The 72089-nt window shown below is 36.5% G+C and overlaps 1 protein-coding gene across 1 annotated transcript; it reads left to right on the forward strand.

Moving 5' to 3' along the window:
- Positions 1–14253: 14253 nt before the first annotated feature.
- On the forward strand, positions 14254–27562 carry LOC139875588 (long-chain-fatty-acid--[acyl-carrier-protein] ligase AEE15, chloroplastic-like). Its single transcript, XM_071862913.1, has 18 exons — positions 14254–14282; positions 15600–15804; positions 15897–16011; positions 16141–16228; positions 16322–16533; positions 17898–18016; positions 22059–22208; positions 22295–22362; positions 23023–23128; positions 23229–23390; positions 23757–23810; positions 23923–24003; positions 24561–24698; positions 24856–25015; positions 25303–25382; positions 25768–25889; positions 26883–26940; positions 27470–27562. Exons 1-18 carry the CDS (start codon positions 14254–14256, stop codon positions 27560–27562), a joined length of 2040 nt encoding a protein of 679 aa, XP_071719014.1.
- Positions 27563–72089: the final 44527 nt, after the last annotated feature.

Here is a 72089-nt window from a genome sequence, read left to right on the forward strand (position 1 = left end):
GTATTGGAACCGTTGCTTATCGTTTAGATCTTCCGCCTCAATTGAACTCCGTTCATCCTACCTTCCATGTATCTAACTTGAAAGAGTGTCTTGCCGAACCCGATATCGTCATCCCTCTCGAAGAACTTACTATTGATGACAAACTTCATTTTGTGGAGGAACCGGTTGAAATTGTGGACACCTCCGTCAAGACATTGAAACAAAGCCGAATTCCGATTGTCAAGGTTCGTTGGAATGCCAAAAGAGGACCCGAGTTTACTTGGGAAAGACAAGATCAAATGCAAAGGAAGTATCCTCATCTATTCGTGAATTCGGAAACGCAAGATCTCGAGGAAGAAACAACGACTACTACGCCTACTTAAATTTCGGGACGAAATTTCTTTTAAGGAGTAATGTAACATTCCGCCTTTTTCCATTTACTTTTCCGTTATACTAATATAAAGTCCGTTATATGTTTATAACATCTCCCGTTGATACGCGTTTTAAATTATCTCGTTTAGGTAATTCCCGCACCCGAACGAAAGTTGAGGGACTAAACTTGACAAGGGATCAAACCCTTGACTAGGTCAAAGGGTCAAACCCCTTTCACCCATTCATTTCCACCTCCATCTCTCTCTCTTTCTCTCTAGCAAGAACACACACCCAAAACCAAATTCATTCAATCATCATCTAAATTCGATCTAGGAGGCTTACAACAAAATAAACTACATATTTGTGATCCTCTCTTCATCCTCTTCATTTTGGTACCAACTTCATCTCATTTGGGTAACTTTCTAAAATCACTAGATTTTGTGTTCTTGATGTTTTTAACTTATAAAAGTGTTAATTAGTGTCTATGGCTCAAGTCTAACACGAATATATGATTTATATGCTCGATCTCGTTGTTTTAGTGTAACTAGCATGAACTTGAATTTTGGTGTGTTGTTCTTGAATTTTGGATGATCATATGTTGTTAGATGTTAAAAGTTGATGTTTTAATTGTGTTACTAGCATCACTAGCTTCAATTTGATGTGTAGGTTGCCTTAGAAAACTTCATGAACTTGATTAGTGATTTTGGTGAATTTGGGTTAGGGTTTGATGAACTTGAAATGGACTTTTGATGCATTGAATGCCATGGATTATTATTGGTAAGTGTTTAGTTGGATTGTATGCTTGATTACCTTCGAAATGGCATATCATTCATGTAAATTGGTTGCCCGAATCATTGAATTGCATTTATGAACTTGTATGCGGTTAATGTTAAGCATTAGATGCGGTTTTGGTTGTTGTAATAGGTAGATTGATTGATGAAATGTGTTTAGTTGTTTTCCTCGTCAAATTACCTTCCCAACGGTATAAGATACTTGTCTTGATTGTTTGCGGATCATAAATGGTGATTGTTTGAAGTTAGGTTCGTGCATAAAACTTAAAAACTGCCAGAATTCTCTGCACAGGTACCCGCGCGGCGCGCCATATACCCGCGCGGCGCGCCGTTTGGGTCTGTCCAACTTGGTCAATTTTCGAATAATGTTTGCTATGCTACGCACCTCCGATTCACATGTAACCTGTCCTAGCATGTTCATACATGATTAAAAACCTCAGAAAAATAGTTCGGGACAAGACCCGAACGTGTTGACTTTTTCGTTGACTTTGACCGACCAAAGTTTGACTTTTTGTCAAACTTAACCAAATGATTTTGCAACCTTCCTAACTTGTTTATATACTTGTATCTTGCATGAAAATTGACAATTTGATTTCACATGCTAAATAATCGAGTCGTAACGAGCCATAGGACTAATTGAACATCTTTGACCTATCGTGTTTACCGTTATTGATACGACCTATTTGTTTAGGTCAAGACTAGCATTGTTCTTTGCACACGTTTACTTGTCGAAGTACTTTACTACTCGTGCACTCAAGGTGAGATCATAGTCCCACTTTTACTCTTTTTGAACTTACATTTGGGATGAGAAAACATAAACATTTCTTTTACTAAGTGAACACAAGTACAGGAAAACAAACATTCTACATACGAGTTTAGAACAAAATCCTCAATTCGATTATCATTAGTTACACTTGCCGGGTGTAAGCGAGAACTTATGTTGTATGGATCCATATGGGTTTGACAAACCCTCATTCAAACGGTTCGCTACCGTTTACGAATGAAATATATTTTCGAGAAACAGTGTATGTTCTAGCACTAAGTGATGGGGTTCAATGGAAGGAAACGTTAAGCATTGATAATTGGGTGCTCGTGAAACAAACTTTTGGAATGTATTACTATTATTTCATTGATGCAAATCTTGTGGTTCACTTGTACTTACTTAAACCTATGATTTCACCAACGTTTTCGTTGACAGATTTCTATGTTTTTCTCAGGTCCTTGAACGATACATGATACATGCTTCCGCTCATTATTTGATACTTGCATTGGATGTCGAGTATATGTGCATTTCATGGAGCGTCTTTTGACTTTACTTTAAACCGTGTCGCCTAGATTTCATTCGTATTATAACGTTGTAACTTAACTATTGGTTGAACAATTCTTGTAAACTTTGGGAACAATCTTTATTTTGAAATGAAGGCGACATATTTTGGTCAAACTTTGTCTTAAAGACTTATGACCACGTAACGGGACCTAAGTAGACGGCGCCGTCAAACATGATTTGGTCGGGTCGCTACATGATGCGCCTTGCATGCATAAAAATAAAACGGCGCAAAAGAGCAAAAGATAGCAACAGTAGGATTGATCACCCGGACATCTGTTGAAATTTTGTTATGTTTTTCTGTCATTTGAATTATTTTTTAATAAATTGAACCATGCAATTTAAGCCATTTCATTTATGCATTCTGTTATTATATGCCCCTAAAGCTGCACAGGGATGCACTCCGAATCCCAAGTGGCATAGTTTACTTTGGTTACTAAAACTATTTTTAATGGTAACAGTAGTAAAACATTGGTTTGTTTCAAACGCTCGTATACCGCGCAAGACGGAGACTTGCAAAGTCATGACTATAAAATACAAGTTTGGTTACTTGTCCATTCCACGGACATTGGATTGTCCGGAAGACTCTTGAAATAAGCATTGGGTTGCTTATATAGACGGATTAGATATTGGTTTATCAGTGCGTACACATAATTCAAGAGTATAATGTACATAAGCATTGGCTTGCTTTAATAAACAGAAAAGAATAAAAAGATTATTTGCATATAGAAGGGTCGCTCCCGTCATATGCAAATAGCATTTGTTCAATTGCTACAATGCGCATGCAAATATAAATATACCGCTTATATAATTGCAAGATAAAAATGAAACGCATATAGCAAAATATATTCAAAAAATTAATATACGATAAGAAGAGCAACATTCATATTAAAATGCCTCCGGCAAACAGAAAATGTCTTATACTCAAACATTGTATAAGAAAAGACAGGTGAAATTCTACTCTTCCGCATATTGTTTAAAATAATTATTACCTACACTAAGGGTGGCTTAATTGGAACGGCACCCTACACTAAGGAGAATATACAATCCTCGCCCGCAGCGATCAGACGTATATCCCGCTTTGAAAATAAAATGCATAAATATAGATATAGGGATGCGAAACCCTTAAACTGCTGGGCACATCCCTCGCTGGTGAAGATACATCACCGCGGGAAGCAGGCAATCACTACCCCTCCAACCCACCACCTGCCAAATCATCGTCAACCACTTGACGAGAGGAAAAGTCTTGATTCTCGGCTAACTCCTCAAGACGGGAAATTCTTAAATTCGCCAAAGCCGCACAGGCTTCCGTCCACTTACCATCAGCATCTTCAACAAGTTCATTTGAAATTGGCGCCGGAATAATATCCGGCACAGAAAGGTTTGATTTCACAACATCCCAGAAGCGCGATCGCTCAAGCGCACGAGCAGCAACTATAGCCTTCCCAAACGGAATGAGAACACTTGGACAAGCTGTGACGTGCTTTGCAATCTCGGGAAGACCGGACCTTAGGGTTGAGTACTCAGATTTCAGTCGGGCGCAGTTGGTTTTCAGAACATCACGCTCATTGACAACTTTTTGGTGATCCGCACTCAACTCCTCAAGCTGCTTTTTAAATTGGCAGTTTTCGGAGGACGCAGTACCAAGCTGTAAGGATAGATGATTCACTTGTGACTCAAGCTCAGCGCGAACAGTTTCAGAACGCTTAATTTCATTCAATAAGCGCTGGCACTCACCCTCTAGATGGGTATTCCTGTCTTCCACCTTTACACGAGCCGCAACCTCATAATGGAGCTGTTCCGAAATCCGTTTCTTCTCAGCATCAAGCCTGGCAAACTCCCTTTGCTCACGTGATAGATGTTTATGACCAAGAACTATTGAATTGGACTTTTGTTTCAAACGGCTGATATCTTTAACAAGGTTAAACATCGTAGCTTGCGTGTCAACAAACAGATCTTCCTAGGGGAAAGACCCTCAAACTTAGCAGCAAGATTGGAGGGGGCGCAGGCACCTAGATGAGAAAACTGTTGGGAAAAAGTGGGGACGGATATCTTGAAAAAATCCTCAAAATAATCCAGATTCATATCAGGGGATAAACTAAAGCTGGTAGGAATATTGAGACGGGCACGTTTGTTGCGGCTAGTATCAAGCGAAGAGGCGTCGGAGTACAGATTGGTGAGCCTTTGAAATGGCGGAAGTTCGCAGGAAACATTGGGATCTGCAGTTGATTTATGATGAGCAGGAGAAGGTGGAACAGTTTGGGATATTTGAGCTCCTGTAACAGGGGTGCGATTAACAGATTGCACCTCTTGATCGGTTTCCATTGGATCGCTAATATCTGCAACACAAAAATTACAATGAGATGTAATCACAATGATACTGAATGCAATGAAAAAATGTTATAAAAAGCGCACAAAAGACACCAACCTATGATTGGCCTTTTTCCGGCCGCCTTCGAAGTCTCAACAGCAGGGGATCGCTGAATTTCGAAGAATGAAGACACGTCAGTTTCTCTCTCTTGGCGGAGACTTACGGTTCTATGCTTCGAAGTGGCAGGTGCAGTTGGATTAGTTGGAGCCTATATAATTTCAGGGTGCGCATCAGAATCAGTGTCGTGCAGATTGATAAGGCTAAAAAGGAACATATATTTCATAGCAAAATCCCTCCTAAATAATAGGTTTTCATTTGTAATTGTATTATATTTTCATTGTAATTGTTTAAATAAATAAGTGCGAAGACAAAAGGCGAAAATGAAGATTTGAAGACACAAACGTCTAAAAAGCTCAAATGTACAAGATACAATCCAAGTGGTTCAATTTATTGATAAGAAACGTCTAAAAATGACAAATGTACAAGTTGCGGAACGCAAAGTACAGGATATTAAATTGTACGCAAGGACGTTCAAAAATCCGGAACCGGGACATGAGTCTACTCTCAACGCGCAACGCAACGGTGCAAAAATTACAAGTCAACTATGCACATAAATAAAATATAATATATAAATAATTCTTAAAAATTATATATATATTATATTATTATTTAATAACGTCGACAAGCTAGGAGCCAAAAGTTTGTGAGCTGTATTTTCAAACTCCACGACTCGCGGAGTTTGAAGGCCAAAAACTCCACGACTCGCGGAGCTGTCAGAAATCAAAACGCCTATAAAAGGCCATGCATTCTGCCGAGTTTTATATATAAAAAATAATAAATAATAATAATAATACTCTGTAATAAATAAATAAATAAATATATATATAATATATATAGTATAGGGTAGTTTTATATTAGATTAGTTCGGGTTATGTAAAGGTTATTTTACGGGTTTTTGAAGTCAAAATTCTGTCCGTGTAACACTACGCGATAAATACTCAATGTAAGTTATGTTCTCCTTTTTAAATTAATGTCTCGTACTTAAGTTATTATTATGCTTATTTGAGCCAAAGTAATCATGATGTTGGACTAAATATTAAAGACGTGGTAATTGGGCTTTGTACCATAATTGGGGTTTGGACAAAAGAACGACACTTGTGGAAATTAGACTATGAGCTATTAATAGGCTTTATATTTGTTTAACGAAATGATAGTTTGTTAATTTTAATATAAAGATTTACAATTGGACGTCCCTATAAATAACCATATATACTCGATCGGACACGATGGGTGGGGTATTTATATGTACGAATAATAGTTCATTTAACCGGACACGGGAATGGATTAATAGTCACTAGAATTATTAAAACAGGGGTGAAATTATGTACAAGGACACTTGGCATAATTGATAACAAAGTATTAAAACCTTGGGTTACACGCAGTCGACATCCTGGTGTAATTATTAAACAAAGTATTAAAACCTTGTTACAGTTTAAGTCCCCAATTAGTTGGAATATTTGACTTCGGATATAAGGATAATTTGACGAGGACACTCGCACTTTATATTTATGACTGATGGACTGTTATGGACAAAAACCAGATGGGCATATTAAATAATCCAGGACAAAGAAAAATTAACCCATGGGCATAAAACTAAAAATCAACACGTCAAACATCATGATTACGGAAGTTTAAATAAGCATAATATATTTTATTTCATATTTCCTCGTACTTTTATTTATTGTCATTTTAATTATTGTTATTGTTAGTTAAATATCGTCATTTACTTTACGCTTCGTTTAAAATATAAAATCGACAAACCGGTCATTAAACGGTAAAACCCCCTTTTATATATTATTAATATAATATATTTTGTACGAATATAATTGTTTAAAATATAGTGTGCAATAAGCCCGTTCCCTGTGGAACGAACCGGACTTACTAAAAACTATACTATTCTACGATTAGGTACACTGCCTATAGTGTTGTAGCAAGGTTTAGGTATATCCCATAACTTGTGTAATTTGTAACGTATTTCGTAGTAAAATATAGTACTATCACGTACCCCCACGCTACCACATCAAGTTTTTGGCGCCGCTGCCGGGGAACTTGGCGAAACGCTAGATTTTTAATTTATTTTTGTATAAATATATTTATATATCATTTTAGAAAAACAATATAAAATTTAAAAAAAAAAAAAAAAACCAAAAATGCAAACTCCACGACTCGCGGAGTTTGCAGGCTTAAAACTCCACGACTCGCGGAGCCACCCTGACAGACGCACCCAGAACCCTAATTTGGCATTTATTACGAGTATAATTTAATTATTATTATTAAAACTTAATTAGGTTTATATTTAATATTAATATTTAGTTTTAGTTTTTAAATTAATTTGTATTTTAAATATTAATTAGTATTATTAAATATATATATATAAATTAATACTTTTATAAAATAAATAATATAAAAATAATATTTTTATAAAAATAAATAATTTTTATAACTTTAAGTTTATTTTTATATTTTGTATCTTTTCATTTGTTTTAGCGTAATATTTGTATATTTTTCGTTCGTAGCTAGTTTTAAGACATAGTTTTTGCCGTAGCTTATTTTTATTTTCTAGATTTTTAGGCTTTGCCGTAAAATCCCTTAAGTGCTTTTTCTTTAGACTAAGATTTAGGTGATTTAGAATTTTGCGACGCCGTTTTTCGCTTTAGTTTTAAATAGATTTTAGTGCCTTTAAGTAATTGTCGTTTTCTGAATAAAATTGCATTTACCTTTAGACCTTTAGGCGCAACTTTTTAGATATAATTTTTAGACTTTTAAGTTACGACGCGCTATTTTCTTATTTTTATTTTTCGACGTTTTCCGACGCGCATTCTTTTTCTTTCTTATTTCTCGACGCTTTAGTTTTTAGGACTTAGAAATTTTCTCTATTTCTTTTCTAATATCTCAAACGGAAAGAAAAATTATTTAAGTGGTTAAATTAATGGACGTTGACAATTTTCTGCTTCGTAGTAATAGTTGGATTTGTTAGTGGCTGAGTTGTGAGCTTCCGATTTAAAGGGTTCTGGCTCCCTGCTGCATCTTTTGGCTATTCGAAACGTGAGCAAAAGCAGAAAAGTCTATTAATTGGACAACTTATATAAGTTTTTCTGTTTTTATAACTAATAGGATAATTAGTAAATGCACCACATTGTAGCTAAAATTTGGCCATCGCAATAAAATGGAAAATTTTGAAAACAAGGCTATGGAAACCCTTTTTGATATCCAAAATCAATTAAATCAATACTCTCAAACGAGTGTTGATGACAGTAGTGTAGCTAAAAACGTCTAGACAGATATATGTGACATATGTTTAAGATAACTTGGTAAATTTTCCCACACTTGGCTTTTATTTTCCTTTTTATCGTCCTCTATTCCATTTTAAATGAATTTTAACATTTTAGTTTGTTTCTCAATTTATGTCCTTTTCGAGGTAACAATAATTTCGGTGTTAAAACCTAGTTTTATCGTTCATAAATATGTATAAACATGATTTTGAATTCATTTAATTGAAAATTTTGAAAATTTTTACTAGAATTGGGTAGTCAGTATATAAGACTAGGGCTATTCTTTATTATCAGAGAGCACTAGATTCTAATACAACTACTGCTTTACTAGTATTTTTAATGGTAACCAAGTGTTTAACATAACTAAAAGCTTGTCTTTCTTGAGGAATAATGCTGAATGAATGACGAAACAATAACTGGTTGTGAAATCTGTGGAGATTATCACTCAACATGGGAATGTTATTATTACGTTCCTATGGAAAATTACGCACCCACGGAACATGAAAGGAATGATTATGAAGAATACAATTCAAATTGGGATTATTCCCAAGAATATATCCAAACTCAACAACCAGTAGACGAGGAAAATTACGTGTCTGAAAATTTATTAGACAATATGAAAATCAAACTCGAAGAACTCAATGCTCAAAATGAACAAATGAGAGAGTTTGTAAACCGGCAAGCTGAAACTCTATCAGACTACACACCTGTTGATCTGAGGAGTATTGTGCAAGAAAATCTCATATCATCGAATTTTGATGAATTCGAGAGCTCCGAAATTACCAACTATCCCGATGATACTTTTTATTCAGTCTTACCAATTTCACAACATATCGACACATTAACCTCTACCGACGAAATCATCGATCCATCAATGGATAAAGAAGAAGTAAGGGTGACAAATTGGTACTCTTGGAAAAACGATAATGTTGAAAATTTTACCCCCGAGACCAAAATGGTGAGACCAATAAGTACCGTTAATGAAGAAGAATCTACTCCAATCCCGAAATTCACCATTCCACAACCTTCCAACCCAATATTCTCAAAAGACGAGTCATCTACCGAAGATGAACTACGAGGTTTAATAGATAATGACACCTCGGATTTCACCCAATTGGGTAATAGAGGTGAAAACTTTGATCCCGAGAATAAACGGAAGGAAATGTTAGGAATTGTCCACCCTATAGTATGTATGTCGGTGTATATCGATCCATTTGACCAAGAACCAGAAAAGAGACATATACATTTACTAAAAGCTACATTTAAAAAAGAATTAGGTAGTGACGATCGGGTGGGTCTAAACTTTAAACCCATTGATATAATATATACCACCCGAGATGTAAATAACTGGCTCACTATTTTAATTCGTGGAACTTATTCTACCGACTTCACATGTCGTCAGCTAAGTGTGGGGAAGTCTAACCCCACTTAACGTTAAATTAGGGGTTCGGGTTAGTGCATAACTCGTTAATAAACATGCATAATAAGTTAGGGTAAAAGACGCATTTTCAAAGATTAGCAAACAGTCCAGAAAAGCAACCGTTTTTGAAGAAAAACATGTGTGATAAAACAATAAAAGGAATGAACGATGAGGCGCGCCATCTATCATTCGACGAGCTTTGTAAGTACAAACTAGGTATTCTTAATCACTTTTCTACACTAATCACCCTCATGAATTTATAATTATAGTCTGATTTCATGCAAATGAGGGCATTGCATGATCTAAAGTGTGGGGAAGGGTTATAAATTCTCTCGGGTTTATACTTGGTTTATTTGCCAAATTTTGTGAAAATTTGAAAAATTTTCAACTAAATGAATTCAAAATCATGTTTATACATATTTATGAACGATAAAAACTAGGTGTTAATACCGAAATTATCGTTACCTCGGAAAGGACATAAATTGAGAAACACCCTAAAACGCTTGAATTCATTTAAAATGGAATAAAGGAGAATAAAAAGGCAAAGAAAGAAACTAAGTGTGGGGAGAATGTACCTAGTTATTCAATTAAAAACTATCTAGCACATATTTCTATAAAGTTATTGCAGGTGCTTTTGTTTTGGACTAAATTAACTATTTTACCCGATGAAAGAAAAGAAAAGATGGATCTATTAAAAGGAAGTAAAGTCTTCTGAAAAAGAAACGCGCTTCTTGATTTAGGTCAGGAAGTTGTCGTCCAGACCAGCTGTAGGTTGACGAAAAATCTAGAAAAGTCATCACTAAAATCAGCAGGAAATCCACGGACCTCAGCATCAAACAGGGTCGCCAAGTGGTCAGACTTATCCTAACCATGAGATGATCTGTCTCGTAAAATGGGGAGGACGCCGTGCAAATTAGCTTGATAAGACTAATGAATCAGACCCCCAGAAAGGATAATCTCCTTTTAAAGATTAAAAATCAGCTTTTAAGACTGTTATTACTCAATCCTTGAGATTGACTTTAAAGATTGAGAATTACAAACTCATGGAATTCAATGATATCTAAACTCGAGCTTGAATGAGAAAATATTTTGATCAAAATTAAAACCGGTTTGTTTTCTGAAAACCTATTTTCAATGCGTTCATTACCATTGAACGTAAAATCCTAGGAATTCACCTAGAATTCATTAGGTCACCTGAACCAAATCGGATGTTAACCGTAAGAACGGTGGTTGCATAGCATGGTCGAAGACAGGACCTTGTGCAAGACCGAAAAATTATAAGGGTGAGCTTTACTATTGCTCCTACAAAGGATATTAATTGCGTCCGACACGTTATAGACCATAATCAAAAGCATGTCACGGGACATTGCCTTAACAGTTGCTTGTTCATCGCTTTCCTTTACAACCGGACGGTAGTTTGCCGAAAGGTAATATACGGGACAAGTAAATTGGACGTGTTGCTTTCCTAATACAAGGTTAGCAAGTGGGTAACACAAAACCACAAGTGTTGAGCTAAAATTTTCAAATCTGAAACCCACAAAACCCACAAAAATATTTTGCAACACCGGTGAAGGGTTATTCCGGAAAACTTGTCTAGGGTAAAAGCTAGATTGAATTTTTAAAAGATCAAATGTTTTCATAAAGATCCAATTTCCTAACGGATCTACATTTTCATAGTCATGTGGGACTGTAAACCGCCTTTCAAATGTGCACTTTGCTTTGGAAACCGAAAGTAAATCAGCTATTGGATTGCAAGTGTCGTTGACCTAAACCCGAGGCAACTGTGGATGACACACCCACCTTTAACCATGGTTCTATCGTTACTATCATTATTTGTACCACCATATCAAAATCACTAATGTACAAAGTGTGATGAATAAAAAAGTGATTCATGTATGTTTTTATTTCAAGTTCTGTATTGCTTGAGGACAAGCAACGCTCAAGTGTGGTGATATTTGATAAGGCTAAAAAGGAACATATATTTCATAGCAAAATCCCTCCTAAATAATAGGTTTTCATTTGTAATTGTATTATATTTTCATTGTAATTGTTTAAATAAATAAGTGCGAAGACAAAAGGCGAAAACGAAGATTTGAAGACACAAACGTCTAAAAAGCTCAAATGTACAAGATACAATCCAAGTGGTTCAATTTATTGATAAGAAACGTCTAAAAATGACAAATGTACAAGTTGCGGAACGCAAAGTACAAGATATTAAATTGTACGCAAGGACGTTCAAAAATCCAGAACCGGGACATGAGTCTACTCTCAACGCGCGACGCAACGGTGCAAAAATTACAAGTCAACTATGCACATAAATAAAATATAATATGTAAATAATTCTTAAAAATTATATATATATTATATTATTATTTAATAACGTCGACAAGCTAGGAGCCAAAAGTTTGTGAGCTGTATTTTCAAACTCCACGACTCGCGGAGTTTGAAGGCCAAAAACTCCACGACTCGCGGAGCTGTCAGAAATCAAAACGCCTATAAAAGGCCATGCATTCTGCCGAGTTTTATATATAAAAAATAATAAATAATAATAATAATACTCTGTAATAAATAAATAAATAAATATATATATAATATATATAGTATAGGGTAGTTTTATATTAGATTAGTTCGGGTTATGTAAAGGTTATTTTACGGGTTTTTGAAGTCAAAATTCTGTCCGTGTAACACTACGCGATAAATACTCAATGTAAGTTATGTTCTCCTTTTTAAATTAATGTCTCGTACTTAAGTTATTATTATGCTTATTTGAGCCAAAGTAATCATGATGTTGGACTAAATATTAAAGACGGGGTAATTGGGCTTTGTACCATAATTGGGGTTTGGACAAAAGAACGACACTTGTGGAAATTAGACTATGAGCTATTAATAGGCTTTATATTTGTTTAACTAAATGATAGTTTGTTAATTTTAATATAAAGATTTACAATTGGACGTCCCTATAAATAACCATATATACTCGATCGGACACGATGGGTGGGGTATTTATATGTACGAATAATAGTTCATTTAACCGGACACGGGAATGGATTAATAGTCACTAGAATTATTAAAACAGGGGTGAAATTATGTACAAGGACACTTGGCATAATTGATAACAAAGTATTAAAATCTTGGGTTACACGCAGTCGACATCCTGGTGTAATTATTAAACAAAGTATTAAAACCTTGTTACAGTTTAAGTCCCCAATTAGTTGGAATATTTGACTTCGGATATAAGGATAATTTGACGAGGACACTCGCACTTTATATTTATGACTGATGGACTGTTATGGACAAAAACCAGACGGGCATATTAAATAATCCAGGACAAAAAAAAATTAACCCATGGGCATAAAACTAAAAATCAACACGTCAAACATCATGATTAAGGAAGTTTAAATAAGCATAATATATTTTATTTCATATTTCCTCGTACTTTTATTTATTGTCATTTTAATTATTGTTATTGTTAGTTAAATATCGTCATTTACTTTACGCTTCGTTTAAAATATAAAATCGACAAACCGGTCATTAAACGGTAAAACCCCCTTTTATATATTATTAATATAATATATTTTGTACGAATATAATTGTTTAAAATATAGTGTGCAATAAGCCCGTTCCCTGTGGAACGAACCGGACTTACTAAAAACTATACTATTCTACGATTAGGTACACTGCCTATAGTGTTGTAGCAAGGTTTAGGTATATCCCATAACTTGTGTAATTTGTAACGTATTTCGTAGTAAAATATAGTACTATCACGTACCCCCACGCTACCACATCACAGATCTTTCTGCTCATAGACAACACTGTCAGATGACTTCAATAGCATAAACTCGCTCAAGTCCATTTCTGCAAACACATGAATGCATAAAAATATGAGAAAAAAGAATTAAACTCGTATACTATGTAATGCAGGTATGAAAGGGATATACCCTTTTTGTTTTTAATTATAACAGGACGTTTATCAGCGCGGGCCCAGTCGGTGGAAATGCAGCCGATAACTAAGGGAACATTGGGATAAACACGAGACGTAAGCTGAAGGTTAAGGCAAGACTTATAAAATTTGTCCTCCTCAGCAGGAATCGGCAAAGGTTTGTTTTTCTCCCCTTTCTTGCCAGAGTACCAGACAAGAATGCTATTAAACTTTTCAGAAATGCAAGTAGCTTTAACATAGAAAAAAGATTTTTTCCATGCCCCTTTCACACCCTGTTTTGGGGTAACACAAAATCTGGCAACATTATCAAACGAGTACCAGCTCTCGTCGCTCATGGAAGCACAAAAAAGATTGGTAAAGATAGCCAAAGATGGCTTCTGACCGTTGGCGCGGCACCACATCTCAAAAATAGAAATGCGATTGGCACCATACGGGTGCAGTTGGCTAATACCAATCGAATAGTGACGAAGAACGTCCATAAAAAAAGGAGTTGGAGGAATACGGGTGTTACCGAGCTCACTTTCTCGTACACAGCAACCATTAATTCCGGTGGTGCATTAGCCCGTTGACCACTCAAAGGGGCAATCGGGGAAAATTGCTCAAGCAAGGGATACTGTTGAACGATTCGACGAATCTCTGATTCGGTGATTGACGACTCTATATCCTTAACGTTCTTATCGGACGACATGATGGATGGATGTAAGAGTAAAAATGTAAATTAAAGATGGAAGGAAATAAAGAACGGACCTTCAGGTAATTGATTAGGAACGGAAAGGTAATTGGCTGCCGGAATAAGAGCAAAATTTGAAAATCAAAAGAAGCGTGTAAAAATCGAAAAAGGGTAACCTGCCTATTTATAGGCAAGTATAAGTGAAAATGACACGAATAATTCTTCAGCGTACACGTGTCACAATCTACGGGAGTTAGCAATCGGCGTATAATAGCAACTCTAAGCAGTTGCATATGCTGTCATCATTATCTTTAGGGTAAACAGTGACAACTGTCACCTTAGGTGAAGGAATTACAGTCGAAAGGACGATTTTTCAACCACACGAATATTTTGCATTTAATGCAAACGGCGGTTGGTTACACATACACGCATATAACGTACAAGTCGTTATAGCGTAAAAGTGGTACTATTCAGTTACTATTTCAAAGCTTTGTCAATTAGTATGTAGTATTAATTAATATTAATATTAATATTAATATTAATATTAATATTAATTTGTTCAGAACATGCCAAAATGACTTGAAACTATTGTTAAAATAAACATTGGTGGTAGTCTCGAATTGTACAGGGGGATCTATTAAAGGGCAACCGAAGCAGTGGCGGAACTTGAACTCAAAGACAGATCGGGCGAATTCGAAAATTTAATAAATTTTTCATATCCAGCGGTGGTAAACACAAATAAAAATCTTATCTTTTAGTTAAAAAAAAATTTTAGTCTAAAATTGTTTTCTCCGTTAAATCAAGGTGGGGCGGATACCCCCTTTGAGTTACACTAAGCTCTGCCCCTGAATCGAAGTCTGCCACCCCAGACGACCAAATATTTTTGTGCAAAAAAATTTTAGTCTAAAATTGTTTTCCCCGTTAAATCAAGGTGGGGCGGATACCCCCTTTGAGTTACACTAAGCTCTGCCCCTGAATCGAAGTCTGCCACCCCAGACGACCAAATTTTTTTGTGCAATTACATGCTAAAGTTCGATATTTAGTGTATATTTTTGTTAAATTTCGACATTTTGCCCCCATCTTATTGTTCTCTACTAACATTTTGCACCCATCTTATATTAAAGGTTTCTGTACTCATTAGTTTGATTATTGAGATGCTTAGTTTCAGTTTTTAATTTGATTGATGAGTGCAGGTTAAGGTGTTGTTTGTAAGAACAATGAGGGTTGGGCGGTGTAATATTAATACAAATAAACATGAGTGCAGGTTTTGATGTTCTGAGTAAAATGAGTAATTCGTTTTAACTGAATATTCAAATTTAGGAAACTGACAAAGAAACACTAGTCACAGATAATTTGTTATACTGCTGATTAAATATTGTGATTCATGACCTATCTCTGAATACTGCTCGTTTGCAGAACGAAAAAAGGCAAGTTCGAAAGTACGCACCTCTCCTCGAGAGTTCATTACGATTACAGAACAATGAATCAACGACAGAAGTAACAACTATTCCCGACATTTTGAGATACTCCGCCGAAAAATTTAGTGATAAGGTTGCATTGGTAGACCCACATCATGACCCTCCTACAACTATCACTTACAAGCAGGTATTTTGCACATTATCAATTTTTCACTAGTCAAGTTTTAACTATAGAACAAGTTAATCGAAAAGTACACTATTGAGTTTTGAATATTGCAGTTGGAACAAAACATCTTGGATTTTTCTGAAGGTTTAAGAGTTATTGGACTTAAACCAAGTGAAAAGATAGCACTTTTTGCTGAGAATTCTTGTCGTTGGATCGTTGTTGATCAAGGTAGATAATATTCATACTTTGGACTGTTGAATACATTTATAAACATGCATCAATGTATTCTATGGTATAGCCTAATTCAGATAATAATAATAATTATATATAATATTGTTAATAAGTTTGGTTTTATAGGTATTATGGCCACAGGAGCAATAAATGTTGTAAGAGGATGCAAGTCATCTGTGGAAGAGCTGTTACTCATCTATAAACATTCTGAAAGGTTACTATGAATGATTTCGTTTGGTTGTTTGCATTAAACGTATTATATTCATCTGTTTTTAACGATATAAACCCTTCTTTTTTTTTCTAATAGTGTTGCACTTGCTATAGACAATCCTGAGTTCTATAACCAGATAGCAGAGGCTTTTAATTCTGAGGTGAAAATTAGATTTCTCATCTTATTATGGGGTGAAACATCATCCATCAGTAGTCATATAATGGAGGGAGTTTCTGCTTATAGTTACAAGGATATCATGGATATTGGTCGTGAACATCGTGCGTTTTTGCTTGATTCGTATGATGCTTGTAAGTCAATTTACAATGTTTATTCTGCTTTAAAAAGTTATAATAGTAAAAAAAATAAAAATAAAAAAAAGTTTGATGTTTATTAGTCACATTTAATTCTTTTCTATCTTAGAACTAGTAAACTAGAGGCCCACTTCGTTGGGCCAAGAAGACCAAAAAATGACATGAAAGAATAGAAAAAAAAACGTGATAACGTCATGATGACGTAAGTGATGATTAAAAATAAGAAGACATGACTTGAACCCTCAACCTCTTGGTTGGAGGGTCACCACAATACCATTTGGCCAAATGCCCTTTGGTAGTAGAAATAATATATATAAGCTTACATAATGATAAATGAATCTCTTGAGTTGGTTGCTTTAGGGCATCTTTTGGAAGTGGAAGTGTCAATTTTGACCCATTTACTAGTGGGATGGTTGAGTTAGTACTATGTTTCATCTCTAATGTTAGAAGCAGATAACATCAATAAAAAAATGTTCAAAATGGAATATGTTAGTTAAGGGTATGTTTGGCAAAATTAGCTGGTAACTAGTATGTTTTAGTTGGTAGCTGGTAGCTGTTAGCTGTTAGCTTTTTATATGTATTTAGGTATTTGGTAGAGTAGCTGAAACGGTTAAAGTAAAGAGTCCAATGACAAAAAGCTAGCAAGTTTTTCTCAAATGCTAGTTCTATTAACTTTTAGCTTTTTTCATCCGTCTAAAAGTTTTAAGCTCTTTTAACCAAACGAAATTTTCTTATTAGATATGAGTTTTTTCATTAAAGTTATAAGTTAAAAGATCCTAAAAACTTGAGAAATCATTGTGCCAAACATGCCCTAAATATCTGGCATGGTTTAAAATTCGTTAAAAGTGTCTTTATTTTATTTTTTATTTTTTTAAACGCCAAGCTTGCATCAGTGTATCATTTATTTCAACGACACTAATCATTTCCACACACACACGCGTTCGGGAGGAAACCCGAATCGCATTAAAGGAACCCGATCCTTTAACCATCCCGATGGACAGGCGGACCGGGTTTGAATCCTGAATGGATCCGGGAGAAAACCCCCCATGGGGTCAATCTGGATATATATATTTCAGGCAGATTAATTAATAGGATGGGCAGAGCGAGACTCGAACCCATGACCTAACCCCCAGTCCCAACACAAGGTGAAGGGGATGCCGTTGAAGCAATGATTCGTTGGCAATTGTCTTTATTTTACACACAAGTATAGAACCTGCTGAATCATTTCATTACATAAAAAAAAAACTTCTGATTCTTAAACATGTTTTATACAGTAACTGACTCGTTCACTTTTCTACTATTTATTTAAAATATTTGTGTTGTCTGACCTTTTCCTTAATAACTGACTTTGTGAATTTTAGGTGAAAAATACATTTATGAACCTATCAAGTCTGATGATGTTGCCACTCTTATTTATACAAGTGGAACTACTGGCAGCCCAAAAGGAGTAATGCTTACACACAATAATTTTTTATTCCTGGTACAAATTTCTATCTTTTGCACCATTTTTTCATTTTAATCACTTTTTCTTTTTGAAAAATCTTGTGTCTAAATATAAGTTAAAAACAATATATTTGACTTTAAAATTATTCGTCCGTGAGTTGGTTAATTACTCCTGATGTAAGACCGGACTTTCTGTAATTAAGAGGCCGAAGGTTTGATTCATTTGTTTATGAATGGATCCATTTTAGTTTTGTCTTCTCTTTTATTTAGGGATTAATTGGGTAGTTTAAAGAGTATCCTTAAAAGTAAATGTTTTAAACAAGTGGAGTTTTATAATACTCCGTAAGTAGGTTATACAACCTCCCAAACGGTTAATATATTGGTGTATTAATTTCTAATCACACCTTGTAAATCATAAAAACGTGAATCTAACATTGAATTTCAATGGATAGTCATAGTTCATACAAAAGTGGGATAAATGGAAAAACAGAAAAATGGCTTAAGGAGGCGGCAAGGGTTTGAATGTGTGAAAGGCTAACTCTAAAGTGGAAGTAATGGATTCCTCTTATACCTCTAGGAATCCATTTACAATTATAGGCTTAATTAGGGATATTGGCCCATTAAGCTAACGAATGGGTAGTTTGGTAAGTTCACATGGATACATATTACATCAATAAAATTATGTCCTAACAAACACCCCCTTTGATGTGATTTGTGCTTGGACTTCTTTGATCCTATTTAAATGTTGGGGGCGAGTTGTTATCTTCGACTTTTGTGTGAATTGATGTCTTTGATCTTTGAAGCTTTGACTTGATGATATTTTTCTTTTGAGCTAAGCAGGAAAAACTTTTTTGTGGGTTTGTTGATGTGATAATCTCTTTTTATAAGATTCTCCATTTTTGTTGTTGTATGATGTTGAAGCTTCTTCTTGAGGAAACTTCTTTGTCTTTAACAAACGCGAGATAAAGGTTAAGTGGTGTTGTTTTGTTAACTTTGTTGGAAACTTCTTCTTTTGGAAGTTGTCTTGTCTTTGTGGGTCTCTTGGTTTATTGTGTTGTCTTGACTAGATGATTTGTTTCCGAGAGAAAGCTTGTAGTAAGGCTATCGATCTTGCTCGTCATGTCTCCATCGCCACTGGTCAAGCTTGTAGACCTAATTTGAGAAATATAGTCGTCGTTGATCAAATCGCCGGTGATACATCTGTTGTTGTTGTTGCTGTGCGCATCGAGCATTCTAAGAGTAAACCCTACGCTCACCCCAATTATTATTCTAGTATTTCAAACAAGCCCAATTACACTATTAACCTAAAAACCGATCAGTCTAAGTCTAATTACTCTAGCCCATCATCGAAATCCATCACCACACCAGCCCATATTCCATCAAGCCCTTTAACGAAAACCCCATCAACACTATCTCCTGCATTGACGATTCATCGCTTATCTACACAGAATCAACCGTTATTCAAGTTGAAGGATAATGTCATGCACCAGACCACCATATCTTCTCTGATTCATCCTCTAACCTTCGCACTTCAAAATTCATGGGTAACTTTGGCAAAAGGTTTAAATTTGGCAGAGAAACCTTAACTCCGTGTGCTGGAGCACCCATACCACCCACCCCGCAAGTGCCAGTATGCCGTAGAAACACCTCCCCCCAATACCCAACAATTGGTGCAGGCCGAGAATCGAACCTGCGTCTTACATTTTGGCAAAGGACATCCAATAGTGGGCCCGGGGTTCAAAGGAGACGTGTACCTTTTGCCAGCTGCGCTAACAGCTGGTTGGTAATTCATGGGTAACTTAATAACTACCCTGTTGTGATTTTTGTGGACAATGGTGCTACTCACAATTTTATCTCTAGAAAACTCTTTGAAACTCTCGGTTTACCAGTAAACTCTACTAGTCATCTGAATATTCGATTGGGGGATGGAAACCGCTTGAAGATCTCTGAACAATGCAAATACATCACACTTCAATTCATCAAATTACAGGGAATCCACTCACCCCATGATGATTCATTCGATCACACAATCATATGTGATAAGAATCAAGTTAAACTATGGCCTATTGCATGGTAATCCGATTCTACTGGAGCTACAATTTGGAAGAATAAGTAAGTTCATCAATGGATTATTCCATGGCAACAGTCATATCTCAGGCTTGAGGACAAGCCTATTGTTATTGAGGCGGTATTGATAGAGAATAGCCCAGCACAATAATTAATAGCCCAATTGAAAGTCTATATATTAGTGTGTCATTTAGGGTTAGATTCATGTTTGGATGTACGTCTTTTGGTGATCGGATGTAAACAGCTTGGGCAGGAAGTTTCCATAGTTGGATCTTCTCTGAGTTTGGCAGAGTGATTTCAATTTGTGATTTCCTCTGATATATTTTGTTATTCATCTTTATCTTTACCAATATAATTATTCAAGTATTTCTATTGCTACAATTATTCATCATATCCAGTGTCCCACACTTCATATATATTGTTCTTCATTATTACAAACTGTTATTCTTCATATTTGTTGATGCTGTTATTAAATCCTTACATAAGGTCTGTCGCACGAGAGTGTCATGCGATGGTATGGAGTCTTGGATGAGCGTTTCGTGCGATGGTATAGTGTGTTATGTGATGGTTTGTCTGTCGTATGTCGTATGCGTGTGTCTTGCGAAAGAAGTTCTTGGTTGTTCAGATTCGGGTGACCGGAGAGGGATGGTGCACGACTAAGTGGTGACAGAGGAAGTTCAAAAACACTTCAAAACTCACTAAAACTTTTAATAAATGATCTAACAAGGTTCCTAACACTTCTAGAAACGTTTATAAATCAAAAACTAGTCCAAAACATAGCTGAATCTAAAGAAAGGAATCAAAATTGCGTTCGACAATTTTAGCTCACAAAACACTGATTTTGAACTCGTTTCTTGATCTTTTTTCATGATTCAAGTTGGAAAAGATTCACAATGACCAGACGCAGCTTCGTTGATAAATTTAAGACCAAAACAAACGTTGAAATTTGAATTGTGATTTAAACTTAAAATTGAAAGTTTTGCACTCAAAATTGCATAAAAAGGATTAATTTTTGTAACAAAATGAAGCTATGGATTGTGGTTATGCTCTTATACCATTTTTAAATCTCAAAACTTAAATCTAACATTGAAATTCATTGATCAATCATAGTTTATACAAAGAGTGGGATAAAATGGAAGAAGGGGGAATGGGTTGAGGAGGAGGCTAGGGTTTAAATGTGTCAAAGGCTAACCCTAAAATGGGAGTAACGGATTCCTTTTGTCTTTTAAGTAATTTATTTACAATTATGGGCTTAATTGAGGATAATGGTCCATTAAGCTACCAAATGGAGTATTTTGGTAAATTTACATGGATACAAATTACCTCAATAAAACTACGTCCTAACACGCCTAACATATCGGTTATTTTTAAACTAGTGAAATGACCCGTGGAAACACGAGTTTGTTTAAACGAAACAGTTTAATCATATGTTTTACGTATTAAGTGAATTTAAATGTTAAAGTCATTTAGTTTATTGCCCCGTGGAACCACGGATTCCGACTAAAAACTTGTCGTTGATTTTACAAACATAAAGTTCGCTCAAAGTTGAGTATTTATATTTATATTTATATATTTAATAATAATAATAGTAATAATAATAAATGTCTTTTAAATTTTTTTATAAAAGTAAAATTACAATTTAGGAGAGATTAATATTTCCATTTATAAAAGATTTCGTATTATTTTTTAAATTAAATTAATATATAATTATGACATAATTATTATGAAAATTAAGTTTAATGATGACATCATCATTTTAGAGGTTTATTAGACTATATAGATAGATAGGAAATATAAGATGTATGTGACTCAGCCAAACCCGACCCATTTCAATCTATGCTAAAAAAAATACAACCCATATTGCTACCTCTTATGTATGTTAGTAATATTTTGTCTCTATCCCATTCTTAATCATTCTAGCTTTTTCCAATCATATATTATATACGAGAAAGGTTAGCTAAATGCTAGTATATTATGTTGTAATGATTGGGTTTATGTTCATATTTTTTCAGGTTAGAAATTTGTGGGAGTTGTTCTCTGTTGGGCCCGAAGATAGATATCTAAGTATGCTTCCACCTTGGCATGCGTATGAACGTTCTTCCGGGTATCATGCTCTTTTTCATGGAGTTGAGCAAATATACACAACTATCAAACACTTGAAGGTCTATTCTATATAAATATGATAACAGACCTTCTGATTATACACTTTTTCACCTTGATAAGGGAGTAACTAATTAATTTGTTGTAGGATGATTTGAGGCAATATCAGCCGCATTATATCCTTTCGGTGCCTCTTGTATACCAAAATTTATACAGGTACATTTCCGGGTTTAAGCATTTTACCTTTTGTCCTGATTTATTTGTGGAGTTTATGGTGCCAATAGTTGAATGGCCTAATTCATTGGGATGATATCATGATGACATCAACAATGGGAAAAAGGGAAAACTGGAAAATAGAAAATTTCGAGTTTTTTTTTTTTTTTTTTTTTTTTTTTTTTTTTTAACGGCCAAAAAATTGATTATATAAAAACGCTCCCTAGCAAGGTGCTAAGGGAGAAAAACAAAGTACATGATTACAAAGGCATAGAAAGCTAGGAGTTCCAGTTTGAAACTAACTGACTTCTATGTTTAATCCAACGAAAAGAAAGTAATATAATTACATCGAAAAGACTACTTTTAGAACAGAAAGAATTATTAAATACAATGCCGTTTCTAAATCTCCAAATCGCCCACAATGTCGTACAAACTGAGGCGATGATTCGGTTCTTGCTTTTAAAATAAAGCTGAATACCTTCGAGCCAAACTATGAAAGAGTCCCATGACGAAAACGTAGGCATAGAACAATTCAACCACACGCGAATCTTGTGCCATAGATCGGAAGCCAATGAACATTCAAAGAAAATTTCGAGTTTACCCTTGTGAATAACTATTCCACCATAATTAGTATATGTGAGTAGTGTGTATCATGTTATGTAGTGGGATAATGAAACAGATTTGTTCGAGTTCTGCTATTCGTAAGCTGATTTCACTTTCTTTCTTAAAGATCAGTATGGCATACATGCATTTCAAAAACATATACGAGGTTCAACCTTTATCGCTCTTCTTATTCAACTTCTATTTTTTGGTATGATGATAAAATTTGAATTTGATAATTTGATATTGTTGTTGTTGTTTCCTTGCAGGGTAATATTTTACCAAAAAAAACCCAGAAGCAACCGTCTTATGTTGTTGCGATGTTGGAATGGTTATACGCACGGGTTGTTGCTGCAATCTTGCTTCCATTGCATTTATTGGCAAAAAAAGTTATGTATAGTCAAATTCACTCGTCAATTGGGATCTCTAGGGTATGATTTAAAACAACCTATACTTTCGACCCATATACTTATGAACGGGTTAGCAAGGTTTTATTTTATCCATAGCGGGTGAACCAGGTCAAATTAAAAATGACTACAAACGGAAAGTCACAAAAAATTTATTTTTCCTCTTTTTGGGTCCAACCACCCTAACCCTGGCTGGGTTTAGGCTCTATAAATACACCAAAGTGTATTAATCTTTTGTTAATGGATAAAACCTCCTAAATCATTTTCTTTCGTTACTTACGTTAATATTAAAATGATTGTGTTTTTAAGTATATATTTCACACACTCGTTATCGTTATATATATTTTGCCACATCTAATACAAACATTTGTTATGTGGGTTGTGCTACAGTCTGGAATGTGTGGAGGTGGTAGCTTGCCTTTGCATGTTGACAGATTCTTTGAGGTTTGGAGTAACTGTATTATATTTAATTCAAAGTTGATTAAATTTATATAATTTATAATGTTTTCACCAAAAGAAAAAAGTAAATAGGACGCTAAAGTTTTTGTATTCACAGGCAATTGGCATCAAAATTCTTTCTGGATATGGACTAACAGAGTCATCTCCAACACTAGCTGGTCGAGGATTAGATTGTAACGTAACATACCAATCTCGATGTGACTTATTTGAAATATAGTTGGTCATATTTTCTAATATAAAGAAAATTTGAAATTAAAACCAGCCAAATGGGTCGAAAGTCACAAAGTGTATTCATAATGCATAAAAGTATTTGAACATTACTCCCTCCGTCCCAATTCAATAGTCTTGTTTTTCTTTTTGGGACGTCTCAAATTAATAGTCCACTTTCATAAATAAATAAGAATAATGAGGTAAAGTTTTTTTATATCCTTACTTTATGAATGTAAAATAAAAAAGTTAAGTACAAAATATGGGATAAAACTCTGATAATACATTTATTAAACTGCATGCCTTTTTATCCGTAGATTATTACATTGGGACGGAGTGAGTATTATTTTAGAAATTAGATTATAGTTATAATCAATATAGAAAATAGGAACAAGTATTGTTTCAACCCATTCTTGAACAAGTACATATTTTGACTTGTTTCCCAAATCCCAACCCGACCATTTTTCCACCAGCAATCTTTACTTATCATAAACTTTATAACAAGTTCATATAATGTGACATTTGAAGGTTCTTGGCTCCGTTGGGCGTCCGATTCCCTATACGGAAATAAAGGTTGTAAATGAAGAAATAGGTGAAGATCTTCCTCCTGGTTCAAAAGGAATTATCAAAGTCAAGGGCCCACAGGTCATGAAAGGTTATTATAAGGTACATCAAAATTTTCAGGTGTCCATTTTGAAGTGGAATTCAGTTTCGGTTTTCCCTCCAAAATTTTTAAAACTGAACTAAATAAACCGAGGAAACTGAAAACCAAACTGATGCACTTTTATTAGATTGCTAGTGATGTTTATCTATTTTTTAATAGAATCCAATAGCGACAAAGCAAGCGTTAGATAAGGACGGGTGGTTATATACAGGAGATATAGGATGGATTTCACCTTCATATTCGATAGGTCGAAGTCGTAATGCTGGTGGTGTTATTGTTCTTGAAGGACGAGCCAAGGACACTATCGTCCTTTCAACAGGTAAACAAGCATCAGTATTTGAAAACAATTTCTTCATATTTGATTATATAAAAAGGTGATGAAATTAGGCTGAATTGGGCTGAAAGTGGGCCGAAACTGGGCCAAAATTGTATGAAAAGTAACTTTACTATTTTTTTTTCCATTTGAATTGATTATATAAAAAGGTGACGAAATTAGTTTGAAATTGGGCCGAAATTGTATGAATAGTAACTTTACATTTTTTCTATTAGAATATATATAATATAATATAATATATGACTTGATAACATTTTTTTAATGGTTACTAGGGGAAAACGTTGAACCAGAACAACTAGAAGAAGCTGCCATGAGAAGTAGTTTAATTCAGCAAATAGTTGTAATTGGCCAGGTGTTACATAAAAATCCTAATTCATCATCTCTTTTCATCATCATATTTTTTCATCAATCTTAAATACAAGTGGGAACATGGATTAATCAGGTGAATCGAGGATGGGCCAAAAAGGTCGGGTCGGGTCGACCCACTATCACATTTCTTACACTTTTATTTTTTAGCTTTTATAACAACAAAAAAATGTTTCAAGAAGTACGCATTCACAATTTCACGTTACACTTTGGCTGAGTTTTGACAACTTTCATTCTTAGCTGCTTTTTATTTGATCACCCAATTTGACACATTCATTAGAAAATGGGTCAACGTTGTCACGTCTACCTATAGATATTGCATGATTTTGGTGATATTAATTTGCAAACAATATACCATAATTGAAAACTAGGATCAACGTCGTCTTGGAGCTATCATTGTTCCAAACAAAGAAGAAATTATGTCAGTTTTTGGTGCTGCTGAACTTAACAAGGACAAAATTGTTGGCTTGTTATCTGAAGAGCTACGGAGATGGTAACACAAACTTCATCTAAAAATATTATAAATACTCTCGTTAAAGTGGTATATTAGACTACTAATTTTTATCTTGGATTCTTCTAACAACAACCTGTCGTTAAAATGCATCAATTATTTGTACAATTTCAATTTCAATTATAACTGCCCCTTTAAAGTCAACACTTAACTTCTATTTACAAGTAGTTTATGCATCTTAACGACAACCTAAGGGATGCCGTTAAAAGTCCATTTATCTTTTATCTTTTTTACTTTATTGTGTCTATACTTATTGTCTACGTAAAGGTAACTACGATTAGATATTCCTTCGTACAACTTATAAGACTGTTTTTAACCCTGACGCTGAGATGTAGTCAATTCGGTGAAAAAGTGGGTTTCTAACTGTGACATTAAAGTTAACTAGTGGTGAGTGTTATATTTAAGTGAGTGAAAAGATTTGGGTGATGTGGTGACGCCTCATTAGGGGCAGAGGCGAAACTAGGATTTTTTCACCGGGGGCAAAAAAAATTTTAAAACCGTTTCAATTTTTTTGGGCAAAATACGGAGGTTTTGGGGCAAAAAAGTGAGTTTTTAGGCAAAATATGGAAGTTTTTTGCGCAAAATATGAAGGTTTTGGGGCAAAAGTCGAAGAATTTGGGGCAAGATTTGAAGGGTTTTAGGCAAAATATGTAGGTTTTAACGGCAAAAAAAATCCACTGGGGGCAAAGTCGAAAAACCCAAAAATTTTACACTGAAAATTGCAAATCCACTGGGGGCGCCCGCCCCCATCTGCCCCAAGGTACTTTCGCCACTGATTAGGGATGTCAGGCAGCCGCAGCCACCTGTGCCAGGCTGCCACATGGGATGCCACATAATCTCACGCCCATATCTCATGCTGGGTTAATTAGTCTAAATAGGATTTTTGAAAAAATGGTTTGGTCTAACATGGCCTAAATATTAATGATAGTTCTTGTTGCTAGTGTATAACCATGGATTCAATTTCTCTATATACAGGACTTCTGAATGCTCGTTCCGGATTGGACCTATTCTTGTAATTGAAGAGCCTTTTACGGTAATGTATATAAATCCTTCTCTTTTGTTTCTGATTAAAGTCCCTTTGTTCCCTTAATTTTTCATGTAATTAGGCACATCTAAGCTGATCATTAGTGTGGGTAGCAAATTTAACCTGTTTACTTATAAGTGGGTCGACTTGGGATATGTCAAATCTTTAGTCGGTCAAATTGGTAAATAAAAGAATTTTTAAACCAATACCTCAAAGTGTAATCTTTATGCTAAAAACATGCTTGGTTTACTAGAAATGTTTGTTTATAGCATAACCATTTATCATATTGGACACACTAACTATTTATTACTAGATAATCTGTAAATCTTGGACAACGTGTTTCAGGTCAACCCACTTCATCCTATACAAAAATTCTTCATAGGTCGTTTTAAGTCCCAATCTTGTCGATTCATAAATAAAATGAGTCAAAACTGTTGCATCATATTTTGCTTATATAGTTCTAGAAGTGACTTTTACCAATTGCTTTAAATCTCAACTAATAAAATTAATTTCTTGCAACCTATGTTAACCCTTTCAGATTGAAAGTGGTTTGATGACTGCAACCATGAAGATCAGAAGAAACCAAGTTATGGAATTATATAAAGATCAAATAAATGATTTATACAAGTAATATATGTTGTAGAATAGAGTTTCGAATTCGGATTTCTGAGAGTCGTGTAATCACTTTCAGATCAAAGTATTTCGATGGTACTATCGAAATCTCTAATCGGATAAAACTCAGAATTGATTGAACAAAGAATGTGTGATTTTTTGTATATGAATTTAAAAAATGTACCAGAAAATTAAATAACCAAAAAGGGGGTTTGTAACTGCCGAATGACAGTTCAATCTATAACTGCCGAGGCAGTTCAATCTATATCGAGGGCGCTACCCCCGAACCTCCGTCATAATCAAGATAAGTTCAAACAAGTGTGCACTCCACACTTTTCCAAACTTGTTCAATATTTATCAAGATTATTTTGGTTAACAAATTAATCCCATTACACTTAAATCATATTGGTGATACATATCACCAACAATATATGATGTATGTCTAGCATGTTTCATAAATGCAAATGTACTTTGGTCTGCTAGAAATATGTAACTAGCATAGTATGATATCTTGTTTTTTATATCATTCGGTCTCATGTTATTCTGCTGTACCAAAGATTATGTAGTACAAATACATAACTCCAAATTTAAGGTGGTTTTGATATAAACTATGTAAGTTCTTAGTTATCTAAAGGAAAACCGGACTCAAGATTGTTAGAGCATAACAATCATCGTAAGAGAGTAACTTCGTAAGTTGATGCGAAAGGGTTGGTATTTTTCATAAATTTAAAAAGGGTTAAACATTCAATGGATATTAAACACACAACTTATTGTGTCTTTTGTGAAAATTTATGAAAGTTTATCCGTAAATAACAACAAAGGGGATTGGCTAATACATTGCTTTTAAATATAAGTTAAAGCTTAAAATTTGGGATGAACATTAGTCCCGAATTCCCGATAACGTATTTGTACTGTACTTGTTATCGTAATGTACTGGCACCGTACTGCTACAATCAGCTTGATATTCAGTACTTATATATTCATTTTTTTTTTGAATGCGTCAGTTTCGATATGGTACTCGTTGAAATAAAAGGATCAGAACTAGAATAGCTCATCATTTCCTGTATCAGAGTTGACCAACGTTGACCATAGTTGACCAAGAGTTGACTAACTAGTAAAAAGTAGATTCCTTTGAAAATAACAAAGCTCCATTCCATATTAGGAATTAGCTGTTACAACATTTGTATCATAAATAGACTAGCTTTTCATGGTAAAAAATCAATTCAAAGTCAATAAAATATCATTGATCAGTTCTTAATCAAATTCAGCTTTCAATTTATTTATATTTATAACAGTACCGATATTTTTCCATTTTAGTACCGGTACCGCTTTAGAAATATTGTCACATATTTTATTCACCTTTTCGGATTATAACTTGTAAACTATGCTCCAATCTTTGTTACAAAACATGTTACTTCAAGTTGTATTATGTAAGTTGTGAAATGTCCCGTTCATATTGATTATAAACGTTCCATATTAATTGATTTCGTCGTGAGGTTTTGACCTCTATATGAGACGTTTTTCAAAGACTGCATTCATTTTTAAAACAACCATAACCTTTATTTTATCGATAAAGGTTTTTTTAAAAAAAAAACATTACGTAGATTATCAAATAATGATAATCTAAAATATACCGTTTACACACGACCATTACATAATGGTTTACTGATATTGTTCCAAATAGACATATTAATAGTCACAATATCAAGTCTTATTATCGGTTATTTTGTATATATTTGTAATATTTCCGTTTGAAAATTCATAGTATTGTAATTAAGTTAGAATCATTGTAAACTTGAAGAAACATGCTAGGATGAAGATGAAACAGCTCAGAAATCAAAAGAAGACCAAAAACAGCAAAAATAAGGCTGTGCGCGCCGCGCACAGTGGACGCGCACTCAGCCGCGCACAAGAATTTTGATTAGGGATCTTGAAGTTTGGAAACCAAAGTGCGCCCCGTGCAAAATCACCCTGTGCGAGCCGCGCAATGTTGTGCGCCCTGCGCACCCCTGCCGTACACGAATACCAGAAAATCAGAAATTAAGGTGCGATCGTTAGCTGTAAAGTGTAGTAGGTGAAGAGAGCGCGCCGCGCACCTTTACTGTGCGCGCCGCGCACGATGCTTTTCAACCACTTCTATTTAATTTCCTGTCCAGTTTCATTTCAGAGGTACCAGTTTCCTTTCTGCTCAGGGACGAAAACATACGATTCAAAGCAGTTCTAGGGCATATCAAAGTGCATCTAAGCACTCAAATCATTGAAGAATCCAAGATCATTCAAGAGCTTCATCCAAGATTACTCCTAAAAGGTTAATCTTGTATTTGCAATGAATTCTATCTTTGTTACTGTTGTGTTTAAGTTTTCAAGCATGATTGTTGGCTAGTCCATTTTATGTTCATCTAGATAAATAACCGAGATGTTGAATGTTTACTATTGATTGATTGTATTCATGCACGATAGGTTGATGTTTGAATACAAGAACCATTCTTGTTTAGTTTAATCCTTTCGATTCATCTAGTTGATATGTTCATTTGATTAAGAAACATCATCTTGTTAAGTTAATGTATTGATTTACATCTAGTGACATGTGTTTATCCATCTTTTACCAAAAGGGATAAGTTGAGTTCAAATGGTTAATTTGCATAAGAATGTAAGAACGACTCTTGTAGATACTTTGGAATAGCTTAATTAGTATGTGTAATTGTCTAGGTGAATGACCAATTCCTTAGAATCTGTTATACACACTCTCAACTACCTAGTTCCATCAATTGACATGTGTTAGTGATTTGCCTTATCTAGTGATGTTTATAGGGATCTTATTATAACACTTAGTTAATTATTTGGGTTGGGTGAATTGAGCATTTAACCGGACCAAGGGAATGAACTAAGTTAAACCTTTAGTTGATATAGGAGTGGGTCATGTTTAACACACCATTGACTTGATCACTCTTCAACTCTTCAATCTAGTTGAATTAATTGATTACAAATAGGAGGTCTTAGATGACAAGAACATCACTTGCGTCGTGTAATCCCGTTTGAGTGTTTGCGCAAGACTACCCTTGGTGAACCAATTAATTAGTTCTCGTGCATAACCAATCAATCCGATCTTAATCTTAAATAACATTCAACATTAAGGGTAAAAAGTCTAGATGAGCATATTTCTTTAATTTGATATCAAAACTATATTTCTGTTTTCATAAACTTAAAATACCAAAAATATTGTCTTTTTAATCTTATTCATCACTTGATTCACCTATCGTAAAAGGGCAAACCAAAATATATCTTGTACTTGTAATTTTCTTAGTTGATCACAATTTAGTCTATAATCCTAATTTGATTTAGATACTGTCCTTGGAACGATACATGGATTTTACCATTTACTATACTACTACACGATCGGGTACACTGCCCGTTAGTGTGTAGCAATCTCTAATCGGTATTTTTCCATAATATTTTATACAACAATTCATATACCACGTTTCGCACATCAAGTTTTTGGCGCCGCTGCCGGGGACAGTTTTGTGCCAAATAGAATTGTTAACTAATTTGTGATTAAGTAGTTCTTAATTATTTTAAATTATTAATAGTCTTTGATTTTTAGACTTATAGAATCGGTGCATTTAATAGTTTTGTTAGTTGTGTGATTGACAGATTTTAGGTTGCATATGCCACATACCCGAAGTTCAGATTCTCCATTACTTACACCGCTTACAGAACCTGATAGAAAGCTCGGTAGGATCCCAAAAGAAGTACTTGAACTTTTTGAATCTTCATCAAAGCAGGAAACTTTTGAATCGGAATCAAGTACAACCAAGCCGAGATATTCTGAATTTGGTGAGCCCGTTCCTCCTCCAAAATTTGAAATGGAAGGAGAAGCAAGACCGGTGGTACCAAGACAATCAATGGCGGCCAATATGAAGGCAACCCGAGCCGGACAAGGTAGTGCTATTACTCCGCCCACTGGTGAGGTAAATTTTGAAATAAAAGGACCTATTCTCCAAATGATTAATAACATGTGTCAATTTGGTGGTGGTCCGAATGAAGATGCAAACGAACATATTCATCTTTTTCAAGAGATATGTCTTCTTTTCAAACTTAAACCAGAAACTGACCAGACCATATTTTTAAGACTTTTCCCATGGACACTCCACGGGGAAGCACGAAGTTGGTTAGATTCATTGGCCGAGGCTACGATAGAAACATGTGATGGTATGTTGGAGAAATTTCTTAAGAAATATTTTCCTGCTTCTAAGTCCGCGAGACTCCAACACGAAATTACCCAATTCTGTCAAAAGCCGATGGAAACCTTGTACGAAGCATGGAATCGATTTTCCAAAATGCTAAGAGGTTGTCCAAACCATGGTCTGGATACCTTTCAAAAAGTCCAAATCTTTTACAAAGGTTGTGATGTTGCAAACCGAATTTTCATTGATCAAGCGTCCGGAGGTTCACTCATGGACAAAACCGAGCAAGAGGCTTATGAGATAATCGAGAAGCTAGCCGATTATTCTCATGAGTGGCATCAAGGACGGCCAATTACTCGTAATGCTCAAGTCCAAAGTGTAGCGACCCCGACAAATCGTCAAGTGACGGCGTCGACTACGTAGGTCCCATTACATGGTCATAAGTCTTTAAGACAACGTTTGACCAAAATATGTCGCATTCATTTCAATGTAAAAGGGTGTTTCAAGTTTACAAAAAGAAGTTCGAAGGCTAGTTACATTACAATGTTAAACGTACAATTGAAACCTATGCGACACAATTTAAAAGTAGCCAAAAAGATGCTCCAAATATGCATGTATACTCGACATCCAAGCAAGTATCAAAAGAGTGCGGAAGCATGTATCACTTAAGCATTCAAAACCTGAGAAAAACATAGAGGAATCTGTCAACGAAAACGTTGGTGAAATCATAGGTTTAGTAAATGAGTATGTAAGTAAAATAAGTTGAACCACAAGTTATAGTATAAGTCGATTTTCTGAATCGTTTGAATTCCATAAGTATTGTTGTTTACCGAGCACCCAATTATCAAAGCTTAACCGTATCATTTACCTCAGCATAAAAGTGTTAGAACATACACCGTACCAGAATATATTTCATTCGCTTAACGGTAGCGAACCGTCCGAATGAGGGTTAGTCAAACCCGTATGGATCCACACAACATAGTCTCGCTTACACCATCTGATGTAATTAATGATAATTGAATTGAGGATTTTCGTTCAAACTCGTCCGTATCTTTGTATTCACAATTGTGTTCAATGTATAAAAGTATGAAAAAATATATATACGTGTGAAATGTATATAAGTACGTAATGTATGTGTTTCTCAGCCCACGATTTAAAAGTATAAAAGTTGTTGAAAAGTGGGACTATGATCTCACCTCGAGTGCACGAGTATAAAAGTACTTCACAAAGTAAACGTGTGCATGAAAGTTGCTTAGCCTTGACCTAAACAAGTAAGTTGTATCAATTAACCGGTTACGACACAAGGTCGGGTGAAATGTGTTCAATTAGTCCTATGGCTCGTTACGACTCGAAAAGTATAGCATGTGAATCACGTTGTCAAGTTTCATGCAAGAATCAAGTATAAAATAAAGACTAGAACGATTGCATAAGTGTTTAGTTAAGTTTGACTAAAAGTCAAACTTGGTCAAAGTCAAAGTCAACGGGGTCGGGTCGGGTATCCGACAATTTTTCTAAGTTATATAATCATATATGAGCATGTTGGCCAAGTTTCATGTTAATCGGAGGTCCGTAGCATATCAAACATTTTACGTCAAATGACCAAGCAAAACAGCCCATTTTAGTGTATCAGGACGGTGTCCCAAAATCAGGACGGTGTCCCAATATGAAGAGTGGGACGGTGTCCCAAAATTAGGACGGCGTCCCAAATTCAAGAGTGGGACGGCGTCCCAAAAATCAGGACGGCGTCCCAATGGGCATTCAGGTCCTGTTTGCAGAAAAACACAAGTGCACGACCCAAACTTCAAACAATCACAATTTATGATCCGCAAACAATTAGAACATGTATTTTATATCACCGGAAAGCTCTTTCGACAAGGAACGCAACTAAGCACTTTTCATCAAGCAAAAACATCATATACAATAACCGAAATCCCGTCAAGTGATCAATAGAGGTTTATTTTCAAGTTTTAAGTTCATCAATTGCAATTTAAATTTCGGGAATCCAATTTATACATATGATATGCCGTTTTGAAGGTAATGAAACATGTAATACAACTAAACACTTATCAATAACATTAACAAGCATTCAACGCATCAAAAGTTCATTTTAAGAGTTGTCAAACCCTAACCAAAACCTCAAAATCACTAATCATGTTAATGTAAGGTTTTCATGTCAATCAACACACCAAAACGAAGCTATTGAAGTAACTAACACTTTGAACACACAAACATTAACATCTAAACACATTTCATCATTCAAAATCAAAGATTAAGCATACACTTTTCATTTTCAAGCTAGTTACACCAAAACATCAAGATCGAGCATACAAATCATATATTCATGTTATACACGAGCCATAGACACTAACTAACAACATATCAAGTCAAAAACATGTATTTGAGAAATCTATAGTTTTAGAAATGTCACCCAAAATCGGTGTAGTTAGTATCAAATCGTAGAGGATGACGAGAGGATTAAGAATATGTAGTCGGATTTGTTGTGAGCTTCCAAGATCAAAATTAGATGATGAATTTTGTGTTTGTGTTCTTGAGAGAAAAGGAAGAAAGAAAAAGAGGAAGAAGGTGGTGAAATGAAGTGTGTGGTGGTGAGGAGTCACTAGTTAGCCAAGTTTACCCGAGTGGCGAGATTAGTCCCTCAAGTTTGTTGTCGGGAGCGGGAAATAACCAAACGAATATTTTTAAAACGCAAGTTAACGAGAGATGTTATAATCGAGTAACAGGATTATCATGAACACTAGTTAACAAAGTGCACGAGTATAGGTGACGAGGGATGTTATTTAAGAAAAAAGACGGTGTTAAAATAATTTAACGGAAAAACGCGGGATGTTACATTATCCACGCCTTAAAAGAAATTTCGTCCCGAAATTTAGTTGGAGGTAATAGTCGATGTCTCTTCCTTGAGACCTTGCATTGTCAATGCTATGAATAAGTGAATATACGTCCTTGGGCATTCCCACGAATTTGGACAGTCGGGGTTTTATGTTGTATTAAGGCTTGGTTTTACGATCCACAATTTCAACCAGTTTCCCATGAAGGGGAGTTTGCCATCAATAGTAAGTTTATCTAGGAGAGTAGCACGTTCCTGTTCCGTAGGATACGCCTCTAAGTTTGTTGCATGGAACGTAGGGTAAACGGAAACTTAATTGAGTCGAAAGTTCTAAACGGTAGGAGCGGTTCCAATACGCCCCGAGGTTTCAAAAGGATTAATATATCGCGATTTTAACTTTCCCTGATTCCCGAAACGGATTACACCTTCCCAAGGTACGAGTTCTCAATATTACACGGTTACTGGCTTAGGATTCGAGAGGTTTACGTCGAATATCGGTATAGCCCTTTTGGCGACTACGAGTCGTCTTGAGTCCTTCTCGGACTTGTACGATCTCAACTGTTATTTCTTGAATGAGTTCGGATCCGGTGATTTGCTTGCCACATGCTTTGGTCCAACGAATAGGGGTATGACATTTGCGGTCATATAGGGTTTCGGAAGTGCGGCATTAATACACGAATGGTAACTGTTGTGTGAGAGGAGACAACTAAAGGCAACAATACATGTTTGTAACATGTCTTTCCAAGATGTGAAATGTACGTTTGTTTGGTCCGTTGGTTGTGGATGATACATGGTACTCATGTTTAAACGTGTCTCTAAGGCTTCTTGTAACACTAGAAGTGAAACGAGTATTGTGATCCGAGATAGTCGACAATGGTACACCGTGTTGGAATAGAATTAAGATATGTTTGAACAAGCTAGTTAGGGTTTGAAAACGTTCGTTGGAACAAGTTCCTTACAGGCTACAGAGAACATTTTTTTTTTTTCCAGGGCTATTCACCCTCGTGGTGAATACTAGTAATACATGATGAGTCTCTCTCTCCATTGAGAAAGTATATAAAAGGTTTCCTTATACAAAAGTACAAGCAAAAGGACAGGAGTGGAATGAGAACTCAGAATAGGATGAGCTCACATCCTGAGGTAGCCATATCGCGCATCTAGTGGTCAAATGTTAAGACCTGGTGGGAAAACGAGATAGAACACATAGTTGTATAGTTCGGGGTTGAGTAGTAGTTGTCCGTATCAGGAGCATGAGGACGATAAGTCAAAGAGAAAGGAAGTATCCTTGGATTGTGTGTTATCTTGGGTCCTAGTAATATCAGACGGTCATAGTGAAATAACAGTGTTATGTAACGTGGTACGTGGTGATGAGAAGATTGATCAGATCCATAATTAAGTATTCCAATCGTTCGTGCAAAAATAACGAATTTCAATTACGTCGATTTTGAGTCGAGAGAGTATGCCTTTCGGCGTTCAAGTAGAAATATTTCCATATTTAAGTTCCATCTGGCGCTATACGAATTTAGCTAGTAATGTTGGTGTGAAAAATCACGCTTAAGGTCCGGGCACGGAGAGGTTTAAATTTCCAACTTAATTAGTTATCGAGGGTAAAGGACGAGCACCACGAGAAAAAGTCGGAAATGAACTTTCGGTAAGGATCTAAGATTTTACGAACACAAGTCAGAGTTGTGAGGGTTTCCCGATTACGTGTGGCTTCGATTGCGAGATTTATTGTAATACCCTGACCACTAACAACATGGTCTAGAAATTGGACTTTGTTTAACCAAAGTTCACACTTGGAGATTTTGGTATAGAGTTGCTCTTTCCTCAAGAGTTCGAGCGTAAGACAAAGATGTTGTTCGTTTTCTTCTTTGCTTGAATTGAATAGGTTAGAACATCACATATGAATATGATGACAGATCTGTCTACCCATCAGGCCCATCAGGCCCATGAATACGGAGGAAGCCTTTGTTAAACTGAACGACACTATAAGAAATTCATAACTATCGTAACGAATTTTGAAAACCGTTTTGGAGATAACCGGAATGGGGGTCGATTTTGGAATACACACGGAATTCTTGTGATTGATCAAGAGGTCATCGGTACGGGAAAGAGAATATCGGTTCTTAACCGAAAATTATTTAGTTCACGATAATCTATACACATGTAAGGGATCATTTTCTTCTTAACGAATAGGTTTTGAGTCCCCTAGTTCTATAGGTGTCAAGTCAAAATTCAAATTCTCCACCCAAAAAGTTTAACGTAATAGTTTTCCGTCGGTCACCTGCATGGCATAGGTAGTGTCTGGGGGATATGGTGGTGTGCAAAGAGTACGAGTCAAGGCCTTGGTTATAAAACGTCTAACGGTACCCGAATTGAATGAACATGAAATATAAGGTTGTTGAGAAGAAACGTACCCGTGACTAGTTGTCATCTCGGGCTCCCTCGGTGTTAATGTTGAAATTTCGGCCGCGTGCATTGGGGTTGGTCTCCTTCTCTGGGCACGCATTCTTAAAATGACCCGGTTGGCCACATTCGAAACAAACGCCCGACCGGTGTGCATTGGGCGCCTTTTGGGCGACGGGGGCGACGCTCCTACAATCGTTGGCCGTATGACCACTTCCTTGGCACCGGTGGCAAGTTAACTTACCACATTCACCATAATGACGGTTGCGGCATTTGTTGCAAAATGGTTTGCTACATTCGCCATAATGATGTTTGTGGCACTTGTTGCAAGATGGTAGACTTCCGGCATAGCCTTTCTTGTCGTTGGAGGTGAAAGGCTTCTTGGCGGGGTTGTTGTTGTAGTTGCTCAATTCGGGGGCTTCCCATTTTCTTTTGTTGCCACTCGACTTATCCTCGGCTTTATATGCCGATACCTCAATTTCGTCCACCGTTTCGATCAATTGGCGGGCCATATTCAAAGCCTCTTGGTGATTAGCGGGTTTGGATGACATTACTCCTTGTTTGATGCTCTTAGGAAGACCATCCATGTACAGCTCAACCCTTAGAGACTCGGTACTCACGAGATTTGGGCACATCAAGGCTAGCTCAGAAAATCGTTGATTATAGGCCTTTAGGTCATTCCCGACCGCTTTTAAAGTTCTTAGCTCGTGTTCAAGCTTGCGGGTCTCTTCGCGCGGGAAGTATTCGGTGATCATCTTTCCTCTTAAGTCGACCCAAGAGAGAGCGTGGGCTTCGTGGATACCCACCGATTGTACATATGTATTCCACCATGTGAGAGCGATACCGGCGAAGGTGTGAGTGGAAAATCTGACCTTGTCTTGGTCCCGACAACCGCTTATGCTAAAGACGGCTTCTGTTTGCTCAAACCATCGGGTGAGCACGACCGGTCCCCCGGTTCCATCAAAAGTGTGAGGTTTGCACCCCATGAAGTTCTTATAGGAGCACCCTCCGTTTGAATTACCGGCTCCATTGTTGTTGTTGTTGTGATTGTTGTTATTGTTATTGTTGTTGGAAGAGTGACCGGCCATGGCCGCATCCACGGCGGTGGCTATCATTCGTTGTATAGCTTGTTCGGGAGTTTCGGGAGGAGCGCGTCGACGAGCCATTGTTCCTTCAAAATACAAGAATATCGTTGGTTAGTATTCTCAATAATACTAACCGTGATATGGAATAAGGATAGAGAGACAATTTTTGCTTGACTCGCCTTAAATTCTTTATGTCATAACGTCAGAACGTCCATGTGAATCACCGTAATATAATCCCGGAAATTATATTACCCTGATTTACATGTGCATTTAACATTACATCATAAAGTCAAGGTGGCGCGTCAACAAAATTTATCAACGTAAGATCAAGATCGAATACGAGTTAGATATGATGGAAGAGTTCGAGTATAATGCACAAATAGTCAAGTAATTCCTACTCCAGTCTATATGCCGGTTGTAGTCTAGATTCACCTATGTACCCTATGACTCGGGGTGGACACAAATGAACTCTAAATCCCTACAACCAATGCTCTGATACCACTTGTAGCGACCCCGACAAATCGTCAAGTGACGGCGTCGACTACGTAGGTCCCATTACATGGTCATAAGTCTTTAAGACAACGTTTGACCAAAATATGTCGCATTCATTTCAATGTAAAAGGGTGTTTCAAGTTTACAAAAAGAAGTTCGAAGGCTAGTTACATTACAATGTTAAACGTACAATTGAAACCTATGCGACACAATTTAAAAGTAGCCAAAAAGATGCTCCAAATATGCATGTATACTCGACATCCAAGCAAGTATCAAAAGAGTGCGGAAGCATGTATCACTTAAGCATTCAAAACCTGAGAAAAACATAGAGGAATCTGTCAACGAAAACGTTGGTGAAATCATAGGTTTAGTAAATGAGTATGTAAGTAAAATAAGTTAAACCACAAGTTATAGTATAAGTCGATTTTCCGAATCGTTTGAATTTCATAAGTATTGTTGTTTACCGAGCACCCAATTATCAAAGCTTAACCGTATCATTTACCTCAGCATAAAAGTGTTAGAACATACACCGTACCAGAATATATTTCATTCGCTTAACGGTAGCGAACCGTCCGAATGAGGGTTAGTCAAACCCGTATGGATCCACACAACATAGTCTCGCTTACACCATCTGATGTAATTAATGATAATTGAATTGAGGATTTTCGTTCAAACTCGTCCGTATCTTTGTATTCACAATTGTGTTCAATGTATAAAAGTATGAAAAAATATATATACGTGTGAAATGTATATAAGTACGTAATGTATGTGTTTCTCAGCCCACGATTTAAAAGTATAAAAGTTGTTGAAAAGTGGGACTATGATCTCACCTCGAGTGCACGAGTATAAAAGTACTTCACAAAGTAAACGTGTGCATGAAAGTTGCTTAGCCTTGACCTAAACAAGTAAGTTGTATCAATTAACCGGTTACGACACAAGGTCAGGTGAAATGTGTTCAATTAGTCCTATGGCTCGTTACGACTCGAAAAGTATAGCATGTGAATCACGTTGTCAAGTTTCATGCAAGAATCAAGTATAAAATAAAGACTAGAACGATTGCATAAGTGTTTAGTTAAGTTTGACTAAAAGTCAAACTTGGTCAAAGTCAAAGTCAACGGGGTCGGGTCGGGTATCCGACAATTTTTCTAAGTTATATAATCATATATGAGCATGTTGGCCAAGTTTCATGTTAATCGGAGGTCCGTAGCATATCAAACATTTTACGTCAAATGACCAAGCAAAACAGCCCATTTTAGTGTATCAGGACGGTGTCCCAAAATCAGGACGGTGTCCCAATATGAAGAGTGGGACGGCGTCCCAAAATCAGGATGGTGTCCCAAATTGAAGAGTGGGACGGCGTCCCAAAAATCAGGACGGCGTCCCAATGGGCATTCAGGTCCTGTTTGCAGAAAAACACAAGTGCACGACCCAAACTTCAAACAATCACAATTTATGATCCGCAAACAATTAGAACATGTATTTTATATCACCGGAAAGATCTTTTGACAAGGAACGCAACTAAGCACTTTTCATCAAGCAAAAACATCATATACAATAACTGAAATCCCGTCAAGTGATCAATAGAGGTTTATTTTCAAGTTTTAAGTTCATCAATTGCAATTTAAATTTCGGGAATCCAATTTATACATATGATATGCCGTTTTGAAGGTAATGAAACATGTAATACAACTAAACACTTATCAATAACATTAACAAGCATTCAATGCATCAAAAGTTCATTTTAAGAGTTGTCAAACCCTAACCAAAACCTCAAAATCACTAATCATGTTAATGTAAGGTTTTCATGTCAATCAACACACCAAAACGAAGCTATTGAAGTAACTAACACTTTGAACACACAAACATTAACATCTAAACACATTTCATCATCCAAAATCAAAGATTAAGCATACACTTTTCATTTTCAAGCTAGTTACACCAAAACATCAAGATCGAGCATACAAATCATATATTCATGTTATACACGAGCCATAGACACTAACTAACAACATATCAAGTCAAAAACATGAATTTGAGAAATCTAGAGTTTTAGAAATGTTACCCAAAATCGGTGTAGTTAGTATCAAATCGTAGAGGATGACGAGAGGATTAAGAATATGTAGTCGGATTTGTTGTGAGCTTCCAAGATCAAAATTAGATGATGAATTTTGTGTTTGTGTTCTTGAGAGAAAAGGAAGAAAGAAAAAGAGGAAGAAGGTGGTGAAATGAAGTGTGTGGTGGTGAGGAGTCACTAGTTAGCCAAGTTTACCCGAGTGGCGAGATTAGTCCCTCAAGTTTGTTGTCGGGTGCGGGAAATAACCAAACGAATATTTTTAAAACGCAAGTTAACGAGAGATGTTATAATCGAGTAACGGGATTATCATGAACACTAGTTAACGAAGTGCACGAGTATAGGTGACGAGGGATGTTATTTAAAAAAAAAGACGGTGTTAAAATAATTTAACGGAAAAACGCGGGATGTTACACAAAGCGCCGGTGCTTATGATGACCTTAGTTCCCTAAGTGTAAAAATAGATGGTGTTACTCGAAACATGGACAAAATCACAAAGGAAATTCATAGTATGAAAGTAGGTTGTGAATATTGTGGTGGTCTCCATTTAGGAAAAGATTGTGATGCCGGTCTAACAATGGCTCAAAAAGAAGAAGTGGCTTTCGTAAGCCAAAGAAATAATAATCAATTTCAAGGAAGCGCCCAGTTTAATCGAAACTTCAACAACCCATACAACCCTCAAGGTCAAAATTCCAATTACCAACAGGGGTCAAGTAGTGGGTTCCAACAACAAACTCTAGGTTTTTATCAAAAACCCCAACAGGAAGAAAAAAGGTCAAATTTGGAGAGTATGTTGGAAAAGTTGATTGCATCACAAACCCAGCTTGTTACAAACATAAATCAAACGAACGAGAAAAACGAACACCAATTTAGGAACCAACAAGCCTCAATTCAGAACTTGGAGAAGCAAATGAATGGCTTAGCTAGTTTACTTAGTGAGAGAAAACCAGGAAGCTTACCGGGCGATACTAATAAGAACCCTCGAAATGAGCACGCCAATGTTATCACCACACGGAGTGGTCTAGCATACGAGGCTCCAAGAATGCCCGAAGATTCTGATTTTGGTGTTCCGTTGAACAAAGATGATGAACCGATTAAGGAGCCGGAACAAGTGGTTGAGAAGGAAGAACGGAAAAGCCCGTAGTGAAGCCATATCAACCACCGCTCCCATACCCAAAGAAACAGCAACAAGAAAGGCTCGAAGCCGAAAGGTCAAAATTTTTAGATATGTTTAAACAAATTAACATAAATATGCCTTTCATTGATGTGATTTCAGGTATGCCCAAGTATGCTAAGTTCTTAAAAGACTTACTTACTAATCGGAAGAAAATGGAGGAACTTTCATCCGTCACCATGAATGCTAATTGTTCCGCAATTTTGATGAACAAAATACCAAAGAAGTTAGCAGATCCTGGGAGTTTTACCATACCATGTCTCCTAGGAGATTTGGAATGCATTAAAGCATTAGCGGATTTAGGGGCTAGCATTAATTTGATGCCTTATTCATTATATGTTAAGCTAGACCCCGGGGTACTAAAACCAACCCGAATGGCAATTCAACTAGCGGACCGCTCTGTTAAATTTCCTCGTGGAATTTTAGAGAATATGCTAGTAAAAGTGGGTACCTTAGTATTTCCAGCCGATTTTGTAATTTTGGACATGGAGGAGGACACACGTGTGCCTCTTATATTAGGTCGACCTTTCCTCAATACCGCTAGAGCTATGATAGATGTTCATGGGTAGAAATTGACCCTTAGCATTGAGGATATTAAGGTTACCTTTTCCGTTGACCATGCCTTACAATACCCTGAGTCTACTGATGATAAATGTTATTATGTACAAAACATAGACGCATATTCAGAGTTGTTGCAGGAATTTTCAGAATTACAAGGTTCGGGAGAATGCATGTTGGCGGAAGGTGATGAAGAAAACATGGTGGAAGAAGTGGAGATGTTAACCACCTTGATGGCTAATGGGTATGAGCCAAATGATGAAGAATACAGAAAGTTGGATTTAAAAAATGAGTACCGATGTAAAACATCGATTGAAGAACCTCCCGTTTTGGAACTGAAGCCACTTCCAAGTCACTTGGAATATGCTTACCTTCAAGAGGATTCTACTCTCCTGGTTATCATTTCATCCGAACTCTCTGTAAGTGAGAAGTCTAAACTTGTTTCCATGTTAAAAGCCCATAAACCGGCTCTAGCGTGGAAAATTCATGACATCAAGGGTATAAGTCCCTCTTATTGTACGCATAAGATTTTAATGGAAGATAACTATAAGCCATGTGTACAAAGACAAAGGCGACTGAACCCAAATATGCAAAAAGTCGTTAAAAAGGAGATTGTCAAACTCCTTGATGCAGGTCTTATTTACCCAATTTCGGATAGTCCTTGGGCGAGTCCGGTCCAATGTGTACCCAAAAAGGGTGGCATGACCGTTATCACCAACGAAAACGATCAATTAATTTCCACTAGGACTGTCACGGGTTGGAGGGTATGTATTGATTACAGAAAATTAAATGACGCTACCTGAAAAGACCATTTTCCCCTTCCTTACATTGATCAAATGTTGAAAAGGTTGGCAGGAAAGAATTTTTATTGTTTTCTTGACGGTTTCTCGGGATATTTCCAAATCCCTATAGCACCCGAGGACCAAGAGAAAACAACCTTTACATGCCCATATGGTACTTTCTCCTATCGACGTATGCCCTTTGGCTTATGCAATGCTCCTGCTACCTTTCAAAGGTGTATGGTAGCTATTTTTCATGATATGATTGAAGACTTTATGGAGGTATTCATGTAACAACCCAAACCAAAACACGACAATTCCCGTTAAATTTCACAACATAAAAATTTTTTTTTTTGCTGACTGACCCAGTTGCGCGGCACGCCAACAGGTTGCGCGGCGCGCAGAACCTGTCTGGCAGCCCGCTGTCCCGTTTTACTTAAAATGCCAAAATGTTTGACCCGTTTCCGATGTCTTTAGCCAAAACGCTTTTAACCATGAATTCATATATATAAAACTAGCACGTTTAATTAATAAAATTAAGTTTACGAAGTGGGTCCCACATTGACCCATTTTGCCACCTTAAGTACCGAAATACAACATTTGACCAAAAGACTTTTAATACCAAAAAAAGCCGAGCATGGCGATTGGGGATACACTACCCAATCCTAAACGATCCAAAAGCAAGTCACTAAAGCAACTATGCAAGTCTTCTAGTCCTCGCGCTTACCCGAGCCACCGTCCGCATCGTATCTATAAAAAGAGTCAACAACGAGAGGGTAAGCTAATGCTTAGTGAATGATAACATACTACATACATATATATGTATAAAATGAATACGCCACACAAAACAAATACCGCATACCGAAGCATCCAAGTATAAAGCGTCTACACTAAGCATACCGTACGATCTAAGCAACGAGCTAAAGATACAACACAAAAGATAGTCCATCAATGACGAAGTAAACATCGCCAAGTAGCTACACCCGGAGGGTTAGCTACAACACAACAACACATTAATATATATATAACAATATAAACGAACAAGGTTAACCCCTTAACCTCAAACACACGAACATTGGCCGAACAACCCGAGCCTTGTGAATTCGCACAACTCGAAATTCACTTCTCAACCATAAGATGACCGAACAACCCGAGTCATCATGAATCCGCACTACCCGAGATTCATTACCTCCAATAAGGTGACCGAACAACCCGAGTCACCATGAATCCGCACTACCCGAGATTCATTTCACAATACTAAAACCCACGGTCACGGGATTATAAAATCCACCACACAATCATATCAACCCTTCGCCATTAGGGTTATAACAACCAAATCACAACCAAGTGTGATAACGTGCACATAAACGTGTACTTCGCCAAAGATGGTCAACCAAGACGCACAAACGTGCCAATTGGACTCATACACAAGTCCTTCAAATCCACCTATATGTGAAGTGAGCTCTATAACCGAGAATCACTTCACCCGACCCGCACCCATCCTACACATACATATGCATATAGGATATTATCACTCACCTTGAAGTCTTGAAGAAGCTTCCAAGTGAATCCGCAACTTGCCAATGGAAGATACCTATTCCATTATCACAATTACAACAATACAATTAGGATGGATTTATAAACCACCCAATTCGACCCTTAGTGCAAATTCGACCCAAATGCACTTCCAAGTACAAACCGCGCCCAAAACTAACCAATAATCACTAACACGAGTGAGAAGGGTCCTAATACATCCATTAAACCCGAACACAAGTGCCAAACACGTGTCATACCCATTTTGACACTTAAACCCTAATTTTGACCCATAAAGGTCAAAATCTCATCCTTTACAAGTTTTGACACCAAAACACATTTAACTTGGTTTAATACTTCAACTTAATCCATTTTAAGTTTACAAACCTCATTAAATCGCCAAATGGGTCATAATCACCACCAAACCCTAATTTGACCCAAAGTCACAACTAGTCAACCAAATTACCCTAAATGGGTTTCAACACTTCCATAATCACCTACTTAAGTGATTAAACTCAAATTAAAGTTCTAAATATGGCCAATTAGTTCGCCAACTCAAAATCCACCAACAATTAACAACAAACCCGATTACTAGCTTCACTAAACCCATTTCATCACATAAAAGGGTTTTACAACTAATTAACTCAAAACCCTAACTTGAATATCAAATTAAATAAATGAAATTCGGAGTTTGAGCTTACCAATACTATCACCGCGTAGCCGAGAACGAAAGGAATAACTTTAAAACCCGAGACTTTGATCGATTCGAGCTTCTTCTTCCCCAAAACCTCAAATCTCTCTCTAGACCTCCCTCTCTCTCTAAGAATGGATGAGGATGATGAATGGATGTGAAATGATCCAAAGTTGGATCTAAACCAACTGATAATGCCCACAAATCCGGCCCCATGTGAAATTACCCAAATACCCTTCATTTAAAATAAATAAAACAAGATAGGTTCTGTCAGCGCGTTTGCGCGGCGCGCGGCCGCTTTGCGCGGCGCGCAGATTGACAGATTCAGCTCTTTTCCAATTTTAATATATATAAATATTCAACGAAGCCCGATCTCATATGCCTTTAATAAACAAGTATACAAAATAAATATTCGGGTCTTACAACTCTCCCCCACTTAAACTCGATCACGTCCTCGTGATCCTCATCACTTGACCAAACGGACTCCACTTTACGGTCCTCAACATAAGTCCAATCCGACTTTCCTAAGCAATTTTTTTCCAACGAATCGCCTTCTACAACTTAATCGTCACCCGCGATTTCTCAAGTTCACAACCCGAGCACTAAACCATGCTCATTCCCCAACATCGAGGAAAACTCAACTAATCTCGTACCGGGATGTCAATCCCTTAGCATACTAATACCGAGTACAACTCTAAAAGCAACCAAGTCTCAACCTAAGGTCAACGACCCGAGACAATGAAGACCGAACCAAAAGAATCCTTACGGATACCACCAATCACGAATCATCCATTGTAGTGCGCAATACGACCCATACGCAACTACCGTAACAACACAATCCACAGTTAGAAACCGATAGCGCCCAAAGCGGCTATGGGAACACAAATCCCAAGGTGTACGAAATCGTCCATCGTCACACCCGTAACAAACATGTGAGCGAAACACGGCTATCGCATCACTAATCATACCACGTGGTCCTCACGACCCCACCATCGACGCATAAAACGACCGACAGTTCCCACAACATGGTCCTTACGACCCCACCATTGGTGTATCAAACAACCAATAGATTACAACTCAACATGGCCGAAACAACTCGAGCCAAAACACATATGGAGGATGGTCGAAACAACCCGAACCTTAGTGAATTCGCACAACCCGAAATCCACCAACCCAATCCATATATCTCACAACGACATGACCGCAAAACCCGAGTCATCGTGAATACGCGCAAACCGATATTCACTACTACCGCCACATAGTATAACCGAGGATGGCCGTACAACCCGAACCTTAGTGAATCCGAACTACCCGACATTCACTACCTCAAACTATGAGCCCAACCAACAGGGACATTCGTACTACCCGAAATATTGTGAATACGAACAACCCGATATTCACGTCCCACAGCACAACCCTCTTGATGAAGTCAGCGGACCCCGAAGGTCATGCTCCACCAATCTCATTATCGGATGAAGTCAGCGGACCCGAAGATCATGCTTCACCGATCTCAATACCGGATGAAGTCAACGGACCCGAAGATCATGCTTCACCGATCTCAACACCACGCTCATGACGAAGTCAGCGGACCCTAAAGATCATGCTCCATCAATCACGTACTCCCATGATGAAGTCAGCGGACCCTAAAGATCATGCTCCATCACGCAACCATACTATAATGAAGTCAGCGGACCCCGAAAGTCATGCTTCATTAATCATCAATACCACGATGAAGTCAGCGGACCCCGAAGGCCATGCTTCATCAACTACATACCATAATCGAGCAAGAACCACCTATATCAAACATAGGTACCGAACAAGAATTCTCCAAAAGAGAACCCGACACACACCTTCCTTAACCGGAGGATTTCACCTTGCTCACCAAACACGTCCATTATCTCTCAACGAGATTTACCATATTACCGCCTCGGTGGGATTCCAATCCAAACCATAAGTACAATTTATCCGAAATCGCACTCTACCACGAATCGACCCAAAACTAGGTCTCGGTAAAAATTCCAGATCTACCAAAATCATCATCCGAAATATCACACTAACACTTTCCTCTCGCAGGAGTGCGACTCCCCCACTTGGAAACATGTTCCTATATCACAACTCGTACACCCGTACGATGCTACCAAAGGTAGACTTTACCAACAATTGGGTACACACGACCCATCACCACACCTTGCTCTAACCTTGAGCACACGAAGGATTTCAATCAATCCTTAAACACTTCGAACGAAAAGTGTACCACGATTACACAAACCATACCCTCGCAATTATCCAATTGCTTTAGTTTGTCAAGTTTCACCTAGTCACTCATGTACCTACGGGTTTCTCCCGGTACCCTAAGTACAATGTAACCACAACACAATCGGAGTCGACACCACGCTAGTAGGTATAAAAGAGGCACCTAATGTCGCGTCATAAAGACTCCATTACCAAAACCATCGAGATTTTAAACACTCGGCCTCAAAGGTTCCAATCATCCGACGAACCTCATGGTTCATCACTTCAACACCAAAAGCGAACACGCGTTAAACAATCGAACACCAAAACCATTTCCGTGGCTTGGTAGTAACATTCCCCAAATACTAAGGAATGCTTGGTTACACCAAGTCTTACGCCCTTCGTCCAACAACCAAACATCACCATAGGGTACTTCCGTTAGGAACGTCACCCTTAACCATAACATGCAAATCACTATGCAATTAACAAGTCCGAACATAAACGCCACATAAATAAATATTCAAAGACATATTTATCAAAACGAAACGTACCTCAACGTCTCCTTGCGGCATTCGCCGCCGCCAACTCGGGACAATCCGGCTTGCGATGTCCCTCTTTATGACAATAGTAGCACATTCCGCCTTCACTTCTCGGCATCGTGCATTCCCACAACTTGTGACCCCTAACGCCACAATTGAAACATCTAGGCGCACGAGATTCCACTGCGCCCTTTACCACTTTACTCGTACTCGCACTCGGACCCTTAGTCCTCTTACTCGGAGCACCATAAGAAACAACCCTTCCCTCACTTGAAGGTTCGCTCCTTTTCGATCGCGTATAAGACTCGAAACCTCTAGCCACCGCAAATAACTCCGCAAACGACTTCGCGTAACCCCGGCTAATTTTGCTTTTCAAGTCATCGCTCAAAGTTCGATAGAAATCCTCCATCAACAAACGATCGTTCCCCAAATATTCCGGGCAAAAACGAGCCTTCGACATAAAAGTCGTCTTTAAAGTATTCAAGTCCATAGAACCCTGTTGCAAATTTCGCAACTCACAACGCAATTCCGATAAATCGGCTGAAGTTCGGAACTCCTCGAAGAATTCCTCCTTAAATTCGTCCCACGATAACGTCATAAACGTTTCACCACCGACAAGATCAATCTTGCCATCCAACCAATCCTTCGCCCTACCCCGCAACAAACTAGTAGCGAGTCTCGTCTTTTTCTCGGGAGGGCATTCCATAGTACGAAAACACCCTTCGACATCCGAAACCCAAGTCGTACTCACCAAAGGATCCGGTTTCCCATCATACATCGGGGGTCTAGTCCTCATGAAGCTCTTAAGACAACGCTCCATTTCACCCCTATTTTGGAATTCGGAATACTTCCCATCCATTTCTTCTCGAAACGCTCTCATATGCTCCGCAACGGCGGCCACAACTCTAGCGTTAAATTCCGTGTCATTCGTCTCGGTCTCGTTTCGCGTCGTCATTCTAAAGAATGCAAAACGATTAGTCCACGCACGTATAAAACGACACGCACAACACCACCCCATCTTGCTAAACACTCGTCGTACATCACTTGTTAGACACGATTTGCACCCGTAATAAGGTCTGCAAGTTCTTATTACGCACGCACGCCGCATCGACTCGTTGGTACAACGACCGCCTCGCTCGATGCTATAAACAAACACAAACAAAATTCTACGCGATAGAAGCACACGCGAGAATTACCCCACAACACAAATAATATATTAATAATATCCGCATTACTAATATAAACGTTAGTCAACCTATAAACAAGGCACTAACTAATCCCGTTCCTGACCCGTAATCCTACAAGTCCCGCAACAAATTACGCGCACACAAAAGTCTAAGTCTAGGCACTTATCTCAAGTCACCTAAATCCCTTAGACCATGCTCTGATACCACTTGTAACAACCCAAACCAAAACACGACAATTCCCGTTAAATTTCACAACATAAAAAAAAAAATTTTTGCTGACTGACCCAGTTGCGCGGCGCGCCAACAGGTTGCGCGGCGCGCAGAACCTGTCTGGCAGCCCGCTGTCCCGTTTTACTTAAAATGCCAAAATGTTTGACCCGTTCCCGATGTCTTTAGCCAAAACGCTTTTAACCATGAATTCATATATATAAAACTAGCACGTTTAATTAATAAAATTAAGTTTACGAAGTGGGTCCCACATTGACCCATTTTGCCACCTTAAGTACCGAAATACAACATTTGACCAAAAGACTTTTAATACCAAAAAAAGCCGAGCATGGCGATTGGGGATACACTACCCAATCCTAAACGATCCAAAAGCAAGTCACTAAAGCAACTATGCAAGTCTTCTAGTCCTCGCGCTTACCCGAGCCACCGTCCGCATCGTATCTATAAAAAGAGTCAACAACGAGAGGGTAAGCTAATGCTTAGTGAATGATAACATACTACATACATATATATGTATAAAATGAATACGCCACACAAAATAAATACCGCATACCGAAGCATCCAAGTATAAAGCGTCTACACTAAGCATACCGTACGATCTAAGCAACGAGCTAAAGATACAACACAAAAGATAGTCCATCAACGACGAAGTAAACATCGCCAAGTAGCTACACCCGGAGGGTTAGCTACAACACATTAATATATATATAACAATATAAACGAACAAGGTTAACCCCTTAACCTCAAACACACGAACATTGGCCGAACAACCCGAGCCTTGTGAATTCGCACAACCCGAAATTCACTTCTCAACCATAAGATGACCGAACAACCCGAGTCATCATGAATCCGCACTACCCGAGATTCATTACCTCCAATAAGGTGACCGAACAACCCGAGTCACCATGAATCCGCACTACCCGAGATTCATTTCACAATACTAAAACCCACGGTCACGGAATTATAAAATCCACCACACAACCATATCAACCCTTCGCCATTAGGGTTATAACAACCAAATCACAACCAAGTGTGATAACGTGCACATAAACGTGTACTTCGCCAAAGATGGTCAACCAAGACGCACAAACGTGCCAATTGGACTCATACACAAGTCCTTCAAATCCACCTATATGTGAAGTGAGCTCTATAACCGAGAATCACTTCACCCGACCCGCACCCATCCTACACATACATATGCATATAGGATATTATCACTCACCTTGAAGTCTTGAAGAAGCTTCCAAGTGAATCCGCAACTTGCCAATGGAAGATACCTATTCCATTATCACAATTACAACAATACAATTAGGATGGATTTATAAACCACCCAATTCGACCCTTAGTGCAAATTCGACCCAAATGCACTTCCAAGTACAAACCGCGCCCAAAACTAACCAATAATCACTAATACGAGTGAGAAGGGTCCTAATACATCCATTAAACCCGAACACAAGTGCCAAACACGTGTCATACCCATTTTGACACTTAAACCCTAATTTTGACCCATAAAGGTCAAAATCTCATCCTTTACAAGTTTTGACACCAAAACACATTTAACTTGGTTTAATACTTCAACTTAATCCATTTTAAGTTTACAAACCTCATTAAATCGCCAAATGGGTCATAATCACCACCAAACCCTAATTTGACCCAAAGTCACAACTAGTCAACCAAATTACCCTAAATGGGTTTCAACACTTCCATAATCACCTACTTAAGTGATTAAACTCAAATTAAAGTTCTAAACATGGCCAATTAGTTCGCCAACTCAAAATCCATCAACAATTAACAACAAACCCGATTACTAGCTTCACTAAACCCATTTCATCACATAAAAGGGTTTTACAACTAATTAACTCAAAACCCTAACTTGAATATCAAATTAAATAAATGAAATTCGGAGTTTGAGCTTACCAATACTATCACCGCGTAGCCGAGAACGAAAGGAACAACTTTAAAACCCGAGACTTTGATCGATTCGAGCTTCTTCTTCCCCAAAACCTTAAATCTCTCTCTAGACCTCCCTCTCTCTCTAAGAATGGATGAGGATGATGAATGGATGTGAAATGATCCAAAGTTGGATCTAAACCAACTGATAATGCCCACAAATCCGGCCCCATGTGAAATTACCCAAATACCCTTCATTTAAAATAAATAAAACAAGATAGGTTCTGTCAGCGCGTTTGCGCGGCGCGCGGCCGCTTTGCGCGGCGCGCAGATTGACAGATTCAGCTCTTTTCCAATTTTAATATATATAAATATTCAACGAAGCCCGATCTCATATGCCTTTAATAAACAAGTATACAAAATAAATATTCGGGTCTTACAATTCATGGATGACTTTTCAGTCTTCGGTGATTCTTTTGACTCATGTCTTAACAATCTTGAGCGTATGTTGATAAGGTGTGAAGAATATAATCATGTGCTAAACTGGGAAAAATGCCATTTCATGGTAAGAGAGGGCATTGTGTTAGGTCATAAAATTTCTTGTGCAGGATTGGAGGTGGATAGAGCTAAAGTGGAAGTTATAGCCAAATTACCACCACCGACAAATGTGAAAGGTGTAAGAAGTTTTCTGGGGCACGCCGGTTTTTACCGTCGGTTCATTAAAGATTTTTCTAAAATTGCGACCCCGATGAACAAACTTCTTGAGAAAGATGCTCCATTTGTCTTTACGGACGAGTGTCTTAAAGCCTTTAACCTACCTAAAGCAAAACTCACGCAATCACCCATTCTCATATCGCCGAACTGGTCAATTCCATTCGAACTTATGTGTGATGCTAGTGACTTTGCTATTGGTGCCGTCTTGGGGCAAAGAATTGAAAAACATTTTCAGCCCATTTATTACGCTAGTAAGACATTGCAAGGAGCCCAACTTAATTACACTACCACCGAGAAGGAACTCCTGGCGATTGTCTTTTCGTTTGATAAATTCCGATCCTATTTGGTACTAGCAAAGACGGTTGTCTATACAGACCATTCAGCATTAAAGTACTTGCTCTCTAAGCAAGATGCTAAACCCCGTTTAATACGTTGGGTCTTGCTTTTGCAAGAATTCGACATTGATATTAAAGATAAAAAGGGGGCTGAAAACCTAGCTGTCGATCACCTTTCTCGCCTTGAGAACCCGAATCTTGAGGTTCTCCATGAGACTGTTATCCAAGATAACTTTCCGGACGAAAATCTCATGAAAATTGAGAAAATTGATGATCCTTGGTTTGTTGACATAGCCAACTTTCTTGCGGGTGGATTCCTAGAAACCGGTATGTCACATCAAAAACGAAAGAAATTTTTCAGTGATTTAAAATACTATTTTTGGAAAAACCTGTATCTCTTCAAACGGTGTCCCGATGGGATAATCTGTTGTTGTGTCTCCGGGGAAGAATGCAATCAAATTCTTCTCCAATGTCATCTTGGTCCCACTGGTGGATATTTCGGACCTCAAATCACGGGGAGAAAAGTCTATGAGGCCGGTTTTTATTGGCCTACCATCTTTAAAGATGCCCACCGTATATGTAAATCATGCGATTCTTGCCAAAGGGCAGGAAAGATCAGTCAAAGAGACGAAATGCCTCAAAACATAATCCAAGTTTGTGAGGTTTTCGATATTTGGGGCATTGATTTCATGGGACCATTCCCAAAATCCCATTCCAATCAATACATACTCGTTGCCGTTGACTACGTATCAAAATGGACAGAGGCAAAGGCTCTCCCCACAAACGATGCACGAGTTGTTGTAACTTTTTTTAAAGAGCTTTTGCCCGATTCGGTACCCCGAAGGCTTTAATTAGTGACCGTGGTACCCATTTTTACAACACCCAATTAGAAAAAGTGTTGAAACGATATGGGGTAACCCATAAAATTTTTACATCTTATCACCCACAAACAAGTGGGCAAGTCGAAAATACGAATCGAGCACTTAAAAGGATCCTTGAGAAAACGGTTGGATCCAATCCTAAGGTGTGGTCAACGACGCTTGATGATGCTTTGTGGGCATTTAGAACCGCCTACAAAACTCCTATTGGAACCACACCTTACCGTCTAGTCTATGGGAAAGCATGTCATCTCCCTTTGGAGATCGAGCACAAATCACATTGGGCTCTTAAGACATGTAATCTTGATCTTGAAGAAGCAGGAAACCTTCGTTTGAACCAACTTAATGAGTTGGATGAGTTGAGACATAACGCCTATGAAAACTCACTCATATACAAGGAAAAGACCAAAGTTTGGCACGATAACCGTCTTAAGAATCCGAAAGATTTTAAAGAAGGTGTTCGTGTTTTGTTATTTAACTCACGATTTAAACTTTTCCCTGGGAAACTCAAGTCCCGATGGATGGGACCATTCGTTGTTAACATGTTTTTTCCATATGGAACGGTGGAATTAAGGAATGCGAAGGGTGATACGTTCAAAGTAAACGGACACACAGTCAAACTATATGTTAATGGACCCATGAACATTGAGGATGAGGTCAACCTCGTCTTCAACCCCAAAGCTACCTAAGTTTGGGGGAAGAGTCGAGTGAAGAGACTCGTTTTAAAACCTTCACAAATGTTAGAGTTAGGATTGCGAGATTTTTTATGATTCTGTGTGATTTTAATGCTCTTTAAATTACTTCAGTGATCACCTTAATGTTACCAACTGATCAAAAGATAAAAACAGTGGAGAAAACAAGGTGCGCGCCACGCACCCTTTTTTGTGCGCCCCCCCCCCCCCCCCCCCCCCCCCGCGCACACCCCTTATTTCAGTGAACTCCAGAAAATTTTGAATAGAAGGCTTTCTAAGCTAATTCCTTGTGCACTCCGCGCAAATTTAAACAAGAACACTCCGTGCACACTTGTGCGCGCCGCACACACTTAAGTTTGCGCTCCGCGCACCCTTCTGTTCAGCTGATTTTTGTCCAATTATTGTGGGGTCCACGTTTTAATCTCAACCACAAATAACCCAATCTCGATTTCTGTCATTCTTCACCCCAAAAATCTGAATCTATTTCTCTCAAATTCAAAATCCTTCCAAACCCTAACCAAATTACTTCCAATCTTCATCAAATATCTTCAATTTTCAAGCTAATTCAAGATGAGGAGAGTATGTTCATGTTCTTCTACATTTTATTCTTTTTAATACATCGATTTCACTTTCTTAAATTGTTTAAAGAATTTATGTGGGTCTTCTTCAATTCATGATTTTTGTGAACATTAACATGCTCTAAATGATATGTATGCCTTGTATGCCTTGAAATTGATATTCCATTGTGTTTCTAGGATATGCTTGTGATTCTAGGGTTTACATGACTAATCGAATTCATAGCTTGTCAAATTGTTAAGAATGGTTTGTTATTAGCAATTTTGGTTTGATTGAAGATGAGTTTAGATACTTCATGAGTTTTTGTTATCTTAAGATGAATATAAGTATTAAAGTTGGAATGCTAGCATGAAATGAATGATAGATTGATGATTTAACATGAAAAGTTTTAGTGTTCCACTTAATTATGCTTATTATGATATGAATGATAAATTTTTGGGTAACAATAACATGATGAGATAGATTGTGCTTGAAGATTATGTTCAAATTTGGTTTCTATAATGCTATGATAGTTATGAAAACCTTAGCTCTTTAAGGATATATTTGCTTGAAGGATTAACATAACTATGTGCTATATGTATCTTTGAACATGTGTTTTGACTTAGTCTCACACTAACAAGGTATTATTTCTATATGCCTTTTTGTTTTGGTGTTGTTTCTCATGTGTAGACGAGGTCAACAAGACAAGTGCCTCAACAAGGACAAGGTTCAAACCAAGGTGGACAGCAAGCACCCGCACCGGATCAAAATGATCCTATTGTTTGGTTATCTTATGTCCGGGACCATCCGGACTACGCGGATGAGTTTGCTTGGGTTATAAGAAAGAAATGTGAAGCTACTTGGTATTTTGACCCTGCGCCATTGGTTGAAGCAAGAGAGTATGATAGAGTTGCACGTATGTTAGAAGTGAAACATCGATTTTCATCACGACAGGAGATTACAATTAGGGCATGGGAAAATGTAATGCGGATTCACGACACTATTTACCCTGAGTTGTGCAAAGAATTCATTGCAACATTGAACTTCGAATGTATTCTAAATCCAAGAGGCCAACAATTCATGAGGTTTAGATTGGGTGGCATGGCTCGATCAATGAGCCAAATTGATCTTGCATGAGCTTTAGATATCTATAATGAACTTAACGATGATCAATTAGACGAATATTTAAGACAAGCCGAATATTACGAATCTTCTTACGACCCGAGGCCGTTTTGGGACGATATGAGTAATGACAAATTCTCCGCAAGCCGGAGCAAATTCAGTCAAATTACTCACAAAGATAAAAGGTTGATCCAAAGGTTAATAGCTTGCACTTTCAATGCAAGAAAGGAAGGAAATAACAAAGTAACCCGGCTTGATGTTTTTATAATTGATAAGATTTTTAATAAAAACCCGATTGATATTCCGACCACCATAGCATGATATCTAAACGATACAGGGACGCGAGGAGCGAACCCTATTATGGGTGGTCACTATATCACAAGAATAGCAAGATCTTTTGGTATCAATTTCGATCGATTGATGGAGAACCAAGAAAGAATGGAGCCTCTAGGGAATAAGTATTATATTAATGCCGAATTTTTACAATACAACAATCGAAATCGGCTCACTCCTTTTATTCCTAGGATGGTTCCACAACAACATCCACCACAACCTCCAAACCCACCCCGAGCACATGATCATGAAGCGGGTAGTAGTGGTGTCGGAAGGGAAGATGTGGAGGAGGAGGTTCAAATGGAAGAACCTGAAACTGAAGAAGAATTACCACAATTCCAAAGGCGTAGGCGAAGGAGGACACAAAGGTCTAGAGAAGAAGAGTTGGAGGAAATAATTTTCGGTTTTCATGATATGAGTGTGGGTTATCAGCATAGAGATGACCAATACGAAGAACAAAGGCAACAATTTAATCAATATCATGAAGAACAACGGGAGCATAATAGGGCGCAAAGGTATGACCAAAGATGGGGGAATTACAGGGGCGATTGGCTTCGCCATAATGTTGGAATGTACATGAAAAACCCCCAAGAGTATTATGCCACTTCCTACCAACATCCAACCTATTTCACATGCCGAACCGAATTCCGAGTCCTCCAACATATGATGAACAAGAGGCTATGCAGGATGCACAAAGACGCTTTGAGGAGGAATACCCGCAAGGAATACCTAGGAATGACGGTTCGGGCACCTATTCCGGATGGCCTTTTGGTAATTTCTTTGGTGATAATTAGAGGGCAAATGCGCCCTATTTGGTAATATTTGGTGACATTTTGGTATTTTTCAAAAACAATTGGTTTGTAATAATTAGGATATTTATGTTGTACGTTTGACATTTGTGGTGGTTGTGTTAAAAACACCACTTTTATCTATTCTACTTTGTGTGTTTTGTGTTTATTTCTTATTGTTAAGGTTTAGTGATGCTGGAATTAAGTTCAGCAAAGTACAATCCATTGGGAATTTGTGATAGAGATCAAGGAATGAACGATGTTCTTATGCTGGCATTAAGTTCAGCGCCATCGTTCACCTACATTTCACGATCTCCGGCTTTATGCTAAGGTTTTTCGAACTCTTTTTCACACTAATGCCCTCGTGAATTTTTAATTTGTTTTTGATTTTAAGTAATGAGGGCCTTACTTAATCTTAAGTGTGGGGGAGGGGTAATTCTCTCGGTTATGCAATGCAACTTGGCTTATTTTCGCATTTTATGAAAATTTTAAATTTTTGAACTAAAAGAACTAGCGAAAAGCCAAGTGTGGGGGAATTTTACTAATCTTTTCGAATTACTATCACAAAAATTTTAAGGTTAAAACGATTAAAGTACTTTTGGCTTGGAAATAAAAAGAAATAAAAGTCACTGAACGAAGAGGATGAATCATGACGCACTTGCTAACTTATGTTAGAAGATGTAGTCCAGAACAGCTGTAGGTTGACGAAAAAACTTGAAAAGTCATCTCTATCATCGGCTGGAAATCCACCTCACCTCAGCATCAAACAGGGTTTTTGGTGGTCAGACTTATCCTAACCATGATATGGATCTGTCTCGTACAATGGGGGGGGGCACATTGCAAATTATCTTTTATGACTAATGAATCTAATCTCCAGATGGATGATCTCCGTAAAGATCAACCGCATCTATGTTTGACCGCGGTCAACATACATATGCCATAACAAATTGAGGTGTGCAAACTCATGGTTCACCGATGATATTTGGACACGATATAAGTTTCTTCTAAAACTTATGCTATTTTATGAACTATATTGTGTAAAACCATTTTTTTTAGGGCACCCGGTTAAGAGTTCCATGATACTACAATCATGGGGCGGATAGCTTGCTAATCGCCGACTGAGACTTCGGTTTTCAGTTACCCTCAACCGGAATTTGAGGTTAAAACCGGAAAACGTGTCTAGTTTAAAAAATAGCATTGACATTTTCAAAATCTTAAAACATTTTCTCAAAGATCCAAATTTCCCTGAGGATCCAAACTTTTAAAGAACTTTCACCAAAGTTCGTCTCTCCCAAATAAATCCAAATGTGTGCGTGTGTTTCATAAATTGTGTGTGTACCTCAACGAGTGTGTATTCCAATTGTGTAAACATGAGTTCGTAAAAGTGTGAGTGTGTATTCCATTTGTGTAAATTGTGTTTCATATAGTGTGAGTTTGTGTGTGTTTTGCGTGATTCGTGTGATTAGTTTAATATGTACTTCAAATAATTACGTGTGATTCATTTATGTTTGTGTTTGGTATACGAATGGTTAGAACAAGACTTGCTTGAGGACAAGCAAGAGTTAAGTGTGGGGGATTTTGATATTGTTCCAAATAGACATATTAATAGTCACAATATCAAGTCTTATTATCGGTTATTTCGTATATATTTGTAATATTTTCGTTTGAAAATTCATTGTATTGTAATTAAGTTAGAATCATTGTAAACTTGAAGAAACATGCTAGGATGAAGATGAAACAGCTCAGAAATCAAAAGAAGACCAAAAACAGCAAAAATAAGGCTGTGCGCGCCGCGCACAGTGGACGCGCACTCAGCCGCGCACAAGAATTTTGATCAGGGATCTTGAAGTTTGGAAACCAGAGTGCGCCCCGTGCAAAATCACCCTGTGCGCGCCACGTAATGTTGTGCGCGCCGCGCACCCCTGCCGCGCACAAATACCAGAAAATCAGAAATTAAGGTGCGATCATTAGCTGTAAAGTGTAGTAGGTGAAGAGAGCGCGCCGCGCACCTTTACTGTGCGCGCCGCGCACGATGCTTTTCAACCACTTTTCAGCCTACTTAATTTCCTGTCCAGTTTCATTTCAGAGGTACCAGTTTCCTTTATGCTCAGGGACGAAAACATACGATTCAAAGCAGTTCTAGGGCATATCAAAGTGCATCTAAGCACTCAAATCATTGAATAATCCAAGATCATTCAAGAGCTTCATCCAAGATTACTCCTAAAAGGTTAATCTTGTATTTGCAATGAATTCTATCTTTGTCACTGTTGTGTTTAAGTTTTCAAGCATGATTGTTGGCTAGTCCATTTTATGTTCATCTAGATAAATAACCGAGATGTTGAATGTTTACTATTGATTGATTGTATTCATGCACGATAGGTTGATGTTTGAATACAAGAACCATTCTTGTTTAGTTTAATCCTTTCGATTCATCTAGTTGATATGTTCATTTGATTAAGAAACATCATCTTGTTAAGTTAATGTATTGATTTACATCTAGTGACATGTGTTTATCCATCTTTTACCAAAAGGGATAAGTTGAGTTCAAATGGTTAATTTTCATAAGAATGTAAGAACGACTCTTGTAGATACTTTGGAATAGCTTAATTAGTATGTGTAATTGTCTAGGTGAATGACCAATTCCTTAGAATCTGTTATACACACTCTCAACTACCTAGTTCCATCAATTGACATGTGTTAGTGATTTGCCTTATCTAGTGACGTTTATAGGGATCTTATTATAACAATTAGTTAATTATTTGGGTTGGGTGAATTGAGCATTTAACCGGACCAAGGGAATGAGCTAAGTTAAACCTTTAGTTGATATAGGAGTGGGTCATGTTTAACACACCATTGACTTGATCACTCTTCAAGTCTTCAATCTAGTTGAATTAATTGATTACAAATAGGAGGTCTTAGATGATAAGAACATCACTTGCGTCGTGTAATCCCGTTTGAGTGTTTGCGCAAGACTACTCTTGGTGAACCAATTAATTAGTTCTCGTGCATAACCAATCAATCCGATCTTAATCTTAAATAACATTCAACATTAATGGTAAAAAGTCTAGATGAGCATATTTCTTTAATTTGATATCAAAACTATCTTTCTGTTTTCATAAACTTAAAATACCAAAAATATTGTCTTTTTAATCTTATTCATCACTTGATTCGCCTATCGTAAAAGGGCAAACCCCAAAATATATCTTGTACTTGTAATTTTCTTAGTTGATCACAATTTAGTCTATAATCCTAATTTGATTTAGATACTGTCCTTGGAACGATACACGGATTTTACCATTTACTATACTACTACACGATCGGGTACACTGCCCGTTAGTGTGTAGCAATCTCTAATCGGTAATTTTCCATAATATTTTATACAACAATTCATATACCACGTTTCGCACATCATTTACAATAAAAATATATTACATCGAAATAAGTTTCTTGAATGCAGTTTTTACACAATATCATACAATCATGGACTCCAAATCTTGTCCTTATTAGTATGTAACAGCGGAAGCTCTTAATAATCACCTGAGAATAAACATGCTTTAAACGTCAACAAAAATGTTGGTGAGTTATAGGTTTAACCTATATATATATCAAATCGTAATAATAGACCACAAGATTTCATCTTTCAATAACATACAATCTGTATAAAAATCATTCATATGTTGAACACCTAGTAACCGACATTAACAAAATGCATATAGAATATCCCCAAAACAGAAATCCATCTGTATTAATAACTCGAAGTACTAAAGCATACCATTTTCCAGTATGGGGGGAGTTAGTGCCCGTAGATCTACCTTTATGATTCGCGTCAATTAGGGTGTCTGTTCCCTAATTCTTAGGCTACCAAGCTAAAAGGGTGATATTCGGTATTCATAATCCAACATAGAATGTAATTTCAAGTACTTGTGTCTATTTTGTAAAACATTTACAAAACTGCATGTATTCACATCCCAAAAATATTAGATTTAAAAGTGGGACTATAACTCACTTTCACAGATTTTTACTTTGCCGGAAATAAGACTTGGCCACTGGTCGATTCACGAACCTATAACAAATATGTACATATGTATCAAAGTATGATCAAAATATATATAATTACAACATTTTTTTATTACGTTTTAATGATTTGAGTTTGTTAAGTCAGCAGTCCTCGTTAGTAACCTACAACTAGTTGTCCACAGTTAGATGTACAGAAATAAAGCAATATATATTATCTCGAATCAATCCACGACCTCGTGTATACAAGTCTCAGGCTAGATCACAACTCAAAGTATATATAATATTTTGGAATCAACCTCAACCCTGTATAGCTAACTCCAACATTACTGCATATAGAGTGTCTATGGTTGTTCCGAAATATATATATAGATGGGTCAATATGATATGTCAAAACATTGTATTTGTGTCTATGGTATCCCAAGATTACATAATATATGTTAGAATACATGTATAATACAATATAAGTTAGATAAGTTATGATTTGTATAAATTTGTTACAAATTTCACGTAGCTACAACAAGTAAAATTATCCAATCTTGTTTTACCCATAACTTCTTCGTTTTAAATCCGTTTTGAGTGATTCAAGTTGATATGGTTTCATATTGAACTTAATTTTATAAATCTAAACATAAAAAGTATAAGTTATAGTCAGAAATACAGGTTACAAGTCATTTTTGTAAAGGTAGTCATTTCAGTCGAAAGAACGACGTCTAGATGTCCATTTTGGAAAACATACTTCCACTTTGAGTTTAACCATGATTTTTGGATATAGTTTCATGTTCATAAGAAAAATCATTTTCCCGAAAGAATAGCTTTTAAATCAAAGTTTATCATAGTTTTTAATTATCAAACCCAAAACAGCCCGCAGTGTTACTACAACGGCGTATGTCCGGTTTTACGGTGTTTTTCGTGTTTTCAGGTTTTAAATCATTAAGTTAGCATATCATATAGATATAGAACATGTGTTTAGTTGATTTTAAAAGTCAAGTTAGAGGGATTAACTTTATTTTGCGAACAAGTTTAGAATTAACTAAACTATGTTCTAGTGATTACAAGTTTAAATCTTCGAATAAGATGGTTTTATATGTATGAATCGAATGATGTTATGAACATCATTACTACCTCAAGTTTAGTAGGTAAACCTACTGGAAGTGACAAAAATTGATCTAGCTTCAAAGGATTCTTGGATGGCTTGAAAGTTCTTGAAGTAGAATCATGACACGAAAACAAGTTCAAGTAAGATTATCACTCGAAATAAGATTGTTATAGTTATAGAAATTGAACCAAAGTTTGAATATGAGTATTACCTTGAATTAGAAAGATATCTTACTGTAAATAAGAAAGATTTATTAAGATTGGATGATCACTTGAAATGGATTAGAAAGCTTGGAAGTAGACTTGTAAACTTGAGAGTATTCTTGATTTTATGAAACTAGAACTTATAGAATTTATGAAGAACACTTAGAACTTGAAGATAGAACTTGAGAGAGATCAATTAGATGAAGAAAATTGAAGAATGAAAGTGTTTGTAGGTGTTTTTGGTCGTTGGTATATGGATTAGATATAAAGGATGTGTAAGTTTGTTTTCATGTAAATAATTCATGAATGATTTATAATATTTTTTGTAATTTTGTGAGATATTTCATGCTAGTTGCCAAATGATGGTTCCCACATGTTTAATGACTCACATGGGCTGCTAAGGAGCTGATCATTGAAGTGTATATACCAATAGTATATACATCTAGAAGCTGTGTATTGTACGAGTACGAATACGGGTGCATACGAGTAGAATTGTTGATGAAAATGAATGAGGATGTAATTGTAAGCATTTTTGTTAAGTAGAAGTACTTTGATATGTGTCTTGAAGTCTTTAAAAAGTGTACAAATACATCTTAATACACCACATGTATATACATTTTAACTGAGTCGTTAAGTCATCGTTAGTCGTTACATGTAAGTGTTGTTTTGAAACCTTTAAGTTAACGATCTCATTTAATGTTGTTAACCCATTGTTTATTATATCTAATGAGATGTTAAATTATTACATTATAATGATATTATGATGTATGAATATATCTTAATATGATATGTATATATACATTAAAATGTCGTTACAACGATAATCGTTACATATATGTCTCGTTTCGAAATCCTTAAGTTAGTAGTCTTGTTTTTACATATGTAGTTTATTGTTAACACACTTAATGATATACTTAATTATCCTTTTATCATGTTAAACATAGTGTATCTATATCTTAATATGATTCATATGTATTTAGTAAGACGTTGTTATAACGATAATCGTTATATATAGCGTTTCGAGTTTCTTAATTCAATAATCTCATTTTTATGTATATCACTCATTATTAATACGCTTAGTAAGATACTTACTTATCATAATTTCATGTTAACCATATATATGTCTATATATATAACATCATGTAGTTTTTACGAATTTGTAACGTTCGTGAATCGCCGGTCAATTTGGGTGGTCAATTGTCTATATGAAACCTATTTCAATTAATCAGTCTTAACAATTTTGATTGCTTAACATGTTGGAAACTTTTAATCATGTAAATATTAATTTCATTTAATATATATAAACATGAAATAGTTCGGGTCACTACAAGTTGGACGTAGTTAAAATGAGAATTTATAAATAAGTTAAGCAACGATATGAAAAAGAAAAAAATAAAGTGCTAGGTTGAAGGCGTTAAACCATTTACTTATAACTTCATTCTAGGCTCAAACCAAGAGGGACACAAAAAATGGGTCATTATATATTTTAGTACTTTCATATTATATTGTGTTAATCGGTTGTACGATTTCATACTTTTATAATTCACTGATATTTTTCTTGGAGTTCTCAACGTTAAACGTTTATTTTTAAAGCTTACATGATTTAGTACATTTATATTTTGATAGTTACTTGTATTGATATATAACTCGTGTTTGTTTTTTTTCAAAGATCAACAAACATTTTATTAATATATGGAAAGAATACAATGCAAGCATTTACAGGAACATGAGGAAACAATTACAAATACAGAACTCCACCTAAGTGCAGCATAAGGAAATATGAACATAAATAGAAAGAAAATAAGCTAAAACAGAGGAGTCGATGCGCATATGTAGACAGGAAAAAACCCTCGACCTCAAGATCATTATCAAATCAACAACTACTTGTTTTCACTTAAGAAAACGAGCCGAGGGAAGAGTAAGCAGTAGTGCTGAAAAAATTCAACGACAAAGCTGCCTACATTCGCCTCATTTAGCCTCGAAACAATAATTCTCAAGAAGACGAGAGTGAAAAAAACCTGTCAATTAACTGATTCCTTGTTTAGCCACGACATGAGCATCAAACACTCGAGGATTTGAGAGCCATTTTAGCCAATCTAAGCTACCTTTGTTCCACCGATTTGAGATCCACTCGAAGGTTTTTATTTGAATTTCTGACACGATTTTTGGAGTACTAAGTTTTGTTTTCCCGAAAACAATGTCATTTCGGTTTTTCCAAATATAGTAGCAAGTTACCCAAATAGAAGCTTTCCAGGAAAGCGAACCGAAGGTTGAGGATAGGCTTGGGTTGTTTGCTATGACTAAGTCCGAGGTGTTTGAAAATAGTATGTTGTCGAAAGACCACCACTTGTGAATTCTGGACCAAATATCTTTAGCAACTTTGCATTTTAAGAGAAGATGATCGTCGTTTCAATGTCTTCATCGCAAGCCGGACATCTAAGTGAGTGTAAATCGATGCCTCGGGTGTCTAATTCGGATCTAACGGGGAGTTTGTTTAAGTTCACACGCCACATGTGGATTCCAATTTTTTGGGGGATCAAGTGATTGAGGGGTGTTGGTTTGTATGAAGAATTACCTGGGGGGAGGACTCGATTAAGATCGACATGAGTGAGTTGGTAGTAAAAATACCGTTATGATTAAATTTCCATGTCCAATCGTCTCGGGGATTGTTTGAATGAGCGTAGCCTGAACTTTTATCAAGCATTTTTTCGAATTCAGTGGCTGATCGCCATTTAGGTGCACAAGTCCAGGCCCACGTACAGGTGGGTGTATGTTCAGACCACTTTATTCGATCAGCAATGTAGCAGTTTTTATTAGTTTCAAGTCGGTACAATCTTGGGAAAAGTTCTTTCAAGGGGAGTTCATCACACCATTTCTCGTGCCAAAAACTAGTTTCCATCTCGTTACCTATAACTTTAACAAACACATTAGAAATATCACACCCTAACTTGTTTAGGGTTTGTTCGAGATTAATGATATTAAACCAAGTTCTTCTCGAAAACTTTTTCAAAGAGGTGTGATTTTGAGATGTATAACATCCCAAACCTCCATTTTGACCATAAATGCTTTTCACGATTTTAGCCCAAAGTGAATCTTTATTTTTTTAAAATTTCCACCACCACTTGGTTAGTAGAGAAAGATTTTTAAGTTTTAACGAGCCAATATTTAATCCTCCCAATTCATACAGGAGTAATGTTTGATTCCAATTTACCAATGCCATTTTTTTATTTTCGGGATTTCCGCCCCAAAAAAAGTCATGACGCATACCTTCGAGATCCTTTATAACACCGAGAGGAGCTTTGAAGAGGGAGAAGTAGTATAGGGGTAGACTACTTAACACCGATTTTATTAAAGGTAATCTACCTCCGAATGAGATGGTCTTTGCTTTCCAATTCGCAAGTCATTTTTTAAATTTTTCAAAAATTGGGAGCCAATTTTTATAAAGTTTTAAGGTTGAATCGATGGGTAGGCCAAGGTAAAAGAATGGGAAGGACCCTTCTTTACACCCGAACCAAGAAGCTAGGTCGCTAAGTTCCTTTTTGGTGGTCCCGATCCCGAAAACGTTACTTTTGCTAAGATTGATTTTAAAACCCGAGAGGTCCTCAAAACATTTTAGAATTTTTAAGGTGTTTCAGACTTCCATTTTATTCCATTTACAAAATAAGATTGTGTCGTCAGCGTATTGTAAGTGTGAAACGGTAATTTTATCGGTCCCCACTTCCACGCCCTTTATCCATTTATTGTTTACCGCCAAATTTAAGAGATAATTGAGTCCTTCACTAGCTATGATGAAAAGGAAAGAGGATAACGGATCCCCTTGCCTTACCCCTCTTTTCGGGTAGAATTAGTTGGTTGGCGAGCCATTAATAAGGACGGATATAGAGGTAGAGGATAAACAAGGGCGAATCCATTTAATCCATTTTTCCCCGAAGCCCATAAAACCCATGATACTAGCTAGAAAATCCCAGTCAATGCAGTCAAAGGCTTTCTCGAAATCTACTTTAAAAATAAAACTTTTTGTTTTTTCTTTCTTTTAAGTCATCTAAGGTTTCTAACTCGTGTTTGTTTTGAATTGTTTACTACTTTAATATAATTTTGGTACTAAACGAATATTGTACCACTTTTTGTTATACAAAACTGGAATCGTATCAATATCAAATTGATTTTATCGGTACGGTATTTAATACTTAAGTATGTCAAAAGTATAGTAGTATCAATATATATATACCACCATTATTATATATACCACCATTATGTCCCTATATGGTCAATACCACTATTATTGATGTTCAATTGGTTTAAAGAAAATCATGTCATCCTTAAGGATCGAACCCATGACCTCTCCCTATCCCATGACACAAAGTACATGAGGAGAACCGTTGGGCTATGCCCGCAAGTTCATACTTTGACATCTATTTAATTTTTACAAATTAAAATGAGATGATTAAATGGTGAAGTGAAGTAATCATGAGTTAAATGGTAAAATGAGCAAATCGTGATTTTTCTCTATGATATTTCTCACTCTTTACAGTCCAGATTATTATATGAAGTTTTTATTATAAGATTTGTGTCGTTATAACAATTTTCTTAAATAAAAATCGCCAATGATTTATGAGTTTAAATTTCTTATGAATAATCTAAGCAGAACAAATTTCACTGGGTTGTTTATTTGTGTAACAATTAAAAAAAAAATAAAAAATAAAAACTCCTTTAGTCCCATCCATTGTCTTTATCTTTTCTTTCGGGCCACATGCTTCTCAATTTTAACACTACTTTTACCCGCCATATCAGTGTCACATCAGCACAAATACTTTAACATTCTTTTCACATTCCTTTCACTAAATCCTTATAATCATACACTAAAATATTACCCACATTTATACTCCTAAAATATGCTATGTACAATTAATTAAACATAAGGTACAAGAAATAAAACATATGGTCCCACAAATTCCCGTGAGACTTCCGTTGCTAGTGTAACTAACGGACCAAATAACAAAATGCTCTCTATCATCGTTAGTGCTTAACAATTGTTAACAGTACACTTTCACGGAACATTACATGTGGCCTTATGTGTCTAAATATAAAGAGATAAATATAAAATAAAAAATAAGTAAAAAGTAATGGGTAAAACATAATTCAAACAAAATGTACAATGTAAAATGCTTATTTTTTGTATGTGGATAATAAAATTGAAAGATGGACCAAAAAGCTTACAACTTAACGGCATACGCAGAGGTTTTTAACTAAAGAAGTTGAGAGTTCAAGCTCTATAGTGAATATATTAGTGGATGGATTAATTTTTTTTTTTTTTGTGTGCTAAAAGTAACGATTACTATTAAAAATATGAAACTTTCGTCGAAAAATGAAGGAACATGCTAAATGGATACATAACAACTACAAGACGATATGGCTCGAGAGTAGTAAACATAATAACATTATGATCTAACTAAAACCAAGGACGTCTCAACAATTTTGAAGGCCTCAGACGAAAATAAAAATTGACCCTTATACATGTTAAACTTTTTAATATATGTAAAAAGATAACACTCTAGGACACCCTATCAAAGTGTTATTCTCAATATTCGTCCTCTAATTATAACTAACCTAATATTCAAATAAAACTATCTTTCTAGCATTTTTATTAAAAGAAAAGTAGGTAATCAATTCTTTATATTTATATATACTCAAATTTTTGGGCCTTCTAAATCGTTGGGCCCTGGGGTTACCTGGCGGATTTAGGATTGGTAGTCACTGGTGTCACAGGTTAAAACTTCAAAAAGATTTCTATTAGATGTCTTATTTCAATGGTGTCACTGAAAAAATGTATAATATCCAGTGTTGTCAATAGTTAAAAATTAAAAAAAAAATTTTACTACATCGCATATTTCAGTGGTATCTCGTACAACCACTTGACAAAGTAGATCCGCTTAATGGATGGAGTATGAGTTTTAAGGTGCTTGTAGAATAAATTTAATTTAGTTATAGAAATAAATGAGCGTTATAATCTATCTATATCCATCTATCATCTATAATCTATCTATAATTAGGCTTATAACTAAAGCCAAATGAACTATTAGTTTGGTTTTCTCGTTGGATAGTATCGTAGGAACTACTTACATTTACACACACTATTTTTCACACACTAAATTATAAGTACACAATGCACCAAAGTTTAATAAATCCTGTAATTCAGCATCATTCACTTTCTAATTCATTGTCGATCACTTCAATTAACAACGTCATTACGCCGTCGTCACACCGTCGCCGGATTTCTTACGTCACCGTCAGCGGCAAGGTTGACTCCAGCAATGGGTTTTATGGTTGGCGCCAAAAACGCAATCGTGATCCGGTCAGTTTCTGCAACGGAATTCGAGTTTATGCTGAATCCAAGGTATATTTGATATTTTGATATCGATTCAGTTATTTTGTTGTATTTATTTATTTATTTATTGTTTGTGATTTTGTGTTGATATTTGATGAATTCTGTAGTATTGATAAACTAATAATTTGTTTGAATGATATTGTGCCTGATGCTTTAGTTGATTTGAATTGACTTGAGTTGCTGCATGTTAATGTATTCCATTTTGCATGTTAGGAACAAGAATAATTCAGGTATTCTGCTCTATAATATGTATCATTAATTGATTAATTTGTAAGATGATAATGTATCTCATGTACTAATTGTATTCGTTTGAATTGAATTGTTTCTTGTTAGTATTGACAAAGTTAATGTGGTCCATTTGTAGTTCTTTCGGAAATTTCGTCTTTGCAGCTTGTCATTTTTTTAATATTTTTTTTTTTTTTTTTTTTTTTTTATGATTGAATAATTAAGAAGCGGGAAATAAGAGATAATTGTTATTTATGGGATAGATTTGAAGGAATCAAGAGCAAAAGAATTTAATAAGGAAGTTGAAGAAAATAGAAGTTGGTATAGTCAAAGAATTTGAAAAATAAGGAAAATAAATATAGAAAACGAAATATGAAATAGATTAGAAAAAAGAAAAGTAAGAAAAGATAGTGATATTTTTAGTATAGAGAATAATAAAGGATACAAATACACAAGAGAATTTAAAAAGAATAAAATGAGGTAAATAAGGAATGAAATTGGTGGAAAGTTTTAAGAAGATTTAGAATTTGATTAGGAAATAATTTTATGATTAGAAAAGAATAGGATGATAATAAACGATTTTTTTATGGCAATATTATCAAGTAGAAAAGAAATATTAATAATCGTGGGATAGGTGACCACGATAAAATATGAAAATTGAGAATTTAATTAGAAAAATTAAAGGAAGATATGTTGAGCTAATCGATTCATTGTGTCACACATCGGAAAGTGAAAGAAACAAATGTGTATATATAAGCTTATGTGAACCTCCCTCTATTACCAATTGATTTTAGAGAAATGTGGAACTCATGAGCTTATAAGTTGTACATGGTGGTGGACCTTAAAACGATCCAACAAATGGTATCAGAGCCTGGTTATAGCCCAGATTTGTGGACGGTGCAGAATGGTAGTGGAAGTTCAAACCGAGATGACTATGGACGTGACCAGATGTGTGGACGGTGCAGAATGGTAATGGAAGTTCAAACCGAGATGACTATGGACGTGACCGAGGAGGAGGTCGGGGTGTCTGGGAAGAGTCGAGATGGTAATCGATTCATTGTGTCCCACATCGGAAAGTGAAAGAAACAAATGTGCATATATAAGCTTATGTGAACCTCCCTTTATTACCAATTGGTTTTAGAGAAATGTGGAACTCATGAGCTTATAAGTTGTACATGGTGGTGGACCTTAAAACGATCCAACAAGATACGGATTGATTTTTCTGCATGTGGCAAAACTAATTAAGAGCATTAACAAAACAAAAGGAAAGGAAAGAACACCAACCTTTGAGAGAGATAGAAGCAATAATCATAGTAGTAATAATAGATTCGGGGGTTTTTTTTTTTTCTCATGAAGGAATGGAATAAAAAAAAAAAATTAAGATGCAGATGATTGAATGAAGTTCATGATTTTTTATTTTTATTTTTTTTTCCTACGGAAATGAAAAGGACTAAGAAATAGGAAAAAGAAGCATAACACAAGCAGAAACACGTATTGCTATCATAAGAGTCTTAGTAGCGGAAGTGTGGACACGTGAATAACGAAGAAACAAATATTACCAGCAGGTTCTTCAAGCTTCAAAATAAACAGACAGTTGCAACTTTTTTAATTTAATTTTATTTATCTTACTTATTAATTTATATTTTAGTGCTACGATCTGGAAAATATCAAAGAATGTAACGATCGAAAGAGGAAGAAAAGATTAACCAATAAATAGCAAAGAGACTTCTATATATTTAATAAATAGCAGGCAATCAATTGAAAAATCGGAAGAGACAAAGATGAATTAAAAGGTTTGATTCGCGGACGGGGAGCGCGAAGAAAAAGAGGGTAAGAGAGACGGCGACCAACCGTTTTTGGTGGCAGCAAACCATTTTGGTGAAGAAAGATACAACAAACATAAGCATCTGATATCATGTTATAGAATTAAACCCCGTAGGTATTGAGTATTATTGATCAACTATATATAATGATTATATGAACATTCTAGAAACCCTAACACAAATCTAATGGACCGGGCTCATCTATACAATTGGATTTGACCATAACTACACACTACAAATATGTTCTAATAGAAAAGGATAATATAATACTTTAAGTGTTTAATGAAATCAGACGTAAATCTGATGCACACTTTAAGTGTTTAATGAAATCAGACGTAAATGCGTCTGTCAGAGGAGCCTGTGGTTATCTCAGCTGTAATTGAAAACAGAAACATTCTCCGAATTTATACTGATACAGGTAGTGAAGCAGATATTTTATATTTGCATTGTTTCAGTAATTATCCGTTCAGCGTGAAGGATAGGCTTCGCTACACCACTGTAAAAATTGCTGGCATTACGGGAGAATCAATGAAGGCAGTTGGTAGAGTGAAGCTGGAAGTAACATTGGGAACACACCCTTTAGTCCGAACAGAAATTGTAGACTTTACAGTTCTTGATGGCAGATCAAGATTCAATGCATTGTTTGATAGGCTAACTCTTCGCAAATTTGGAGCAATTACTTCCACACCACATGCAGAATTCCGGTTCCCAACACCAAATGGTGTAGCAGTAGTGCACTTTGAGTATGTAGGACCCACAAGAGAAAAATCAGTTGTTTATGAAGCTCAAGGGAATTTTGTCAGAGGGGAATCATCGAAGCAGTTATTCAGCAGAAAGCCCAAGAGTAAATCAGACGTCCACCACATCGGGGCTATAGCCTGATACCAGTTGTAAGGATCGTATAGCCCAAACACCCACATCGGGGCTATAGCCTGATACCAGTTGTAAGGATCGTATAGCCCAAACACAATGTCCTGCTATATAAGCCCAAGAGTTCATCCTTTTCTAAAACCAATTGGTGATAGAGGGACTTTCCCTTAGACTTATATACATAGATTTGTTTTTGTCTCATGATCGATGTGGGACATTGGTTTGCACCCTTACACATTTTTGTTAATTATAATATTCTTATTGCATGTTTTTGTCTAAACATTTACACTGTTGTAAAAGTCGGCCGATTCTGCTGACTCGGTTTGGGGACTAGCTCGTCTCGACTCGCCCGAAAATGCCTTAAAAGTCGGTCAATGCTAAGTAGTCTGAATCAAAGTCGGTCAAAGTCAGGTTGAGTCGGACCGAGTTGGTCAAAGTCGGTCAAAGTCATAGATAGATAAAAAAAAAATATAATTAAAATCAGATTTCTTGCCATATATATGTTTGATATATTTATGTGTAGTATTGTCTCATTTATTTATTAGTAAAAGTCAACGGTGGTCAGCACCCGACTCATCCCCTTATCGATCTACTCGTCCCTCTACGGTCCCGA

Source organism: Rutidosis leptorrhynchoides, chromosome 11 (genome assembly GCF_046630445.1).
Source record: "Rutidosis leptorrhynchoides isolate AG116_Rl617_1_P2 chromosome 11, CSIRO_AGI_Rlap_v1, whole genome shotgun sequence".
Classification (NCBI taxonomy): domain Eukaryota; kingdom Viridiplantae; phylum Streptophyta; class Magnoliopsida; order Asterales; family Asteraceae; genus Rutidosis; species Rutidosis leptorrhynchoides.

What these genes read in the sequence shown, in the direction of transcription:
- LOC139875588 (XM_071862913.1), top strand. Translation starts at nt 14,254, where the DNA reads ATGGAAGGAAATAAAGAACGGACCTTCAG. An exon ending in CGTCAATTGGGATCTCTAGG is followed by an intron (nt 23,391 to 23,756) that starts GTATGATTTAAA and finishes GTTGTGCTACAG; the next exon opens with TCTGGAATGTGTGGAGGTGG. An exon ending in ATGTTGACAGATTCTTTGAG is followed by an intron (nt 23,811 to 23,922) that starts GTTTGGAGTAAC and finishes TTGTATTCACAG; the next exon opens with GCAATTGGCATCAAAATTCT.